This window comes from Vicia villosa, unplaced genomic scaffold (assembly GCF_029867415.1).
Source record: "Vicia villosa cultivar HV-30 ecotype Madison, WI unplaced genomic scaffold, Vvil1.0 ctg.001794F_1_1, whole genome shotgun sequence".
Taxonomy (NCBI): domain Eukaryota; kingdom Viridiplantae; phylum Streptophyta; class Magnoliopsida; order Fabales; family Fabaceae; genus Vicia; species Vicia villosa.
Genome location: NW_026705731.1, coordinates 403,147 through 472,274, shown reverse-complemented (window position 1 = coordinate 472,274; position 69,128 = coordinate 403,147). Strand labels below are relative to the sequence as shown.

The window sequence follows — 69,128 nt, the reverse complement described above, 5'->3', positions numbered from 1 at the left end:
TCTTCATCGTTAGTGGTACGTCGATGCATTTCTATTCATATCATCAGTGGAACGATGGTGTGTTCTCTGTTAACGAAGGATAGGTATTCTGATTCCCCAGTGAAAGAGGATGCATATTTCTCATCCCCAATGAAAGAGGATGTCCCCTTTTCTCACCCTAGTGATAGGTGATGCTTTAACCTCTCTGGCGCGAAATGTTTTCCCCAGTGAAGTTTCTTTTCCCAGCAAAGTTTCGTCTCCCCAACAGATTCTTATCTTCCCCAGTGGAATTCTTCCCACAAAGACATTTTGTGTTCCTAGTGGATTTCCTTTGCATCCCCAGTGTTGCTATGTTTCATCATCATCATATGCATTCATTACACCTTTGCATTGCATCTTAGGATCAAAAATTGTGTGTTTTATATATTTAAGTCTCTTCAATCTCGTCAAAACGAAGATTTGCAATCATCGTACCTCCGGATCGAAGAAACTTAAATAGGGGCATCTGTCATACCCCAATTTTTGACCATAAGATCATATATCATTCATATCCCAATCATTAATCAAGAGCTTCACTTGGAAGTTTTGTTTGTGGTGTTGCACTCACCTCATCAATAAGAGGGGACCGTCAAGCACCAATGATTGTTTATCTTGTATGCATATTATACTAATCTAAATACCAAAAATATTGCTTTGTTTCTTTGTAGGCTTTTGTTTTGTAGGTACCAAGCCAAGACATGCAATAAACAAGGCATTTTCCACATTTTGGACTGATGAAATCGATTTCCCTCTTGGGTAAATCGATTTCCCTACAGCAATTTTCAACAAAATCACATTCTGGACAGCATGAAATCGATTTCCCTCCTGGGCAAATCGATTTCCCTAGTGTATTTTGCGCCAAATTCTCTTCTGGAACAGAGTGAAATCGATTTCACTCCTGGGGGAAATCGATTTCCTTAAGGCGAAATTCAAAAAAATAGAGAGGGAAGCTTGATTTGATTTTGGCACCTATTTTCTTTGACCATTTTTGTCATTTTACCAATTTTCCACCTCACCAAAATAATTCCCTTCATTAATTCCATTTTAACCTCATTTTACCATTTTTTACCATTTAAATGCCACTTTAATCACCAATTAAACACAAGTTAATTAACCAAGAGCAAATGACCAAATTGCCACTACTCTTGCTCTCATCCTATAAATAGAGGCGACTACTCTCTCATTTCTCAAGCTTGGAGAGCCAAAAAATTGCTTGCAAATTCATTTCTCACCCTTTCCAAAACCCTCACCCAAAGTTCACTTTCATAAGATTAGTGAGATTCACATTGAATCTTGCTAATTTTGAACTAAACCTCCTACATTTCTCTCTTTTCTTTGGTTGTTCATCTCCAAATTTGAAGGATCTATACACTTTGTGCTTGCTCTTGAAGCTACTCCAAGACTTTTGTTCAAGAAGTGGTAATTTGCTAGATCCATGATGTAGATCTTTATTGCTTGTGTTCAATGCATCTTTGATGCTATATTGATGATATTTGCTGGTTTTGTGATGGAAATTTTGTGCTCAAGTTGATGTGTGATCATAAGGTGTTTGTATATTTGTTCAAATCAAGTTTCATGCCTTTAAATGATGTTTTTGCTGAAATTTACACTGATGAAATCGATTTCCTTAAGGCTGAAATCGATTTCCTGCTGAACGTAACTTGTTTTTTTGAAAACTACACTATGGAAATCGATTTCCCCCTGCATGAAATCGATTTCCTACTGGCAGAATGTGGTTTTTTGCCTTTTTTATGCTTGTTTTGGCTTCCTTCTTCCTCCATTTCATTAATATCATTGGATCTAGGATGTTGATAGGTTTGAAATGACCTAATCCATAATATTAGATGAATGATATTAGTGATAGTGTGAGTTGATTATCTTTTGTGAATTTTATTCTTCTTCCTCCATTTCATTAATATCATTGGATCTATGATGTTGATAGGTTTGAAAGGACCAAATCCATAATATTAGATGAATGATATTAATGATAGTGTGAGTTGACTTTACTTTATGCATTTTATCTTCTTCTTCTCCTTTTTTTCTTTTGATCGATGAAAGTCTTAACACTTTGAGAATTCTTATGGATTCTTAGTAAAGACTAGATCGTTACCTATTTTCTTTTCGTGCGGTATTGCTTTCGGAGAATGATCTACATATCATTTCTCTCGCATGCATTAGCACATAAAGTTTTGACCGGCCTCGTTGTAGGGTGATTTCTACATAAATCACTTGGCGATCTGCTTAACATAGCGCAATATTTCGTGTCCCGAACAAAAAAGATCAAATATGGAAGAGAATTGTATGCGGTTGATTTAAGACTTATGGAAATTTATCGTGTCGTCGCTATGATTTTATCATGCTTCTGATAAATTTCCATTGACTTTAAATCCGAGAACATCCTTCACTCACCATCGATCTTCATTACTAACTTTGATAACATACTTGACAAGTTTCAAGATGGTTATCTTTAACATCTAACAACTAATTTAAATTTCCGCACCTTTATTATACCGCTCTTTATATTTCTCGCTTTATCGCTTTATTTTATCATTTCATCATATTTACATTCCGCTATTTTTCCTTTGTCCATTTGGACGTTTATATTCCGCTATTTTCTCTTTGTCCATTTGGACATATGTTTATGTTTCCGCCATTTTCTCTTTTGTCCACTTGGACCATACTTTACTTTTATGCTAAAACACTAATAAAATAACAAAAATCTAAAAAAACACCTAAGGCTCTCTTTTGGACTATTTGTTGCTATCCCTAGCATTCTGGAGACTCGGACTTATGGACTTAGGACCTCTGGACCCTCATTCTGTTATTACTCTGTGATTGTTCTGCCTGTCTGGCATTGGATTGTTGTCTGTTTATGTGTGCAGGTATTTCCTTGAAAGCCCTTGATGGTTAATTCCAAGGCATTGATATAAGGATTTTACCCGAAAACAGCCGTTACTCTACCCGTTTTTTGTCATAATTTTAATGTGCTTAATGCAAAGTGGTGCTAAGACAATAAGTTCATCTGGATCCCCAAGTGATAACGTTGGTTTAGTATTGATATTCCAAAGGATGAGAAATCTACCTTGACCTATAATGTCAAGTGTTGGCTTCTTCTTCGGTTAGACCGTTCTTTTCCTTAGCTTTTATTTTACGCAATAGGATAGCCTCTTCATCTCCTCCCATTCTTAAATTTTCAAAATCTTCTCCCTTTTTCAAAAACCTTCTTTTGTTTGCAAATCTTTTCAAAACCTTTTTTCTTAAAAAAATATCTTTTGCGCTTAGTGGCATTTTCTTCAAAAGGTTTAGACACCGTAATTGTCGAAACGAGTGGTTATACCCCATGATTTTGAAATTGATTGATATAATGAGATCTTCTTTTCGTTGATTTTATCCGAGTTGGAGCCCTTCTTTCATTTGCGATGCAAAGAACTCATTTGTTCTCATGCTCAAGATCAATGGCTGAGTATTTCTCTCCGACGACGATAAAGTGTTTATTCGTTTTTAAAACTTGTTTCCCTTTAAGCGGAACTACATTAGGTCTGACTTCTCCATTGCACCGAGGAGGTATGTAGGCACAAAGCTTAACGCTTTGCCGAGCTTATTTTACAAATAAAACAAACCCTTTTTTAGCACACACGACACAGATTTTCAAAAAGGTTCCTGTAAAGTACCACAGATATGAGGTGTGCTTTAAACCTTCCCCTCATATAATCAACACCCGAACCTGAGTTCTCTTTCTTGTTTTAAAAACAAAACTTTGGGTTTTTCGTTCTTTTCCCTTTTCCTTTGAAAAAATAAAGCGCGGTGGCGATTTCAAACGAAATATTGATTCAAGTCAATCCTATGGCTTCGATATCAGATTTTCCCCGCTACAATTAGCATCATTCAAATACAATCAATAATCATCATCATCATTAAAGAACATACATGTGTCCACATCAATCATCGTCATCAATAAGAAGAACACACATGTATCCACATCATTCCACAACAATCAATCATCATCATATAATTCTCAACAAATCATCACATCATAATGTTTTTCAAAACAACATCTTATATTGTCACATTTCATCATATAATTAGCACTTCCGAAATAAATTGGCTTAAATTATGTTTTATTAATTATCACTTATTTTTGGTTTATATGTCTAGTTTAATTAGTAAGTCTTAAAACCAATAGAGCGAAAGTTTGAGGGCTTAAGACGGTCAAAGGTTAAAACCAATAGAGCGAAAGTTTGAGGTCTTTAACTGGATAGTAGACATAGGACATTAGTTTTAAGGATGGCGAAAGCGTATTAAAACTAATTGGGACTTATTTATTTCCAAAAATTGTTTTTACACTCGAGCAGGATGGCGAAAGCGTACGTTAGGGATATTAGCTTGCTCCGAGTCAACAGAGCGAAAGTTTGAGATTAGGAGATTTAAATAGATAACAACCTCATAAAATAGGCATTTTATTAATTACATTGTTTCCAAAAAGCTCTTCTAAAATCTAATGGGATGGCGAAAGCGTACATTAGGATTAGGATAGTAGTCTGACTCAACAGAGCGAAAGTTTGAGACGAGGATTTTTAATCAATTGAATTAGTAAAGATTTTTAATTTGATTATGCAAAAGCCAATGGACCTTCGGATTTCCTGTAGTTAAACGAAATACATACTGATACCTGTCTCTTATTATTATTCTTTATTCTCTCACAATCACTTTCCCTTAGGAACAATCGAAATTTTAGTACTCCTAGCTTTACATAGTAACCTTAGATAACGGTAGATCGATTCATAGTCCCTGTGGATTCGATATCTTTTAAAACTACACGACACGACTGTGCACTTGCAGTTATCAGATTTATAGACACGTAAAGTCGCGATCAAGTTTTTGGCGCCGTTGCCGGGGACTATTTAAGTCGATATCGTAACTCACTGTTACACCGTAGAGACTAGGACAATTCTTACCTTTCTTTTTGAACGATTGTATGCCAAATACTCGTTCAGAAGGAGGAGACTTAATACAACGAATTAACGAGATCGAACGTTTCATTAACGTCAAACGTCGAGCTCGCAATCTTCCCGAAGTAGCAGAAATTCCGATTAATCAGGAATTGACTCTTACTGATCAAATCAATCAAATTATCCCGAAGTTAGAGATGGCTGCTATTCGTCCTCTTAGAGACTATGCCGCTCCTTCGCGCGCTGAACCGCATTCAAGCATCGCACCACCTGCGATTGAAGCGAACAATTTCGAACTAAAACCTTCACTGGTCCAAGCTGTTCAACAGAATCAATTCTCTGGAAGCCCTGTAGACGACCCCAATCTCCATTTATCCGTGTTCGTGCAATACGCCGACACTATCAAAGCCAACAACGTTAGTTCCGAAGCTATTCGATTACGCCTTTTCCCTTTCTCCTTGAGAGATAGAGCGAGAGCGTGGCTTCAATCCCTGCCTTCCAATTCCATAACTACGTGGGACGAATTGAAGAGAGTATTCTTAGCGAGATATTTTCCGCCTAGCAAAACTGCTATGCTTAGAGGTCAAATCAACGGATTTACCCAGAAAGATAACGAATCACTCTTCGAAGCTTGGGAACGTTACAAGGACATGCTTAGAATATGCCCTCATCATGGACTCGAACCATGGCTGATCATCCATACTTTCTATGGTGGTCTCCTATATAACACTAAAATGACTATAGATGCCGCTGCTGGCGGAGCATTAATGGACAAACCCCATGATGAAGCATACAAACTCATAGAGAACATGGCACAAAACCATTACCAATGGGGTGGAGAACGAGCTGCTCTAGAGAAAGCACAAACCAAAGGAGGAATGTACGAAATAAGTGGTATAGACCGCGTTAACGCTAAAGTAGACGCTTTAACTCAAAAGATCGAGAATTTAACCATCACTCCTTCAGCCACCGCTGCCGCTGTAGCACCTAACTGCGAGATTTGTGGATTGACTGGGCATGTAGTTGCTGAATGCCAACTCTTGACTGGAGTCCCATCTGATCAAGTAAATTACGCTCAAGGAAACCCTTATTCTAACACGTACAACCCTGGATGGAAAAACCACCCGAACTTTTCTTATAAGAACAACAATGCGTTGTACGCACCTGGACAAGCACCTGCTGTACCACCTGGCTACCAAAAAGCGCCTGTAGCTGCTCAAAACACCCCTAGGAAGTCGAACCTAGAAATCATGATGGAGAACTTCATAGCTTCCCAACAACAAACCAATAAAGACTTCCTGAATCAAAACATCCACAATAGCGAGCAACTAAAACAACTATCGAACAAAGTAGATGCTTTAGCTACGCATAACAAAATGTTAGAAACTCAAATCTCACAAGTGGCTCAACAACAAGCACCTACTGCTGCCCCTGCTGGCACGTTTCCTGCTCAACCACAACCTAATCCTAAAGGACATGCGAACGCGATAACACTACGAAGTGGAACGAATTACGATGGACCCATAGATCCTAGAACCCAAAACGTACCCATGTCACAACAAGAGCCAAAGGAAACCCAAAAGAAAACAACTGACGAACAAACTATTAAGACTGATGAGAACAATAACGAAGTGGAACCCGAAAAGGAGAAACCTTATGTTCCACCACCACCTTACAAGCCACCAATTCCTTACCCTCAGAGATTAGCTAAATCAAAAACCGAAGCGCAATTTAAAAGATTTGTAGAACTTCTGAAGCAATTAAACATAACCATACCATTCACAGAAGCCATAACTGAAATGCCTTCGTACGCTAAGTTCTTAAAAGAAATCTTATCAAACAAAAAGAAACTCGAGGATAACGAAACTATAACGCTTACCGCTAAATGTAGCGCTATCATCCAAAACAATATGCCTCCAAAACTGAAAGACCCTGGTAGTTTCTCTATACCCTGCGTAATAGGTAAAACCATTATAGAGAAAGCCTTGTGCGATTTAGGAGCTAGTGTTAGTTTGATGCCTCTCTCAACCTGTAAGAAACTAAATCTAGGCGAGCTTAAGGCAACGAGAATGTCTCTTCAACTAGCAGACCGTTCAGTAAAGTACCCTGTAGGAATGTTAGAGAATATCCCTGTTCGTGTAGGTCAATTCTACATCCCGACTGATTTCATCATTATGGATATCCAAGAAGATTCTAACATCCCAATCATATTAGGAAGACCATTCTTAGCAACCGCTGGTGCAATTATAGACGTAAAACGAGGAAAGCTTACTTTTGAAGTAGGAGAAGAGAAAATAGAATTTATACTTTCCCAATTCCTAAAAGCACCTTCTATAATTGACACATGCTGTTCTGCTGACATAATCGACGAGTGTGTTCATGAAATAAAATCCGAACCAAATACGGAAACCGACATCCTAAGAATTCCTATGCCGCCAATTTTTGAAGATGACAACTGGCGTGAGGAATATCAAGATAACCACCTGAGTGAATGCTTAGCACTTACTCCTGATCCTATACCTGGACCTAAGAAACCTGCTATAGAGCTGAAGACGCTTCCTACCGATCTTAGATATGAGTTTCTAGACGAAGAACTAAACCGACCAGTTATAGTGAACGCCAACTTAGGACGAAGCGAGACTGAAAAATTACTTAATGTCCTAAGAAAATACCCTACCGCTTTAGGATACAACATATCAGATCTGAAAGGTATAAGCCCTTCTCTGTGTATGCACCGCATTATGCTCGAAGACGATAGTAAAACCTCTAGGGAACATCAAAGGCGAATAAATCCTATTATGAGCGATGTGGTTAAAAAGGAAATCCAAAAACTGCTAGAAGCCGGAATAATATATCCTATATCCGATAGTAAATGGGTTAGTCCTGTTCACGTCGTACCAAAGAAAGGAGGAGTCACTGTAATCACTAATGCAAAAGGAGAATCTGTAGCACAACGTACCCAAACTGGATGGAGAATGTGCATTGACTATAGGAAGTTAAACAAAGCTACCCGAAAAGACCATTTCCCTTTACCTTTCATAGATCAAATGCTTGAACGCCTAGCTAAACACTCACATTTTTGCTATCTGGATGGATACTCCGGATTTTTCCAAATTCCTATCCACCCTGACGACCAAGAGAAGACCACATTTACCTGTCCTTATGGTACATTCGCCTATAGACGAATGCCTTTTGGACTCTGCAATGCACCCGCGACCTTCCAAAGATGCATGATGGCAATATTCGCCGACTTCCTAGATGGAATAATGGAGGTCTTTATGGACGACTTCTCTGTCTGTGGAGGAAGTTTTGAAACATGTTTAGCGAACCTTGAGCTGGTACTTAAACGATGCGTAAGCGTAAACCTAGTCCTTAATTGGGAAAAATGCCATTTCATGGTTCGACAAGGAATTGTACTTGGACACATCGTATCCGATAGAGGAATCGAAGTTGATAAAGCAAAAATCGAAATTATCGAAAACCTTCAACCTCCCAAAACCGTTAGAGAAATAAGAAGTTTTCTAGGACACGCTGGTTTTTACCGACGTTTCATTAAGGATTTCTCTAAAATAACCAAACCCTTAACTGAATTACTCATGAAAGACGCCGAATTTATTTTCACCGATAAATGCACTGAAGCATTTCAAACGCTTAAACGAGCATTAATCTCTGCGCCAATTATGCAACCTCCCGACTGGAATGAGCCTTTCGAAATAATGTGTGACGCAAGTGATTATGCTGTAGGAGCTGTTCTAGGACAAAGAAAGGATAAGAAACTACACGTCATATACTATGCAAGTAGAACCCTAGACGAAGCTCAAATGAATTATGCCACGACAGAAAAAGAATTATTAGCTGTCGTATTCGCATTAGACAAGTTCCGTTCTTACCTGGTAGGAGCCAAAATAATCATATACACTGATCACGCCGCCATTAGGTACCTCCTAACCAAAAAGGACGCCAAACCAAGACTTTTGAGATGGATCTTGTTACTACAAGAGTTCGACCTGGAAATTAAAGATAAAAAGGGCACTGAAAACGTCGTAGCAGATCATCTCTCTCGATTGGAAAATCTAAAACCCGAAGAAGTACCAATTGACAACGATTTCCCTTATGAAAGACTCATCGCTCAATTTGAAGCAAATGAATTTGAACCATACCATCCAAACACCGAAACCAACATATTAGCTGAAATAGCTGTAGCCCGATCTAACACACCTTGGTATGCAGATTTCGTAAACTACCTAGCTGCTGGTGTGCTGCCTCCTGATTTAAGTTATCAACAGAAGAAGAAATTCTTCCATGACCTAAAACATTACTATTGGGACGACCCACTCTTGTTCAAAAGAGGCCCCGATGGAATCTTTAGACGTTGTGTACCCGAAGAAGAAATAGGAAGCATAATCACACACTGCCATTCTGCACCGTGTGGAGGACACCATAGCACATCTAGAACCTGCGCCAAAATCCTTCAATCTGGACTTTTCTGGCCTAACCTGTGGAAAGACGTTTACTTTGCTGTAATAAACTGTGATAGATGCCAACGAACCGGAAATATTTCGAGACGTGATGAAATGCCTCAAAAAGGCATTCTGGAAGTAGAAATATTTGACGTCTGGGGGATAGACTTTATGGGTCCATTTCCATCGTCGTTTGGAAATCAATATATACTCGTAGCCGTCGACTATGTTTCAAAATGGATAGAAGCTATCGCCTCTCCTACAAACGATACACGAGTCGTCACTAAACTCTTTAAAAACGTCATCTTTCCTAGGTTCGGTGTACCAAGATTGGTAATTAGTGATGGTGGTTCCCATTTCATTTCAAGAATACTTGAGAAACTCCTTCGAAAATATGGAGTAAATCATCGAATAGCCACACCATACCATCCACAAACAAGCGGTCAAGTAGAAGTATCTAACCGCGAAATAAAACAAATATTGGAGAAAACTGTTGCTATATCGAGGAAAGATTGGTCAACCAAGCTAAACGAAGCTTTATGGGCTTATAGGACAGCTTTCAAAACTCCAATAGGAACTACCCCATTCAAACTCGTTTATGGAAAATCATGCCACCTACCGGTAGAGTTAGAACATAAAGCCTACTGGGCTATTAATAACTTAAACCTAAACTACACTGCCGCTGGCGAGAAACGACTTCTAGACATAAACGAATTAGAAGAACTTAGACAAGACGCTTACGAAAACGCCAAAATCTATAAAGAGCGAACGAAAAAATGGCACGACAAGCGTATATCTAGGAAAAATTTTAGCATAGGCGATAAAGTGCTTTTATTTAATTCTAGACTAAAATTATTTCCTGGCAAGTTACGATCTACATGGTCTGGCCCTTTCGAAATAACTAACATATTTCCGAGTGGAGCGATAGAAATCAAAGGAGAAACCGTCAAACCTTTTGTCGTAAATGGGCAACGTCTTAAGTATTACCATCATCTCGAATACGATGAAAACATCGAAATTTTTAAACTTGACGAACTGCCCGCTCTTTCGAAAAAATAGTTTTCTATTTTAAAATCGTCGAGCTTACGACATTAAACAAAGCGCTTGGTGGGAGACAACCCACATTTATTTATTCTTTTTATTTTTATTTTATTTTAATTTTAAAATTTTAATTTTTAATTTTCATTTAACTATTCTATTTTTAATCATTCTAGATTTTAATTTTCTTATTATTTTTCATACATCTTATAATAACTATTATAATTATAGCCGCTTTCTTCATTCGAGAAAATACTTCCTTTTTATAATTATAATTATTATTATAACTTGTTTTATTTAATTTTATTTTTAAAATTAACACTAGCCTAGTTCTAACTTAATCTCAATATTTTCAACTTCTAGGTTTTTCATTTAACTACTAACTACGATGCAAGAAGTTGACAATATGGAAGTTGTGTTCCGTGGTAGAGGACAAGAAGCAAGATTTAACAAGCTGGCTGAAAGACACATGGAATTGACTTGCTATCCTCACCAACCAACTATGGTGAAGCTTGGTATCGAAGAAAGCATCCTACACCTGCTTAACCAAATCGGTTGGACTGGTTCTCACTTGTTCCGCAAGTTTAGCACTTATCGGAAGCTCACCCTGGAATTCTTGAGCTCCCTGACCTATCTTCCAAACTGTGGACAAGGGCTGAAAAAAGGAGTTATTCTTTTTAGACTCTTTGGTATGGAGTTTAATTTCTGCATCCGAGACTTTGCTGAAATGTTAGAACTACCTCATGGACCTGATGCATACGCCCAAGTAGCTGAAGAAAATCTTCCATACTGGGAGTTGGAAAAATACTGGGGCAAGATCACTGGAAACGACAACCCTGAAGAGAATGAATTTCAATCTGAGAACATCCACAATCCTGCTTTCCGCTACTTTCACAAGATCCTCGCTCACTATATTTTTGGCAAGCCTGATAATGTCACTGAAGTTACTAGAGAAGAGCTGTTCATTATGTTTTGTACATCTCAGAATCGCCCGGTCAATGCCATCGCATTCATGCTAACAAACTTCGAACGCATCATGCAAGACGAAGTTTCACCCATTAGGATCGGCGGATTCGTCACTATGATTGCTAATGCCATAGGAATGAGAGTGCCTTTGCTTAGCTTGACACCTTTTGGTACCCATACCTCTATGGACATCAATTTCTGCTTTAATCGAGGTATCATCGGTAACCTTGGACCTGATCGTTTTGAATTGCTCATTGACAACAAAGTTTGGTATCAGTTCACCTTACCGAATCCTAGGACGAGTGTGCACAACCCTACCAACTGGCTTTACTATGGTCAGATTCCTGAGAGAGAGCCATCACCTGGAACTCCTCAAGCTTATGAACATTTTGATGAGGAAATGCCTGCATCTGAATCTGAACCTGAAACACCTCCTGGTTATTATGAACCTCTTCCTGTTGATGAACCCATTCCTGATTACGAACCTCTTCCTATTGATGAACCTATATCTGAGTATGAGCCTGAAACTCGTTCTGAAAATTCTGTTGATGACTACACTGTTGATATGACTGATGTCGAGGTCGAGCAACAACAACCCGCTACATCCACCGCATCGGTGAATCAAAGAATGCCTAATCTGAATACGCACGAGCAAGCCATCACTGCGCTACAACAAGATGTACAACATGTGCGCAACGAGCTACACACTTTGCAAATGCATTTCTTTGATTTTATCGACACCGTAAATGCTCAGTTCGACGAAGTTTTCAAATACATTCAGTCTAATCAGAACAACAATAGACGTGGCTAGATGTTACCGTATTAGACTATTAGATTTTATTTCTAGTTTTAGCAATTTCTTTTCCTAGTTTAGATTTTCATCTTTCTGCACTTTTACATTCTGCTTATGTTAACACTCAGTACTGGTTTAATATTCAATGCAAATTTCTTTTGATTACTGTTACTGTGTTACACTGCTATTGACTGCTATATATATACTTCCCTATAATTTTTTGCTGTTAATAGTATTAAAATCCGACACTGTTATGAACTGATGGACAATATTAATGGTATCTGTCAGTACTGTCTGGTCACTTGCATGCGTAACCCACCTGCCTACAACAGGAGACGCACGTCTCCATCTGTGTGGGGCCAGCTGACACGAACCAAAGGAACAGGAGACGCACGTCTCCATGCTCTGCCCCAGCAGACTGGCTGCCTGAGACGCACGTCTCCCAAGGCCAGCAGTCTGTTTGACCACGCAGACCACTCTCTTTCCCTCTTGAATTTTGAATTTGAATTTCAAAATTCATCTTTCAATCTTCTTCATTCTTCCCCTATTTATTCCATTTAAACTCCATTAACCTCATTCATCCTCCATCATTCACCTCTTAAACTCCATTCATTTCCCACTTTTCTATTCTATTCAAACTTCAAACACCACCATTAATCCATTTTAATTCTCCATTAACCACCCCATTTTCAAACCTCTATTATAAAACCACACCACCACCACTCTTCTTCTTCACAACTTTCATACCATTCTCTATTTCTCCTACACTTCATCTCTATTTTTCATTTCCACACTCACCATGCCTCCACGTTCATTAATCCGTCGTGAGCGTCCCGAGAGACCACCTCCCGACCTTTCAAACATTATCTTCCGAGATGATGACAATGATGCTCAACGAACTAAATATGTCGCCTTCTACGAACGTTCGGTTGTTCCCACAAAATTTGTGAACACCGAGTGTCTAGAAACTTTGGGTCTCATTGATGGTGTCACCCGTTTGCTCACTAAATCTAGCCTCCACCATCTTTGTACCGAACCCGTACCTACTTATGAGCCGCTCGTCTTAGAATTTTTGAGTTCCTTCAACTACGACACTCCCTCTAATCAACCACTCTCAACCGGTAGCATCCAATTTCGGATGTTCAACCGTGAATATGCTCTAGATCAAGATGTCGTAGCTTCATATTTGCATTTCAATCATGCACCAATTGCTCACCGCTCAATCTTTCAAGAACTCAATGGTCGATCCTGGGAGGATCTCGCTTTTGAATTTTGGTTCCATCTCACTAGAGAAAACCCTACCGGTTGGAGAGCTCTCCATGCTTCTCACATTCAAAACCCCGCTATACGTTATTTTCAACGTGTTTTGGGGCATATTATTTTTGCGAGATCTAACAACCACAAGGTAAACCAAAATGAATTATTTTTCCTTTACTGTGCGCTTAACAATATCCGTTTCAATGCCGCACCGTTTATGTTCCAACACATCCAAGGCTTAGTCAACGCCCCCGCTACGAACCCATTCTTGCTTGGCGGCATTATTACTACCTTGGCCTGTGCTTTAGGTCTTGGTGACGAGCTCCTCTCACTCTCACATCTCATGAAACCTGCTCAGTCACTCGATCTCACCTACTGCCGTGACTCCCACTTGGTTTCCCCCCGCCATGATGGCCGATACACTTTGGTCGTCAACAAAGTTCCTATTCCTTATGTCATCCTTCCATGTCCTGAGAGAATCAACATCCGTTATGTTCAACGTTGGAGGCTTATTGAAGACAACCCTCAAGATGACCAACAAGAACATCTAAATGAACCTATGGATGCCAATGAAGAAGAACTCAACCAAGGGCAAGCTGATGTCAACCAACCTCCTCCAAACAACCCTCCGCCTATCACTCTTGAAGCCATGTATGCTGCTATTCAACGCCAAGATCAACTCGTTCAAGCTATGCAGACAAACCAAACTGAAAAAATTAGGCTCATCCGAGAGATGCAACAGGAGCACCGTGACTATGCTATTAGGAACGAAAGTCAATACGCTGAAATTGCTACATATTTGCATGATCTTGACATTCGTGTGAATGACTCTCCTGATAGACGTCGCCGTGTTCGTACAAGAGGCGCGAGCAGTTCTCGCAACCGCAACAATGAGGAGTAGTTCTTATGCACTGAGGACATTGCATCATTTCAGTCTGGGGGAGTCATATTATTTCTATTTCCGTTTTATTTTTTCCTTTAGTTATTTCCCTTCCTTGTAATGTTTTTCTAATTCAATAAAAGAATATTTATGGAATTTAAGTCTTATATGTATAATTCCGTAGTTATTTCAATTTCTTCCACTTTCTTGAGCCATAACAAATATTTTGCTCCTAAACGATAAACGCAAACCCCACACGTTCGAGAAATACAAAGCTACTCAAACACTCAACGCACTAAAATTGATTCAAGTTAATATCCTTATAGTCCCTACACTTTAAAACCCCCGAGTATGCGTAACCGATTTGAATACCCTTTATACCAAAACCACCGACTTTAATTTTTGAAGTAACCTTTAGTAGTTTATTCTAGCAGTCGGCACCGTCTTAGACACCAACTACGCAGAGAGTCGATGAATATAAGTGTATGATCCTCATACTAAAATTATGTGCTTAACCATAATAAGAAATGTGCCTACTAAGTAAGGTGGTCCTCACAAGATCATTTAACCTAACGGTCGCAATTCTCAAATACAAAGAATTTAAAAACTCATTGTTGATTGGTTCAGAAGTCATCTGGTACTGAACTTGGTAGGAAGGACTATTGTCCTATTCCCCGCAATCCTCAAATGAGCGCTAAGGAGTATACCACTTATTGTGCCAGAACTCCATGAGAAGGATCATAGTCACTAACCGACCACTCTGCTATGTGCGTGTCGAGATAATGGGCTTAATGTGATTGCACACGAATGAAAAGGGTGAAACATGATGACGAGTCAAAAGGTCGAGCTATAATGGCATGATTCGGATTGGTATGCATACTGGGAGCTGTCTAGTGTCGCTACTATAAGCCTATTGCTAGGATCATTATCATTATTTTCAAATAAGAACACTATGTAGCTGAGTATGACCGAGCGACGTGGAGGAAGTGTATTTTATTTATCTTTATCTTATTATTTTTCTTGAGGACAAGCAAAGGTTCAAGTCTGGGGGAATTTGATAACACGATTTTATATCGTATATTTAGCCTAAAATCCATAGATATTTATAGCATTTTCCGTTTATTATGTTAATTTATTATGATATTACGCGTGTATTTGTTTTGTTTCAGGTTTTACACTTCAATTACGTCTATTTGCGAAAAGGAAAGAAAATCGAGCTTAAATGACCAATATTTATGCTTAAAAGACGTAAATTGGGTGCTGAAGTAAAAAGGGAGTGCAATTAGGACCCAAAAGGCCCAAAATAGCAATCCAGCCCACGAAGGAAAGCAACCCAGGCCACACTAGTAAGCAGAGACGCACGTCTCTGCCACCTCAGCAAAGGGGAGACGCACGTCTCCACCTCCCTAAAGAATCTCCACTTGAGACGCACGTCTCAAGTCAGTCAGCTGCCTCATTGAAGAATCGGAGACGCACGTCTCCAAGTCCCAGTCAGAAAAAGGTCCCTCAATTCACGGATTCCAACTGCAAATCCCCTCCTATAAATAGGACCTGCTATCTCACTTCAATCTGTCCGATTTCCTGCCAACGAAGTGCTGCCGAAATTGTACCGCGAACCGCTTTTCATTATTCTGTTTTCATTCAACCGTTTATTTTCTCACAACGATTTCTACACTGGAAATTGTTGTGAACTTTTCGTAGATCTAGCCTTACGTTAGATTTATCGTTTTAATTCCTTGTTTTTATTTTCTGCCATTTAAATTCCGAAGAACGATCCAGCCAAGCTGTGGTGGAAGTTCGAGTACTTCAAGATTCAATTTAATTCAGATTTATTTTAATTCAGGTTTATTATTTACCGCCTTTATTTATATTATTATTGCATGATATATTATATGCCAATTAATATGCCTATTAATATGAACCAAATTTATTTATGCATGTTTAACCATATTAATATGTCTGGCTAAATTACTAAAGGTGTCGGTATGTAAAGTAAGTTAACCGTAGGGATCCGAAATAAATTGGCTTAAATTATGTTTTATTAATTATCACTTATTTTTGGTTTATATGTCTAGTTTAATTAGTAAGTCTTAAAACCAATAGAGCGAAAGTTTGAGGGCTTAAGACGGTCAAAGGTTAAAACCAATAGAGCGAAAGTTTGAGGTCTTTAACTGGATAGTAGACATAGGACATTAGTTTTAAGGATGGCGAAAGCGTATTAAAACTAATTGGGACTTATTTATTTCCAAAAATTGTTTTTACACTCGAGCGGGATGGCGAAAGCGTACGTTAGGGATATTAGCTTGCTCCGAGTCAACAGAGCGAAAGTTTGAGATTAGGAGATTTAAATAGATAACAACCTCATAAAATAGGCATTTTATTAATTACATTGTTTCCAAAAAGCTCTTCTAAAATCTAATGGGATGGCGAAAGCGTACATTAGGATTAGGATAGTAGTCTGACTCAACAGAGCGAAAGTTTGAGACGAGGATTTTTAATCAATTGAATTAGTAAAGATTTTTAATTTGATTATGCAAAAGCCAATGGACCTTCGGATTTCCTGTAGTTAAACGAAATACATACTGATACCTGTCTCTTATTATTATTCTTTATTCTCTCACAATCACTTTCCCTTAGGAACAAACGAAATTTTAGTACTCCTAGCTTTACATAGTAACCTTAGATAACGGTAGATCGATTCATAGTCCCTGTGGATTCGATATCTTTTAAAACTACACGACACGACTGTGCACTTGCAGTTATCAGATTTATAGACACGTAAAGTCGCGATTATTCTTTCAACCTTGTGCCTCTAACCCATGTTTTCTATTACTAGAAAAATGCTACGTGACCTAATTGTTTCCCTTTCCTTTTTTTATTATAATAGAACCAATAATAAAATTATAATGGTTTAATGGGCTTATGTTTTCATACCCCCAACTTTGCTATTTCACACCCAACAACTAAACTCCGGTAAATAATAATAGTCTATTTAACCCACTATTATTTATAATATAAATTCTCCGACTAAACCGACTAAATAATCTGACTAACCAATTGCGCTTCTTAGAATAATACCGATAATTTCTCAACTACGACTAATTCCAACAAATAAATCCTTAATTGATTTAATTAAATAATTAATTAAATTCGGGGCGTTACAAAGCCGATTTGTCTGAGGGTGTTAGTGTCGTATAAATGTTTGTTTTGCAGTGATTGGAACTAAAGCAAACACGAACATGTTTACAAGTTTAGTTTACACTATGAATATTATCATAACCAATGCTTTTAGTATAACAAAAACAAATGTTCATGGTCTTTAGTTTCACCTTTTCGGTCTTCCAGGTTGATCTCGATTCAGCAGTTAAAGTTGTTGTTGATGGAGGTATACTAACGTGTACTGAATCAGATACAGTTGTACCCGGCGGAGGTGTTGATCAATTATCACTATACACCAGTACTTTATCACTAGACACCAGTACTGATCAATTATTTGAAACTGATTATGCAGTATCAGTAGACTACAGATCAAAGAGGTTAAGCGATCCCGTGTTTGACAACTACATCAATGAGCTGAAGTGATTATGTGTACGACAGCTACATCAAATTGGTTTCAATAAATGAAATGTCCTCCATATGTTTTTGTTTTTTCAACAACTAAAATGTCTCATCATATCAAGAAGAGTCCAACATTCCAAAATTCTATGTAATTTTCTGTGTGCATAGTCTTTTTATGTTGCTAATTTTTGTCTAAGAAAATAAACCTTTCTTGTTTTTATTATTATCATTATTATTAGGGTTAATACTACTTTACCCCCCTGCCATATAAGCGAGATTCGGTTTACCCCCCTCTTAAAAAAAAACTTATTGGACAAACCTTGCAAAATAAAGATTCCATCAATATTGACCCTGATCAGTTTTTTTGACCAAGATTCTTAGAATCTTGCCTACGTGGCATTTTTGGTAGTGCTGACTGTACAACACATAAGCAATGTGGCACAGTCAGCACTGCCACGTGGAATTTTTTTATTATTATTTTTCTTTTTTAAAAAAAAATTAATTTTTTTTTAAAGAAAAAATAATATTTTTTTTACAAAAATTTAATATTTTTTTACGTTTTTAAAAAATATTTGACAGTACCTGCGGATTTACGTACGCCTTTAAAAATACCTGCGGATTCACCAACGGATTTGACAATACCTGTGGATTTACCTACGAATTTGACAATACCTGGGGATTTACCTTTAAAAATACCTGCGAATTTACCTGCAGATTTACCTACGAATTTGACAATACCTGCGAATTTACCTGCGAATTTGACAATACCTGCGGATTTACCTACAAATTTGACAATACCTGCGGATTTAAAAATACATGCGGATTTACCTACGGATTTGACAATACCTGCGGATTTAACTACGAATTTAAAATTACCTGTGGATTTACCTTTAAAAATACATGCGGATTTACTTGCGAATTTGACAATACCTGTGGATTTACCTACGGATTTGAAAATACCTGCGAATTTATATATAATAAAAATAAATTTTAAAAATAATTAAAAAAAAACAGTAAAACAATTTTGGAAAAAAATTAATAAAAACGTAAAAACGTAATTTTTTTTTAATTTTTCCAATTTTTTATAATTCTTTTTCAACTTTTTTATAATTTATATAAAATAAAAACGTAAAAAAAATATTAATTTTTTTTTAAAAAAAAAATTTTTAAATAAATCATCAAAATTAATAAAAAAAATTTAAAAAAATATTAAATTTTTATTAAAAAAAAATTAATAAAAAAATTTTTCAAAAAAAAAATTAAAAAAAAATTTAAAAAAAAATAAATTCCACGTGGCAGTGCTGACTGTGCCACATAAGCAATGTGCTGTACAGTCAGCACTACCAAAAATGCCACGTAGGCAAGATTCTAAGAATCTTGGCCAAAAAAACTGATCAGGGTCAAATTTGATGGAATCTTTATTTTGCAAGGTTTGTCTAATAAGTTTTTTTTTAAAGGGGGTAAACCGAATCTCGCTTATATGGCAGGGGGTAAAGTAGTATTAACCCTTATTATTATTAACTACATTTTTTGTTGCAGGTTATTTGTGTGATCTCTGTAGTAGTGATATTGGGATCACTAGCGGAATGCAGAGTGCTATATGTCTCTCACATAATTACTCGTATTGAGTTTTACCGAAGAGTCTACAACTGACTTTCTTTATACGACTTGAACCAATTGTGGCGTTTTAAATATTTTTCTATCAAGTCAGTATGCCTCTTCTGCAGTAGTTGTGCAAGAACCATTGATGTTATTTATATTATTGATTTTGCTTGAGAATTCTCTGTTATTTTCCCTCTGAAGTTAATTGGTCAATGGTAACAGAAACTAGAAGTTAATAGGAAAAATTGTGGTTCTTATATTATTCCATTTATAAGTTTATATAGGTTGCCTATTATTTTAGAAATTTGTATTCAGTTTTATTATTTTTTATTTATGTCACTTTCTACTCAATTTTACAAGTGTGCCTAATTCTTTCTTTCTCGCCAATAAACTAAGAATATATTATTATTAGTAGTTCTCACATCATAGATACTATAAATATATATTTTTACTATAACTTATATTAGGTCATAATGTAGCAATCAATTAATAAGTTTAAATAAAAAAATCAGAAAAATTAATTTTAAAATAATTGAACATTGAATGAAAATACAAAATAAATATAAAAAAAAAAAACTTTTAAGAGAAACAAAATTATCCATAGATTCTTTATTACAATGACATGAATTATTTTTTTAATATCATTCATTATTTATAATTTAATTAAATTTATTTCATTCTCTCCTATAAATAATTAATAGTGATATTTATAAAATAATTATTGTTGCATTATACTTTAAAATTGATAATTATTAAAAAAATGTTGTTTCTCAAAAAAAAAAATTAAATAAACGGAAAAAATATATATTATAAAAACTTACATATTATACATAAAATAATATACTTTTTCAATATTTCAATATATATTATATAAACATAACAGTTTTTGTTAAGTAACATTTTTTTTAATAAACCAAAAATATATTAAAAGAAAAGAGAAAGATTACAAAAGACACAATAGGGGGACCAAACCAAGACCTCTTAGGGGCAAATCCTAGTCATAGGGGTACCCGACTTGTCTAGCAAGTAATCGGAGTAAATATCATTGTAAACATAATTAAACCAAGAGAAGCTTTTGCTAGCAAAATCGATATTAGCCAGGATATCCGCACAAAAATTGGCCTCTCTAAAAATATGAGAAATCAAGAAATCAATTTTTAGAGTATACGCCCAACACGTAAACTAACGAGACTTGAGAATCCAAGGCACTAAGTGAACATTTGCGAAAGCCTTCACCACTAGCATACAGTCTGTTTCAATTCAAAGTCTAGACAAATCTTCTTGAATGGCTTTCTCAATAGCAATAATAATCGCGCTAAACTCCGCCACCACTTGCGACCCCGAACCAATAAAAGCTGCAAAACTAAGTAAGTGGTTGGCTTTTTCATCCCTAAAGATTCCTCCAGAAGAAGCCAAGAGAGGATGGCCTGAAGCAACGCCGTACGTGTTGCACTTCACCCAACCTCGAGCAGGGGGACTCCAAAGAACATTAATGGTGCTCAATTGCTTACTTGGGATGATGACAATATCAAAAGCTTTAAGTAAATTGAAGCACTGTATAGAATTACTTGCCTTGCCTTTAGTTAAAGTACCAACCATTTTTTCCTTGACTACAATGCTGGAGATACAAGTTTTCCAATGGGTGACTTGTTTTTCGAATCTGAATTTGTTACGAGCCTGCCATATTTGGTACAGAGTGAAAACAAGGCTTTCTTTGATGACTGCAAGGGCTTGGGGGTTCCAAGGCATTCGCAGGATCGAATAATAGTCTGCCATCTTTTTAATAGAAGAATTCAGATGGAACTTCCCACAAAGCCAGGTCCAAATGTTTGAGGCATAATTGCAATCAAAGAATAGGTGATCAGAAGCTTCAGTCGCCTTATGACATAGGAAGCAGCAAGAAGGGAAGGCTAAGCCATGCAACGATAAGTTATCATCAGTGGAAATGCGATTGTGAATGATTTTCCAGGCTGTGATTGAATGAGCTGGAGCAGTATCCTTGTCCCAAGGAAAGAGATCCTAGTTACACAATCCAGAAGGATTTCAGATCAAAGAGTAAGTGTGTTTTGTGGTAAGGATCCCTCCTTCAATCTTTTTCCAAGCAAGAAAATCCTCAACAGGTAACTCAGAGACATAGAAATTGGAGATGAAAGGAAGCAACCCTGGGAGGGCTTGATTTATGTTAGCATGAAGGGACCAGGTATGATTCTGCCAAACCTCAGCAATGCATTTGTTTAGGTTAGAGTGGAACTTCTCTGGAATTTTGAATTTTGCAGTAAGGATCTCACCAGCCCAATTGTCCCTCCAAAAGTTAATTGTTTTACCATTGCCAATGATCCAAGTATAGTTATCCATCACCATATCATAAGCTTTTTTGAAGCCCTTCCATAAAGAGGATTTGATGGAATAGTTGATTAACTTGCCCTTCTTTTTCACTCTTGCAGTTAGTAGCTTACACCAAGATTGGTTTTGATTCAGGAATTTCTAACAGAGGTAGATGTTGGTAGCGGTGTTGAAATTCTTCAGAGATATAATGCCTAGCCCACCTTCAATTGTCTTCGAGCAGCACTTCTTCCAGGCCACGGTAACAAGCTATTTTTTGTCCACATTTCCGCTCCAGATAAAGTTATGCATCCAACGCTCAATATTGTTAATGAGACTGGGTGGCAGGTTGTAAATAGTCATACAGTGCACCATCATACTTTGTATTACAGACTTCACCAACATGAGTCTTCCAGCCATTGACAGCATTGTCGCCTTCCAATAAGCAAGCTTGATCTTAATATTATCTGCAAGAAAGGAGAAATGTTTAGCTTTAGGCTTGCCTATGAAAATAGGCACACCAAGGTAGATAAATGGAGGATAGGAAATAGAGAAGCCGATGATAGTAGCCAGCCTGTTATGCCTATCTTGGGACATTCCTCCTACATAAATGATTGATTTATTAATGTTATAAATCTGGCCAGAACAAGAAGCATATTCCTTCAAGAGGTTGGATATGGCAATTATAGATTTAACATCTCCCCTACAAAAAATCATAATGTCATCAGCAAAGAATGTATGGGAAGGGACCCTGCAGTTCCTATTAGCCTGAATGAGATTTATTTTGTCCATGTGTACTAGCTCAGAAATGCCTCTGCTAAGGACATCCTCAACTAAGTAAAAGAGAAGAGGAGATAGGGGATCCCCTTGTCTCACACCATTAGAACAAGTGAAGAATCCTACCTGCTTACCATTTAAGCCAATGGACAGTCTTGCAAGCTAAGAATAGATTGGATCCATGAGCAAAATTTAGAATTAAAGCCAAAAGCATTCAGAGTTTTAATAAGAAAGTTCCAATTCAAAGAATCAAAAGCTTTAGTGATGTCAATTTTGAGGGCAACATTCCCACTGTAGCTTTTATTACCAAGGAGGTTAATGGCTTTAGAAGCAAGGCATATACCATCCTTGATGTTTCTTCCAGCTATGAAGCCTTTTTGCTCAGGGGAGACTAAGATAGGGAGAATAACAGATATCCTGTCAGCAAGAATTTTGGAAATTAATTTATACTTAAAGTTAGCTATAGCAATTGGTCTATAGTGGCCAATGTTACTAGCCTCTTTAGCCTTGGGCAGCATTATCAGATTGTTAGCATTAAAGTTGGGTAGGATCCACCCAGTTGATAAAAACTGGTTGACAACATTGATAACATCGGTTTTGATTATGTCCCATAACCTGACAAAAAAGAATGCTCCAAATCCATCGGGACCAGACGCTGAGTCAATGTTAAGATTAAGCACAACATTGTGTATCTCTTCAAGGCTAGGCATACTCAAAATCCTATCATTCATTTGCTCATCAACCAGCCTAGGGATAACTCTATTAATCAAGTTAGTATCACTTTCCACAAAATCGGTATTAAAAAGATTTTTAAAATGGTCTTTTATGTTATTTTCAATAATAACATTGTCAATTTCAAGATTATCATTAATAAAGAGAGAGGTGATCATATTGGTTTTCCTTTTAATCTTAGCATAAGTGTGGAAAAAGTTTGTGTTTCTATCACCTTGCAAGTTCCAGTTTATTCGAGATTTCTCCCTCCAAAACTTCTCTTCCAAGTTGAGAGCCTTCTCCTAATCCAGCTAAGCTTTAGTTTCCTTTTCCTGCAAAAGGTTAGAGTAACCAAGGTTTTGTATGTCTGATTGAATCTGTTTCAGATTCCTCTCAGCCATGCTAACAATATTCTGAACATTCCCAAAAGTGGTTTTGTTCCCAATCCTTAAGCCTAACTTTAAGAGATCTAAGTTTAGTAACAAAAATGAACATGGGGAATCCATGAACTTTTTCTTTCCAAACATCCTTGATAAGCCTTTCACGGTCCTCATGAAAGGACCAGACTTTTAGGAATTTAAATTGGCTTTTAAAAACAGTGTCTCCTAGCATTATGGACACCATGATGGGGTAGTGATCAGATTTAGCCTTAGTAAGAGTGGGGCAAGTAACATATTTGTAAGAATCTATCATTGCAAGATTGCAAATAGCTCTATCTAGTCTTTTTCAGTTCTATGCCTACCTCTTCTCCCATTGCACCAAGTGAGGGAGTTACCAAGAGTGGGAATGTGAATCAGGATATTTAAGTTAGACCAATTGAAGAAATCCTCCATAGGGATTCTAGCAGGTTGGTAGTTGCCTTTGTATTCAGAGGCACATACAATAGAATTAAAATCCCCCACATAAGTCCAAGGGATATTATTAGGGAGGTTATTTAAATAATTCCAAAGAGCTCTTCTGAGAATATAGCTAATGGAAGCATAGATTACTGAGAAACCTAATGTAGTGTTTTGGAATTAAATGGTGAAGTCTATGTGCTGATCATCAATGCAAACAATAGTAGGCACAAGATTAGATTTGCAGAAGCACCAGATATTAGGCAATAAGTTGTCCCTATTATTAACCGCAAAGATTTTGAAGTCTAACCTGTATAGCCATCTATGAGGTTCAAACTTCATCCACGGTTCAGCCAGAAAAACAAAGTCAGGCTTATTATCTAGAATCATCTTCTTGAGTGCTAGCCTAGAGGCTTTATTAGCTATACCTCTTATATTCCAAAAGAGGCAATTCATAAGGAAAGCTTGTTGGGACTAGACCTTCGCCTAGTATTACTTAAAGTTAGAGCTTTTTTATTCCTCCTTTTTTTTTTGAAAACTAACTGGAAATCTTTGTCTGGAAAGATGTCAACTCCATTGTCATCTTTTTTCTCCCTTTCAGCCATATTTTCCCATGATTCACTTAGAAAATCAGTAACTTGTGCCCTGTGTGCCGGATCTATTTGAGTCTTCGATACAAACTCCACCAGTTGAGTAGCATCCACATACTCACTATCCGATTTACTATTTTCTTCATTGGAATTGTTACTGTTGTTATTATCCATGGGTACATCATCAGAAGTTAAGGCCCCTTGGGTGTCTCAATGGGAATTTGAGGTTTCACCCACAATCACATTTGCAGTTTGGATCTCAACGTGCAATGCAGCCAAAGTTTCACCACCACCAGGCTTCTCAACAGTAGTGGTTTTTTAGGCATGTAAACTTGTTTGCCAATGTGTGCTCTTTTCTCCGGTTCCTTTCCATGCTCATTAGTCGAAGCTTTTCTTTTGCAATTGTCAACAGAGTGACCAATGCAGGAGCAGAAGTTGCAGTAATCAGGAAGTTTCTCATACTCTACATCCACAAAGAAAGCGAATCCAATTCTTTTAACCAAAATTTTGTAAATCAGTTCCTTCATCATGTCCAGATCCACAAGCACGAGGACAAAGTGTCCGAAAGGTCTTTCGAAAGAAGATTTGTTAGAGGCTGAGTCAATGCAAATAGGTGTTCCAATGCTACTTGCAATGGCAAAGATGATTCGAGATCTCCAGTATTCTTGGGAAAGCCCATGTATCCTAATCCAAACTTGCGCAGACGTCTGTTTCAAAGTTGTCGGAGTGAAGTCCTTCGTCCATGGGAATAATTTGAGTACACCATGGTGCAAGCTCCAAGCGCTCACCGATCGAACCCGTTGAACATCCTCCAGCAAATAAAAAGAGAATTCAAGGAACCCTTTTCCCAGACAAGTGACACCCCATTTTCCTATAGATGGCCAAAGAGCCATAAGTTTCGCTTTAAAACCATTGCACAAATTTTAATAAATACAACATTAAACTTAATTCTTTTACATCATTCTCGTTTTGGACTTTTAAGTAAAAGGGTTAAATATGTTTTTGGTCCCTATAAATATCTCAATTTTTGCTTTTAGTCCCTATAAAAAATATATTGACTTTTAGTCCCTATAAAATTACTTTTGCACTCACTTTTGGTCCCTCTACAGGGACTAAAACTGAGTGCAAAAGTAACTTTATAGGGACTAAAAATCAATATTTTTTTTATAGGGACTAAAAGTCATTTTGGGTAATTTTATAGGGACTAAAAACATATTTAACCCTAAGTAAAATTATGTTTCTACATATTTTCAAATAATTTTCATCGTAGATATTTATTTGTCTCATTTATTAAACTTTATAAATCCTTTTATTATTGCAACTCTATCAATCCTAAAAAAACATTTTTTTTCTATTTTTCACAATTGTTTTTTTACAAATTATGTGCTTAATAGTTTGCTTAACAATAGAAGTTTTAAAAAACTTATACAATTATCTTGCAGTTTTTTTTTCTTTTTTCCAATAATTTTTTTTATTTCTTTGAATTCTCATGACAAACTGATGACATATCCGCGCGGGTATCCCACTTTCATGAAATTTGTTTTTAATTTGTTTAAAGAAGTGTTTGTATAATATTTAAACTTTTTATTTAATTGTTATAACATAATTTCAATTGCCTATTACTCTTATTCATGTTTAGTGAGTAGAATCTAAATAATATTCAATACATTATTTTTTGTTATTAATATTATACCATATTCTATAAATAAACACTATTTTTAAATTTTTTTATCAATTTAATATTTTTGTTTAAATATTAAAACTTCTATATTTCACTTTGATATAAAAAAACTTTTCGATTTGTTTACTTAATACTATATGTATCTGATAAACTCGGTCCAACCCACACCAGAACCCGTGCGTGCTCACGGGTTTCCCACTAGTTTTATACAGATTAATTCAGGTAGTGAAAAGAAATGTGCAGTATTAGAGGAATAAGCAAATTTATTGCTCCAGAATGAATATTAGCTTTGGAACTTTTGCTTTGGTACGAAAATTAAGATTTATTATCTATCTTTCTCGTTTTTAAAACTAAATAAATTATGGTTTCACACATTATAATTCAGTTGAACTCAGTATTTGGATTAGCTTTAATTCAATTTTATAAAACCAACTTTTAAGAACTGCTCAAGATTTATAAACACCTTAGACACCGACATCGACATGACACTGACATTTGTAATTATATCTAATTTATTTATTTTAAATTATTAGCGGTGTCAATGTGTCAGTGTCAGTGTTGTGTCAGATGTCAGTATCTGTGTGCTTCATAAATAAGCATTGATTATGCCATATCTTCAGGAAATATGGGGAGTAAACCCATCTCCTCACACCCAACATAATGAAAGTATTGGAGGATGCAATGAAAACAACTCAAATGGTTCAATGAGGGGCGGTATGGGAGGATCGCAATTAAGGAAAAATTTCCAATATGTACTAATATGTTTGGTTGCTTTTAAGTTTATCAACTTTTGTTTTTTAATCAAGTGATGGATTGTCTTTCATGTTTTTAGGTATAATATTGGATCTGGTGCAAATACTTGTGTAGTTAAACTATAGGGTGATTGATAAACTTGATGTTGGATTAATATGCTGTAGATAATATTACGTAAATATCTAAATTGAGTGTAAATAACATGATAGTTTTTAACTTATGGATTTTCGGTTTATTTCTTAGGTATTCTGCACACCTTTTTAACTTAACACTGGTTTTGGTTGCAATGTAAAACACGTGAATATTACATGATTGATTCATTTTCTCTATTGAGGTACCATTTTACTAGCTAGGGCGTGTTGGGATAACTTAAAAAAACTATTGACTTTATTTGATATTTTATTACAGAAATAGCTTACAGAGACACACTTATATCATACAACACCAACAAAGTATAATAAGTTCTAAGTAGTCTTAAGACCTTGAGTAGTAAGACCAAATCCAAATGGAAACAAAGGATCATAATGAGAATCACCAACATTCATAGGTAACTGATCAACACTCTTAAACCATGTCCTCGGAAGCTTACCACTAAATCCATAATCACCAAACAAAACATCAGTAACACCATAACCTTCACTACCAGGAAGCCATGCTGCAACAAGTCCTTCAATTATGTCAACATATGGTAACATAACCACAGGTCTACCAGTGATTAACACAACCACACATTTCACTCCACCGCATACATTATTTATTGTTTCTGCTCCATTACCAGATATCGTTAAGTTTAGGCTATCGCCATTTGTTTCTGCATATGGTGTCTCTCCAACTACAACAATCGCATATGAAAAGTTGTTTGATTTTACATAGTCGGGAGATGGATTCTCCTGATAAACTATCTCAGTGTCTTTGTCGACTGTATTTTTTATCGCACTCAAAATTGTGGTACCACTAGTAATGTTGTTACCGCTAAGTCCTTGCCATGTAATCGTCCATCCCCCACATTGATAGCCTAGATTATCAGCATGACTTCCAGAAATAAGTATTTTCGGAGCCTTTTTAGAAAGAGGAAGCAACGGCTTATCAGCGTTTTCACCGTTCTTTAATAGTACCAACGATTTCCTTACAGCTTCTCTAGCCAATTCTCTATGCTCCTGCCAAATTATGGTGAAAATATATAGTTTTATAACTTTGTAAGGACTATAAACATATTTAACTTGAAGCTGATCGACTAACCTGACTCCCAAGTTGGTCGACAAGACTGTAATCAGCCAATGGATTTTCAAATAGGCCCATCACAAACTTGACTCTCAAAATTCTCTTCACTGCATCATCAATTCTTTTCATAGGTACAATATTTTTTTCTACTAGTAAAGATAAACCATCTATGAATTCTGGGAAGTCAGCTGCTGTCATTACCTGCAGCATTACGATATTTAGTATTATAAAGACCATTTTTCTCTGTATAAAATCATCGGTTTATATGCACAGAGTGTGAGTGTTTGTAAGCTTTAGAATATCAAGTTTGATTCTTGATAATTCCTATGTTGGGTCTATTCATACAGAACTTTTACTCTTGCTTTAAAAGGGACCTCAGCAAATGGACGGTAAAATTGGTGTCCCTGGGATTAGTCAGTCCTAGGGATGGACACCGAGTTTTCAAAAAGAAAAGTTTAATTCCAAACTATAAAAATACTACTCAACAAAATTGAAAAAAAAAACATAGTTTACCATGTCAATACCGGCATTGATTCCGACTTCAATTGAATATGTGTAGTTAGCATGAAAAGGTGAAGTTAACTTGTCAAGTCCAAAAAAATCAGATATGACAAAACCCTACAAAATATAAACATAGTTTTTTAAGCATACAAATACTGATAAACACAAACATTTGATATATGAAATAAGAGATTTATGAAGTAAAATGTTACTCTAAAACGAAGCGTGTTCTTGAGAAATCTTGTGATTAAATTATAATTACTATGCATTTTTTGTCCATTCAAGCTTGAGTAAGAAACCATGATGGTTGAGACACCCTTAATAATTGAGTTATAGTAAGCTGGCATGTGAATGCTAAGCAATTCATGTTTGGTTGTAATTGTATTATTCTCATTGATTCCATTTGTCGTTCCACCATCACCAACATAGTGTTTTGCACAAGCGGCTACTTTCTTGTTTCCAGCAACATATGGAACACCCTTGTGCAAATTTGGAGGGATGTCACCTTGCAATCCTGGAATGATCTCGGTCATAGCTTGAACAATTTTATGATCTTCGCTATAACTTTCATAACATCTGCCCCATCTTGGATCTCTACACACCTATACAAACATATATTTTATAAGCAAGACCGTCTTAAGTTTTCTAATACCCTGTGTTGGTTAATCATAAGTTAAATATGATGAAATAATTAGGGGAGCTATTGTACACAACCTCAAAGACGACCCTTATAAGATAGAACAATATTGTTAAATAATGGTAATAATCACACTACAATGTTACAACACAGCAGAATTTAAATAAACGACTATCTTTTGTAATGTGCGATTGACATATATGTAATTTTAATTATCTTAATTACCGCGATGCTAGGAGCAAAGAGATATGAAACTCCGGTCGCTCTGGCTTCAAGAGCAGTTGCATCACCAATCTTCTTCACTAGTTGAGGATCCCTGCAGATTTAAAGAAACTAAATCATCAATACAAAGAAACATAAAAAAACATAATTGTTCCGGGCAGCCCACAAGACCTAAAGGGCAAAGGCCAAATAACACTAAAGTGCTAATATTGCAAGTCAGCTACTTTTCCATCACATCAAAAGCTCATAATCATACCACATCAAGCTTTAACTCATCATTTATTGATAACTTTGGTTCCATTACAGAACAACAATAAATATAAGTATAATGGTTATTTATTTACCTTGTAGCTCCTATACCAATATTGTGAGGAAAAATAGTAGCATTATAAACATTGTTATGACCATGAACAGCATCAACCCCATATATTATTGGAATTCCAAGCCTAGTCGACAATGCACCTTTCTGAAACTCATTCACCATATCGACCCAATCATTTGCAGTTGCAGTTGCATTCATCTTAGGAACACTTCCACCAGCACTCAAAAGACTCCCTGCGGTAATTTTTTTAAAATATCATAAACCTTGGCGTCGCAATTCAGATTCACAATGAATAATCATATTACTAACAAAAACTTACCAATGTAATACTTGTTCACCATATCAGCGGAAGCAACCGTGCGCTCAATTTGAAGCATTTGACCGATTTTCTCCTCTAAAGTCATTCTATCAACAAGATCCTTAATTCGAGAATTCAATGGTTGTTTTGGATCTTTGTATTTCAAATATTCAGCTTCTGCCATAGCTATCCAACACTGCAACAACATAAGCACCACAAAAAATATTCCACTTTTCTCCATTTCTTCCTCTCAAAACAACTGCAAAATAGCATTACAACAATGTTACTTTTCAATATAATACAGACATAAAATAAGAGTGTATGATGTAAAGTATTACGTTTGATAATAATCTGAATCTTATCTCAATAAAGAACAACAACCTTAATTTTGAATTTGTTTAGATTTTTCAAATTTGATGATCAAATCAATTATAGACAATGTGTAAATATTATTCTCAAATACACATTAGTAATGATCAGATTTTATTTTTTTGTTGAAGAGTAGAAAAGCTTACGTTTTATATAGATTTTACAATTACACATTATTTATTTTATAACTAGTTAATTACTATATTTAATATACAACTAATCTCTCCAATTCAGCACCTCAAAAAACTATTCTAAATTATAAAATCTAAACGAATTATATATATAGATAACTTGTTAAGTTTTAATGATACTTTTGAGTTGGAGAGATTAATGCATTATTAAATATAGTAATTAATTTTTTTCATAAATTTACTTGCTATTTTATAATTAAATAATTTAGAGTTTATAAAAATAAAAGACAAACGGAAAACAGACTCCACCGTTTGTAAAATCTATATAAAAAGTAAGTTTAACTACTTTTAAACAAAAAAAATCTCATCATTGCTAATGTGTATTTGAAAAAAAGAATATTTACAAATTGTCCTTAATTGATACAAATTTAAAACTAACTTGCTAATGTAGTACTCCCTCCCTTCATTTTTAAATGTCATTTTAGCATAAAGCTCTTCAATCAAAATAGTAGATTGTTAGAGTTACTTTTTCTATTATACCCTTATTTATTTTTCTCTTTTCAAATAAATTCAATCATACACTCTCTTTTTCCAATAACTAATAGAAAAATGTGAGGTGGAGTTATTGAGAAAATAAGGGTATAATTGAAAAATTACAACATTAAATAATAAAACGACACTTAAATAGAAACAAAAAAATTCTTCTAAAACGACACTTAAAAAGGAACGGAGGGAGTAGTTTATATATAATAGACTTTGACCCGTGCGATGCACGGATTTTTTTTAGTATGTTATAAATAATGTCTATAATGTAACTATTGAAATAATGAAATTAAAATAGCTTTCAATATCAAAAATAAAATTAAATAAATTTTGAAACATAAATAAATATGGAATAACATTTAAATTATAAAAATTTTAATATCATAAATGAATTGACATACATATCGAGTCACTTTATACAATATTAAATAAACATATTAATAAAAGGGAATAAACCAAACTCAATTGATTGATCATTTTTTGTAACAAAAAGGATAATACACAAGTTTATCCAGACAGATTGCACATACTCATAAAACAAATCAAAACAATAAAACAAATGCCATATTTGGCATTAACATTGTTCAGCAACAATTCCCAAATAGAATTTAACATAAGGTTCAAAACATAATATGATAAATTAAAAAGAAAATAACTGCAAGATACAACGTCAATGCTTTAACATGCAGGACACACAATCAGATTTTTTTCAAGCTTTAAACATTTAGGATATTTAACAATCGATGAAGCACCATCGTTGATATCATTCACAGTAATTGAATTGGGATTATCAGCAAACCGCTTCCCTAATGTCTTGCTTATAGGTGTATTTCCAGAATCTGCAGTAGTCAACTCCTCTTTGTTTGAATCACCACCTTCAATAGCCTCCTACATATATAATTCAATAACCATAAAAATGATATAATGCACAAATGGTAAAATCAACTGAACATGGTAAGAAATTATAAAGCAAAAAATGGTAATGTTATATACCATAACATTATTCTTGGCAATTTCACTTCCTATCTGAACACACTCAGCATCAGTATCCATATTATTCATCTGTTATATATGTTTGACAGAGTGAGGATTACTTAAATTATCAATAAAAATATTGAAGGTGTTTTCATGTTGGCTGCATTTATGGTAAAACATACCTGGTTGATATTGTTTTATGCAGGTTGCATATGTGTGAAGCTAATACAGGTTTTGTAGTGAATGTCATGATCGATGTCATGACATTCGTGTGTGACAGCAGGAGCTGTTATTGTTTATTAAATGTGTTTCCTGATTTATCTCGATTAATAGTTTAGGAAACCTTTTATTGAGTGTTGCATATTTTGTCCAGAAGATCCTGCAGACAGCATATTTTGTAACAGACAGATGGCGTGTGAATTAGGTTAACTTTGTTAATCCTAATGTGTTTCTTAAAAATACCAAGGCCTGAGACTGCATATAAAAAGGAATTCAATACTATTTTGGATCGTAGACAGTAGATTTTGTATTGTGAAGAACTGTTGTTCTGTAACTGTCTCGTGTGATCCAAGCAATTATCCTTGATGATTGCGTTGGAATAGTTTGTGTTTGTGTAATGTCACTCTAAGCTTTTAAGCTCGGGTGTGTGTCTCTTGATTGAAGCTTTTAAGCAGATCAAGGTGTGTTTTTGAAGGGTGTCTTCTATTTGTAATTGTTTATTTTTTTATGTGTAATCACTGCTGTGATTGAAGGGGAGTGGAAGTGAGATATTCCATATCTAGGTAGAACCTAGTGTCATACCCTAATTTTTGACCCCCTGAGATTTCATATCTTTTAGACTTTTCATCAAAGACAAAATAGATACTCAGAGCAGTCACTTGTTCATCTGATATCCAGTCTAGGGTTTTGAGCCCCCATCAAGGACTAAAATCAGGGATCACATTTGGGAAACCCTAGAAAACTCCAGGGCATCACTCAAAGGCATCAATCATCTTCAAATAGCTCATATGACAACATCCATTGGGCATTACACTCCAATCCAAGATCCACAATCATCAATTTCATCTGGTCGACAATTAGGGTTTTTGACCTAATTCACCTGGATGGTTGACTTTTAATCAGGACATGGATCCAAAACTCAAGACATGGTTCAAGGACTTCTACTAACTCAATATAATCCATTTACATCACCCATTTGAGGAGAAGAGCTTGATTCCACACAAAAGTCCAAAATCTCACTTTATCAGAAAAAGTCAACTGTATAGGATCACCCTTGACTTTTAAGGTTTTTGGTCAAACCATGACTTTTAAAGATCAATATCATCAATATTTGGTTATTAAAGTCATTTGACCAAAGAAATTCAAAGAGATTCACCAAGGAGCAAAAAGTCGGGAATTAGGGTTTTTTGAGGGCATTGTGGGAACTCAAAATTTCACCTACACAACTCAAAAAACTTCCAACATGAAAGTTGTAGATCTTGCAAAATAAAACAACATCTTACATAGCAACTTTTTTCAAAAGATCAACCATTTAAGAGATTTGGAAATTTTGAAGTTTTAGGTCATAAAGACTTAGAAAATTTTCTAAGTGTTTTAACCTAGTTTTCTTCCAACTTTGGCCTCATTTTTCACAAATTTGCCAAAGGATTCTGAAGGAACCATAAACTAATGATTTGAATTAGATGTTTAGGGCTTTTCAAATTGTGTTCAACCTTCTCCAAATTCATTTTGAGCTAAGAGTTATGCTTGTTCAAAGTTGGCCTCATGAAGTGAAATTATAGGTCATACCTCATTTTTTAACTTTGAAATTTTGTGCACATGACCTCACTTATGGATTCTACACGACCCATAACACATCTGAAAACATGCCATGCATTCATTTTCACCATAGCATAAGAATTGAGGAAGATTCCCAAAACAAGAACATGTGATTATGTAATGATTACATTTGGGAATTTATGGCAAATTGATGAATCACCCAAGGAATCTTCTCACCAACCAATTAGAGCTCATTTCTGTCTCAGAATTGTCCCCTAAGATCAAGCAAAATCTAGGGCTAGGGGATTGATCAAATGGAATCAAAATTCTCATCATTGCATTTTGGATATTTTTGAAATTCCTTCATAGCCAAGAAACCAAATCAACCTCATTAAGCAAGCTCACTCTCTCAATCAGTACTGAACCATTTTGCCTATAAATAGAGGGCTCTTTCTCATTCAGAAAACACACCAAAGCAACCATATTCCTTGCTTTCTCTTTCTCTTCTCATGCTTATGGTTTTTCAAAGTTCTTTGGCAAGAAGAATCGTTTTCTTCAAACCAGAGCTTCTCTTTGGAAAGTAAGCATTCTAACATCTCAAGGGGGCTCATTTGAGGTGATCCAAGCACCTGGATCACTTCTGTAGGTGGAAGAACACCATTGTTGCTCTCACTTTGGAGCTGTTGCAGTTGGAGGTCCATAGAGCAATTTAGAAGGTTTCCAACGAAGCCAAGCATCCAGACACATTCATTAGGTCATAGTTAAGCTGTTCAGATGGCTGAAGCTCATCTGTAACTCAAGATTCATCACACTCCATGTCCATTTGAAGCTCAAATCGAAGGTGTCGGGTAGAGAAATTCAAAAGGATTGAAGTCACAATAAGCATTCAGTTAGCATCACTGAGTCCCAAGGAAGCTTTTAGGATCACTCATACAAGCCCAGGTGCTCCTCATCATCCTCACGACCTCCATTTTCAGAGGTAAGTTTTTGAACTCCACCTCTTTAATTTAAGTACTCTTTGTGATAAAGCTCGATACTATCTTGTTCAGCATCATCAGAGGATTGAAAACCCTCTATCATCATTCATTTATCCATCTTGTTTGTCATTTAATTTTAAATTTAGGGTTCATATATTCTTCATATTTTCTGAGAAATTAGGTAGCTATAGTTAATATAAATAAATGTTAGTTACATATCTGGATTCGTGAGGAAATTTAGAGCAAGATTGATGTTTACATCATGCCATTTAGTTGAGAAACCAGAGAGTTAGAAATTTGAAAATCTTTGAGCTCGAGGAAGAAGATGACTATGGTGGCGCGCGAAATTCAAATCCATGGGCTAGGTTTATTTTATTTTGAATGGTATGCGTTTTATAAACGAATTCATCGTTTTCCCTAGTGGCCTCACATACGCCCTTAGTCTCCTCATGCCTCAAGTCTGGGGTTCGAATCCCCCTCGCCCCAGACTTTTTGATTCTTTTATTTTTCAATGATTTACCACTTGTTTTGAAACATAACCAAATGGGTGTGTGTTATAATCACCAAGCGCGCGTTGGCTCAGTGGTGTTATTTTGAGCTGGTGACTTAGAGGGCGTGTGTTCAAACCTTGGAGGAGACAAACCCAATTTTTTACCACTATTTTTCTTTGTTTTATTCACAAACTTCACACAATTATTTAACCTATCAAATAAATCCATTTACACCTCATTTTTTACACACTTGTTATTTAATATATCTATTTTGTGAATAATCAAAAAAATCATAAAAAAATATTATTTATTTCATATATTTTTATTAGGTTTAAAATAGTATGTTTTAAGTGTTTTCTTAAATACTTTGAAATATATATATATTTTCATTTTGTTTTAACTTAATTATTTTGTGAATAATTTTATGATAAAACCCTAATCATTTAGGTCTTAATTAGGTATAGATTTCATCTTTGCCTTATTTAAGTTGACTTTTGTCAATGTTCAAAATTGTTTTCAGTCCCCGATTAAATAGATGATTATGGTTTTCAAACAACAAAACCTTATATCATTTCAATCTTTTTCCAACTGTTTTCATAAACAGTAAATCATTTTCATTGGGCCTCTAATAGAGTGTAAGTCCCAACACCTTTTTCTTTTCATAGTTTGTTTTCAAAAACTGTATTTACAAAATCTTCTTTCTGTTTTCAAAACATTCTTCTGGTATTTGAAGGGCATTATTCCCGGTGAAACTCTTCATATACCTATGTGACCTTTGTCCATCTTCACTTCTTCTGTTTTCAAAAACCTTTAACTGTTTATAATAAATATACAACTGTTATCAACAAAACAACAAAATTGCTGGTAAGGCTTTGTACATACTTCTTCAAAGGCCTCCACTCCATCCAGGTTAGGCTTTACAAGCTTTCAATTTACAGTCTTTATTTAAATTACTGTCAAATATAGAACTGTTTATATATATATTGTTTAGAACTACGTTTGAGTGTAAACCCTAGGGCAGTTAAACTATATATATATATATATATATATATATATATATATAGGAATATGGCCTAGGATTGAGAATGTCTTCCCGGTGAAGGCTCTTTCCTAATTAGAGATCTGTAGTTCAAACCCCCAAGATGAATTTTTTTCCTGGTGAAACATCTTGGTAAAAGCCTTAGAACCCAAACTAGGACACATCCACCCAAAGAGGAATTATTCCCGGTGAAACCTCTTACCCATTTGCTTAAAGCCAAAATAAGTTCAAAACCACATAGCTTTCTCTTATGCTATAACAAGGACCCTCGATGACCCTCGATTAGCCTCCTCTTGGGCTTTGTACAAGGACCCACAGGCTTCTTAAAAGCATTTCCAGCTTCCTCTTGAGCTTGTATACAAGGACCCATCAGTTTTCTTATAAACATAGGAACAGGTCTTTAGTTACCTTTTAGCCTATCCTAGTGAGTTTCTTCCATTCTTTAAACCAGACTTTAAACAAGCTAAGAATGTCTCAATTTCACATTGAGCACACCTTTTGGAATGAGAGACATGGACAGTCTCTGTCACCCTTATCTTCATCAATCTTCCTTAGCAGAGTCTAAGATCCATATTTGCTTATCACCAACAAGAGTCAGCCTTAATCTTGGGCTTTAAACAAGAAGTCTCCACTAGATAATCTTTCTACCATAATTTAAAAACCCCTGGAAAGGGTTAGCCTCCACACATTCTTTCATTTTAACAAAAACCCTGGAAAGGGTCGGCCTCCAAAATCACTCCTTCAAAATCCAAAGATTCATTCTTTCAAAGAGATAGTTTCCCCAAAAGAGTCAAAACCCCTGGAAAGGGTCAGCCTCCAAAAAACATGATAAAAATCAGTCTTTTAATAGTCAATTTCTCCAGCTGAGTCAAAATCCCTGGAAAGGGTTAGCTTCAAAAAACATAAAAAATAATAATTTAGTTTGTTAGAACCTCTAGCAGAATAAAACTCCCCTAGTGAGTCTTTCATTTTTAGCCACAACCTTGGGCTTTGTACAAGGCAGATAAACCATATTTCCCTGTGTCAAAGATTCCTAATCTCAAGGATCTTTTCCCCATAGAGTCTTCCATACTCAGTTTCTTTAAAAGTCCGCCACAACCTTGGGCTTTGTACAAGGCAGAAAATAATCTTCCCCTAGCTAGAGTAGCCACAACCTTGGGCTTCATACAAGGCACAAATTAATAACCATCCTTAGTAAGAGTCAGCCACAACCTTGGGCTTTGTACAAGGCACACAAATAGAGTCATTCATAGTCTTAAAAAATCAGTTATCCTCAGCAGTTAGCCACAACCTTGGGCTTTCTACAGGGCACACAAAATAGAGTCTCCCTAAGTAGAGTCAGCCACAATTCTGGGCTTTGTACAGAACACCAAATAAAATCCATCAAATAAACACTTTCCAATTAAAGTCAGCCTCAATTCTGGGCTTCGTACAGAACACAAAAACTCCTTAGTTTAAATTCTCCCCAGTAAAGTTATCTCCCAGAGTCAATAAATCAATCAAAAAGCCTCAAGCTTGGGCCTCATTCGAGCCAGCTAAAAAGTCAAATCTTTTATACAGTAGATAGACATAGCTTATCTCTATAGAGAGATATTTTTACTACTCTACCACATTCAAACAAACAAACATTACATTTAATTTTAATCAAGTCTCCCATTTAGGATTTTGAAAGGCATGAGCTGGCAGTGAAACCAGACATGTGATTAACTTTCCCTAATTTGGATGAGCATCCTTCTTTCACTCAAGAGGCATGTTGGCTGTCATACTTGATCAACCAAGTAGGCTCCCTCTCTTGAATGAAATGAATTCAGTTATTCTGTCACTCTTTTAATGTTTGTGGTGGAATAGTAGAAATACTTCTCTATAAAGATGACTTCATGTCTCTTTACTGTAAACAGAGATTTAATTCAAAGCTTCAACCTTGAGCTTCAAGCAAGGCACCAAAAATAATTAATTTCCCTAGTTAGTTCCCCGAACTACATTAAGCTCTGACTTCCACTAGGGATATGTAGGCATGAGGTTCACAAGGAATCTCAGCGAGCTAATAAAATACCAAAAATAGTCAGTTTGTCTGTCTGTCTGTCTTTTTTAAATCAATTCAATTCTCTCTCCTAACACAAAGGAGAAACTTTCCCAATCATTAGCAACAAACACAATCACAATGACACAGAGAAGGTTCCCGTAGAGTACTACGGATATTCCCTATGTATAACCGACCCCCCGAACTCCAGAATTTCTAGTCTAGGTGAAATCCCCACACTTAGCAAACTCCTAGGGTTTAGTTGAGATCTTTTTTTCCCTTTCCTACTCGTAGGACAATAAGAAAGTTCGTGTGATATCGTAGGAAGAACTGAAACAAAATTCATCCCACCCCGGGCGCATTCTCCTTCCAAATTTCGCGTGAAGGGTCTAGCGTGCCGTCCTCCCAAGTGAAACGGGGAGGTAAAAAAAACGACACCACAGAAAAATGGCGACTCTGCTGGGGATATAAGTGTTAAAAACCTTGGTTTTTCATCCAAACCAATGGTTGACCTGTTGCTGGTCCAGCCCCAATGAGGAATTAGGGATGCCAAATTCCCCCTCAAACAAGAGAGGTCCTGCCTAACCTCTGTGTCATTTCATGTGTTTGTTGCATATATATTTGTTTATTTTGTTTATTCTGTATCGGGAAAGGGCTTGATTCCCCCTTGTGGTGAGAAATCTTATACCCGAATTCGAGTGCAACATAAGATAGGATGGAGGATGTCTTCTCGGTGAAGGCCCTCTAATCTTGGTTTCCAAATCTACTCTTGGGATTTGCCTGGCTGGTTGTGATTAACTGCGCCAATGCATTCCGAGACTGATTTGTACCAGGAGGACCTAGAAACACATTAACCCAACTTAAAGTCTTTTATTAGGACGTAGAGCGGTGATTACGGAAGTAATTGTCACGCAGATACTACACTCAGAGAAAACTCTCTTATAGATACCAATCAACGTATCTTTAAGGTTGAGCAAAAACTCTGAGACCCCTAGAACCCGTTCTACAGGTACAAAAATCCTTATCCTTAGTTTACCATTGGGGCGAGGTTTGCGTTGTGACTTCATGACCATTATACCCTTCTACGCCATGTTTGTTTAAAACTCTTGTGTGTGCATTCATGCATTCATGCATCATTCATAATAACTAAAAAAACAGAGTCTTTTTCGAGTCGTTTTTCAAGGAAACTAAATAACGAACGTTTTGAACTTCATAGAAAGAGAGAAACGGAGAAAGGACTTAAGGATCTATACCATGGATTATGGAAGAAAGAGAGCTAGGAAATACACCTTCAAGATTCCTAAGGTAGAGGAATTGGAAAAGCTCGGAAAACTGGTGGTCAACCCCCAGGCTTTCAAGGAGAAGTATGGAAAACTTCTGCCTCTTCTCAGCATTAACATTGTGGATGGGATCCTTCCCACTTTGGTGCAATTTTACGATCCAACGTACCACTGCTTTACCTTTCCAGATTATCAACTCATGCCTACGTTGGAGGAGTACTCTCGTCTGATTATCAACTCATACCATATTCTATAAATAAAAACTATTTTTAAATTTTTTTTATCAATTTAATATTTTTGTTTAAATATTAAAACTTCTATATTTCACTTTGATATAAAAAAAAACTTTTCGATTTGTTTACTTAATACTATAGGTATCTGATAAACTCGGTCCAACCCACACCAGAACCCGTGCGTGCTCACGGGTTTCCCACTAGTTTTATACAGAAAATTAATTCAGGTAGTGAAAAGAAATGTGCAGTAATAGAGGAATAAGCAAATTTATTGCTCCGGAATGAATATTAGCTTTGGAACTTATGCTTTGGTACGAAAATTAAGATTTATTATCTATCTTTCTTGTTTTTAAAACTAAATAAATTATGGTTTCACACATTATAATTCAGTTGTACTCAGTATTTGGATTAGCTTTAATTCAATTTTATAAAACTAACTTTTAAGAACTGCTCAAGATTTATAAACACCTTAGACACCGACATCGACATGACACTGACATTTGTAATTATATCTAATTTATTTATTTTAAATTATTAGCGGTGTCAATGTGTCAGTGTCAGTGTTGTGTCAGATGTCAGTATCTGTGTGCTTCATAAATAAGCATTGATTATGCCATATCTTCAGGAAATATGGGGAGTAAACCCATCTCCTCACACCCAACATAATGAAAGTATTGGAGGATGCAATGAAAACAACTCAAATGGTTCAATGAGGGGCGGTATGGGAGGATCGCAATTAAGGAAAAATTTCCAATATGTACTAATATGTTTGGTTGCTTTTAAGTTTATCAACTTTTGTTTTTTAATCAAGTGATGGATTGTCTTTCATGTTTTTAGGTATAATATTGGATCTGGTGCAAATACTTGTGTAGTTAAACTATAGGGTGATTGATAAACTTTATGTTGGATTAATATGCTGTAGATAATATTACGTAAATATCTAAATTGAGTGTAAATAACATGATAGTTTTTAACTTATGGATTTTCGGTTTATTTCTTAGGTATTTTGCACACCTTTTTAACTTAACACTGGTTTTGGTTGCAATGTAAAACACGTGAATATTACATGATTGATTCATTTTCTCTATTGAGGTACCGTTTTACTAGCTAGGGCGTGTTGGGATAACTTAAAAAAACTATTGACTTTATTTGATATTTTATTACAGAAATAGCTTACAGAGACACACTTATATCATACAACACCAACAAAGTATAATAAGTTCTAAGTAGTCTTAAGACCTTGAGTAGTAAGACCAAATCCAAATGGAAACAAAGGATCATAATGAGAATCACCAACATTCATAGGTAACTGATCAACACTCTTAAACCATGTCCTCGGAAGCTTACCACTAAATCCATAATCACCAAACAAAACATCAGTAACACCATAACCTTCACTACCAGGAAGCCATGCTGCAACAAGTCCTTCAATTATGTCAACATATGGTAACATAACCACAGGTCTACCAGTGATTAACACAACCACACATTTCACTCCACCGCATACATTATTTATTGTTTCTGCTCCATTACCAGATATCGTTAAGTTTAGGCTATCGCCATTTGTTTCTGCATATGGTGTCTCTCCAACTACAACAATCGCATATGAAAAGTTGTTTGATTTTACATAGTCGGGAGATGGATTCTCCTGATAAACTATCTCAGTGTCTTTGTCGACTGTATTTTTTATCGCACTCAAAATTGTGGTACCACTAGTAATGTTGTTACCGCTAAGTCCTTGCCATGTAATCGTCCATCCCCCACATTGATAGCCTAGATTATCAGCATGACTTCCAGAAATAAGTATTTTCGGAGCCTTTTTAGAAAGAGGAAGCAACGGCTTATCAGTGTTTTCACCGTTCTTTAATAGTACCAACGATTTCCTTACAGCTTCTCTAGCCAATTCTCTATGCTCCTGCCAAATTATGGTGAAAATATATAGTTTTATAACTTTGTAAGGACTATAAACATATTTAACTTGAATATGATCGACTAACCTGACTCCCAAGTTGGTCGACAAGACTGTAATCAGCCAATGGATTTTCAAATAGGCCCATCACAAACTTGACTCTCAAAATTCTCTTCACTGCATCATCAATTCTTTTCATAGGTACAATATTTTTTTCTACTAGTAAAGATAAACCATCTATGAATTCTGGGAAGTCAGCTGCTGTCATTACCTGCAGCATTACGATATTTAGTATTATAAAGACCATTTTTCTCTGTATAAAATCATCGGTTTATATGCACAGAGTGTGAGTGTTTGTAAGCTTTAGAATATCAAGTTTGATTCTTGATAATTCCTATGTTGGGTCTGTTCATACAGAACTTTTACTCTTGCTTTAAAAGGGACCTCAGCAAATGGACGGTAAAATTGGTGTCCCTGGGATTAGTCAGTCCTAGGGATGGACACCGAGTTTTCAAAAAGAAAAGTTTAATTCCAAACTATAAAAATACTACTCAACAAAATTGAAAAAAAAAACATAGTTTACCATGTCAATACCGGCATTGATTCCGACTTCAATTGAATATGTGTAGTTAGCATGAAAAGGTGAAGTTAACTTGTCAAGTCCAAAAAAATCAGATATGACAAAACCCTACAAAATATAAACATAGTTTTTTAAGCATACAAATACTGATAAACACAAACATTTGATATATGAAATAAGAGATTTATGAAGTAAAATGTTACTCTAAAACGAAGCGTGTTCTTGAGAAATCTTGTGATTAAATTATAATTACTATGCATTTTTTGTCCATTCAAGCTTGAGTAAGAAACCATGATGGTTGAGACACCCTTAATAATTGAGTTATAGTAAGCTGGCATGTGAATGCTAAGCAATTCATGTTTGGTTGTAATTGTATTATTCTCATTGATTCCATTTGTCGTTCCACCATCACCAACATAGTGTTTTGCACAAGCGGCTACTTTCTTGTTTCCAGCAACATATGGAACACCCTTGTGCAAATTTGGAGGGATGTCACCTTGCAATCCTGGAATGATCTCGGTCATAGCTTGAACAATTTTATGATCTTCGCTATAACTTTCATAACATCTGCCCCATCTTGGATCTCTACACACCTATACAAACATATATTTTATAAGCAAGACCGTCTTAAGTTTTCTAATACCCTGTGTTGGTTAATCATAAGTTAAATATGATGAAATAATTAGGGGAGCTATTGTACACAACCTCAAAGACGACCCTTATAAGATAGAACAATATTGTTAAATAATGGTAATAATCACACTACAATGTTACAGCGCAGCAGAATTTAAATAAACGACTATCTTTTGTAATGTGCGATTGACATATATGTAATTTTAATTATCTTAATTACCGCGATGCTAGGAGCAAAGAGATATGAAACTCCGGTCGCTCTGGCTTCAAGAGCAGTTGCATCACCAATCTTCTTCACTAGTTGAGGATCCCTGCAGATTTAAAGAAACTAAATCATCAATACAAAGAAACATAAAAAAACATAATTGTTCCGGGCAGCCCACAAGACCTAAAGGGCAAAGGCCAAATAACACTAAAGTGCTAATATTGCAAGTCAGCTACTTTTCCATCACATCAAAAGCTCATAATCATACCACATCAAGCTTTAACTCATCATTTATTGATAACTTTGGTTCCATTACAGAACAACAATAAATATAAGTATAATGGTTATTTATTTACCTTGTAGCTCCTATACCAATATTGTGAGGAAAAATAGTAGCATTATAAACATTGTTATGACCATGAACAGCATCAACCCCATATATTATTGGAATTCCAAGCCTAGTCGACAATGCACCTTTCTGAAACTCATTCACCATATCGACCCAATCATTTGCAGTTGCAGTTGCATTCATCTTAGGAACACTTCCACCAGCACTCAAAAGACTCCCTGCGGTAATTTTTTTAAAATATCATAAACCTTGGCGTCGCAATTCAGATTCACAATGAATAATCATATTACTAACAAAAACTTACCAATGTAATACTTGTTCACCATATCAGCGGAAGCAACCGTGCGCTCAATTTGAAGCATTTGACCGATTTTCTCCTCTAAAGTCATTCTATCAACAAGATCCTTAATTCGAGAATTCAATGGTTGTTTTGGATCTTTGTATTTCAAATATTCAGCTTCTGCCATAGCTATCCAACACTGCAACAACATAAGCACCACAAAAAATATTCCACTTTTCTCCATTTCTTCCTCTCAAAACAACTGCAAAATAGCATTACAACAATGTTACTTTTCAATATAATACAGACATAAAATAAGAGTGTATGATGTAAAGTATTACGTTTGATAATAATCTGAATCTTATCTCAATAAAGAACAACAACCTTAATTTTGAATTTGTTTAGATTTTTCAAATTTGATGATCAAATCAATTATAGACAATGTGTAAATATTATTCTCAAATACACATTAGTAATGATCAGATTTTATTTTTTTGTTGAAGAGTAGAAAAGCTTACGTTTTATATAGATTTTACAATTACACATTATTTATTTTATAACTAGTTAATTACTATATTTAATATACAACTAATCTCTCCAATTCAGCACCTCAAAAAACTATTCTAAATTATAAAATCTAAACGAATTATATATATAGATAATTTGTTAAGTTTTAATGATACTTTTGAGTTGGAGAGATTAATGCATTATTAAATATAGTAATTAATTTTTTTCATAAATTTACTTGCTATTTTATAATTAAATAATTTAGAGTTTATAAAAATAAAAGACAAACGGAAAACAGACTCCACCGTTTGTAAAATCTATATAAAAAGTAAGTTTAACTACTTTTAAACAAAAAAAATCTCATCATTGCTAATGTGTATTTGAAAAAAAGAATATTTACAAATTGTCCTTAATTGATACAAATTTAAAACTAACTTGCTAATGTAGTACTCCCTCCCTTCATTTTTAAATGTCATTTTAGCATAAAGCTCTTCAATCAAAATAGTAGATTGTTAGAGTTACTTTTTCTATTATACCCTTATTTATTTTTCTCTTTTCAAATAAATTCAATCATACACTCTCTTTTTCCAATAACTAATAGAAAAATGTGAGGTGGAGTTATTGAGAAAATAAGGGTATAATTGAAAAATTACAACATTAAATAATAAAACGACACTTAAATAGAAACAAAAAAATTCTTCTAAAATGACACTTAAAAAGGAACGGAGGGAGTAGTTTATATATAATAGACTTTGACCCGTGCGATGCACGGATTTTTTTTAGTATGTTATAAATAATGTCTATAATGTAACTATTGAAATAATGAAATTAAAATAGCTTTCAATATCAAAAATAAAATTAAATAAATTTTGAAACATAAATAAATATGGAATAACATTTAAATTATAAAAATTTTAATATCATAAATGAATTGACATACATATCGAGTCACTTTATACAATATTAAATAAACATATTAATAAAAGAGAATAAACCAAACTCAATTGATTGATCATTTTTTGTAACAAAAAGGATAATACACAAGTTTATCCAGACAGATAGCACATACTCATAAAACAAATCAAAACAATAAAACAAATGCCATATTTGGCATTAACATTGTTCAGCAACAATTCCCAAATAGAATTTAACATAAGGTTCAAAACATAATATGATAAATTAAAAAGAAAATAACTGTAAGATACAACGTCAATGCTTTAACATGCAGGACACACAATCAGATTTTTTTCAAGCTTTAAACATTTAGGATATTTAACAATTGATGAAGCACCATCGTTGATATCATTCACAGTAATTGAATTGGGATTATCAGCAAACCGCTTCCCTAATGTCTTGCTTATAGGTGTATTTCCAGAATCTGCAGTAGTCAACTCCTCTTTGTTTGAATCACCACCTTCAATAGCCTCCTACATATATAATTCAATAACCATAAAAATGATATAATGCACAAATGGTAAAATCAACTGACCATGGTAAGAAATTATAAAGCAAGAGATGGTAATGTTATATACCATAACATTATTCTCGGCAATTTCACTTCCTACCTGAACACACTCAGCATCAGTATCCATATTATTCATCTGTTATATATGTTTGACAGAGTGAGGATTACTTAAATTATCAATAAAAATATTGAAGGTGTTTTCATGTTGGCTGCATTTATGGTAAAACATACCTGGTTGATATTGTTTTATGCAGGTTGCATATGTGTGAAGCTAATACAGGTTTTGTAGTGAATGTCATGATCGATGTCATGACATTCGTGTGTGACAGCAGGAGCTATTATTGTTTATTAAATGTGTTTCCTGATTTATCTCGATTATCAGTTTAGGAAACCTTTTATTGAGTGTTGCATATTTTGTCCAGAAGATCCTGCTGACAGCATATTTTGTAACAGACAGATGGCGTGTGAATTAGGTTAACTTTGTTAACCCTAATGTGTTTCTTAAAAAGCCCAAGGCCCAAGACTGCATATAAAAAGGACCCAATCCTATTTTGGAACGCAAACAGAAGATTTTGGATTGTGAAGAACTGTTGTTCTGTAACTGTCTCGTGTGATCCAAGCAATTATCCTTGATGATTGCGTTGGAATAGTTTGTGTTTGTGTAATGTCACTCTAAGCTTTTAAGCTCGGGTGTGTGTCTCTTGATTGAAGCTTTTAAGCAGATCAAGGTGTGTTTTTGAAGGGTGTCTTCTATTTGTAATTGTTTATTTTTTTATGTGTAATCACTGCTGTGATTGAAGGGGAGTGGAAGTGAGATATTCCATATCTAGGTAGAACCTAGTGTCATACCCTAATTTTTGACCCCCTGAGATGTCATATCTTTTAGACTTTTCATCAAAGACAAAATAGATACTCAGAGCAGTCACTTGTTCATCTGATATCCAGTCTAGGGTTTTGAGCCCCCATCAAGGACTAAAATCAGGGATCACATTTGGGAAACCCTAGAAAACTCCAGGGCATCACTCAAAGGCATCAATCATCTTCAAATAGCTCATATGACAACATCCATTGGGCATTACACTCCAATCCAAGATCCACAGTCATCAATTTCATCTGGTCGACAATTAGGGTTTTTGACCTAATTCACCTGGATGGTTGACTTTTAATCAGGACATGGATCCAAAACTCAAGACATGGTTCAAGGACTTCTACTAACTCAATATAATCTATTTACATCACCCATTTGAGGAGAAGAGCTTGATTCCACACAAAAGTCCAAAATCTCACTTTATCAGAAAAAGTCAACTGTATAGGATCACCCTTGACTTTTAAGGTTTTTGGTCAAACCATGACTTTTAAAGATCAATATCATCAATATATGGTTATTAAAGTCATTTGACCAAAGAAATTTAAAGAGATTCACCAAGGAGCAAAAAGTCGGGAATTAGGGTTTTTTGAGGGCATTGTGGGAACTCAAAATTTCACCTACACAACTCAAAAAACTTCCAACATGAAAGTTGTAGATCTTGCAAAATAAAACAACATCTTACATAACAACTTTTTTCAAAAGATCAACCATTTAAGAGATTTGGAAATTTTGAAGTTTTAGGTCATAAAGACTTAGAAAATTTTCTAAGTGTTTTAACCTAGTTTTCTTCCAACTTTGGCCTCATTTTTCACAAATTTGCCAAAGGATTATGAAGGAACCATAAACTAATGATTTGAATTAGATGTTTAGGGCTTTTCAAATTGTGTTCAACCTTCTCCAAATTCATTTTGAGCTAAGAGTTATGCTTGTTCAAAGTTGGCCTCATGAAGTGAAATTATAGGTCATACCTCATTTTTTAACTTTGAAATTTTGTGCACATGACCTCACTTATGGATTCTACACGACCCATAACACATCTGAAAACATGCCATGCATTCATTTTCACCATAGCATAAGAATTGAGGAAGATTCCCAAAACAAGAACATGTGATTATGTAATGATTACATTTGGGAATTTATGGCAAATTGATGAATCACCCAAGGAATCTTCTCACCAACCAATTAGAGCTCATTTCTGTCTCAGAATTGTCCCCTAAGATCAAGCAAAATCTAGGGCTAGGGGATTGATCAAATGGAATCAAAATTCTCATCATTTCATTTTGGATATTTTTGAAATTCCTTCATAGCCAAGAAACCAAATCAACCTCATTAAGCAAGCTCACTCTCTCAATCAGTACTGAACCATTTTGCCTATAAATAGAGGGCTCTTTCTCATTCAGAAAACACACCAAAGCAACCATATTCCTTGCTTTCTCTTTCTCTTCTCATGCTTATGGTTTTTCAAAGTTCTTTGGCAAGAAGAATCGTTTTCTTCAAACCAGAGCTTCTCTTTGGAAAGTAAGCATTCTAACATCTCAAGGGGGCTCATTTGAGGTGATCCAAGCACCTGGATCACTTCTGTAGGTGGAAGAACACCATTGTTGCTCTCACTTTGGAGCTGTTGCAGTTGGAGGTCCATAGAGCAATTTAGAAGGTTTCCAACGAAGCCAAGCATCCAGACACATTCCTTAGGTCATAGTTAAGCTGTTCAGATGGCTGAAGCTCATCTGTAACTCAAGATTCATCACACTCCATGTCCACTTGAAGCTCAAATCGAAGGTGTCGGGTAGAGCAATTCAAAAGGATTGAAGTCACAATAAGCATTCAGTTAGCATCACTGAGTCCCAAGGAAGCTTTTAGGATCACTCATACAAGCCCAGGTACTCCTCATCATCCTCACGACCTCCATTTTCAGAGGTAAGTTTTTGAACTCCACCTCTTTAATTTAAGTACTCTTTGTGATAAAGCTCGATACTATCTTGTTCAGCATCATCAGAGGATTGAAAACCCTCTATCATCATTCATTTATCCATCTTGTTTGTCATTTAATTTTAAATTTAGGGTTCATATATTCTTCATATTTTCTGAGAAATTAGGTAGCTATAGTTAATATAAATAAATGTTAGTTACATATCTGGATTCGTGAGGAAATTTAGAGCAAGATTGATGTTTACATCATGCCATTTAGTTGAGAAACCAGAGAGTTAGAAATTTGAAAATCTTTGAGCTCGAGGAAGAAGATGACTATGGTGGCGCGCGAAATTCAAATCCATGGGCTAGGTTTATTTTATTTTGAATGGTATGCGTTTTATAAACGAATTCATCGTTTGCCCTAGTGGCCTCACATACGCCCTTAGTCTCCTTATGCCTCAAGTCTGGGGTTCGAATCCCCCTCGCCCCATACTTTTTGATTCTTTTATTTTTAAATGATTTACCACTTGTTTTGAAACATAACCAAATGGGTGTGTGTTATAATCACCAAGCGCGCGTTGGCTCAGTGGTGTTATTTTGAGCTGGTGACTTAGAGGGCGTGTGTTCAAACCTTGGAGGAGACAAACCCAATTTTTTACCACTATTTTTCTTTGTTTTATTCACAAACTTCACACAATTATTTAACCTATCAAATAAATCCATTTCCACCTCATTTTTTACACACTTGTTATTTAATATATCTATTTTGTGAATAATCAAAAAAATCATAAAAAATATTATTTATTTCATATATTTTTATTAGGTTTAAAATAGTATGTTTTAAGTGTTTTCTTAAATACTTTGAAATATATATATATATTTTCATTTTGTTTTAACTTAATTATTTTGTGAATAATTTTATGATAAAACCCTAATCATTTAGGTCTTAATTAGGTATAGATTTCATCTTTGCCTTAATTAAGTTGACTTTTGCCAATGTTCAAAACTGTTTTCAGTCCCCGATTAAATAGATGATTAAGGTTTTCAAACAACAAAACCTTATATCATTTCAATCTTTTTCCAACTGTTTTCATAAACAGTAAATCATTTTCATTGGGCCTCTAATAGAGTGTAAGTCCCAGCACCTTTTTCTTTTCATAGTTTGTTTTCAAAAACTGTATTTACAAAATCTTCTTTCTGTTTTCAAAACATTCTTCTGGTATTTGAAGGGCATTATTCCCGGTGAAACTCTTCATATACCTATGTGACCTTTGTCCATCTTCACTTCTTCTGTTTTCAAAAACCTTTAACTGTTTATAATAAATATACAACTGTTATCAACAAAACAACAAAATTGCTGATAAGGCTTTGTACATACTTCTTCAAAGGCCTCCACTCCATCCAGGTTAGGCTTTACAAGCTTTCAATTTACAGTCTTTATTTAAATTACTGTCAAATATAGAACTGTTTATATATATTGTTTAGAACTACGTTTGAGTGTAAACCCTAGGGCAGTTAAACTATATATATATATATATATATATATATATATATATATATATATATATATATATATTATAGGAATATGGCCTAGGATTGAGAATGTCTTCCCGGTGAAGGCTCTTTCCTAATTAGAGATCTGTAGTTCAAACCCCCAAGATGAATTATTCCTGGTGAAACATCTTGGTAAATGCCTTAGAACCCAAACTAGGACACATCCACCCAAAGAGGAATTATTCCCGGTGAAACCTCTTACCCCTTTGCTTAAAGCCAAAATAAGTTCAAAACCACATAGCTTTCTCTTGTGCTATAACAAGGACCCTCGATGACCCTCGATTAGCCTCCTCTTGGGCTTTGTACAAGGACCCACAGGCTTCTTAAAAGCATTTCCAGCTTCCTCTTGAGCTTGTATACAAGGACCCATCAGTTTTCTTATAAACATAGGAACAGGTCTTTAGTTACCTTTTAGCCTATCCTGGTGAGTTTCTTCCATTCTTTAAACCAGACTTTAAACAAGCTAAGAATGTCTCAATTTCACATTGAGCACACCTTTTGGAATGAGAGACATGGACAGTCTCTGTCACCCTTATCTTCATCAATCTTCCTTAGCAGAGTCTAAGATCCATATTTGCTTATCACCAACAAGAGTCAGCCTTAATCTTGGGCTTTAAACAAGAAGTCTCCCCTAGATAATCTTTCTGCCATAATTTAAAAACCCTGGAAAGGGTTAGCCTCCACACATTCTTTCATTTTAACAAAAACCCCTGGAAAGGGTCGGCCTCCAAAATCACTCCTTCAAAATCCAAAGATTCATTCTTTCAAAGAGATAGTTTCCCCAAAAGAGTCAAAACCCCTGGAAAGGGTCAGCCTCCAAAAAACATGATAAAAATCAGTCTTTTAATAGTCAATTTCTCCAGCTGAGTCAAAATCCCTGGAAAGGGTTAGCTTCCAAAAACATAAAAAATAATAATTTAGTTTGTTAGAACCTCTAGCAGAATAAAACTCCCCCAGTGAGTCTTTCATTTTTAGCCACAACCTTGGGCTTTGTACAAGGCAGATAAACCATATTTCCATGTGTCAAAGATTCCTAATCTCAAGGATCTTTTCCCCATAGAGTCTTCCACACTCAGTTTCTTTAAAAGTCCGCCACAACCTTGGGCTTTGTACAAGGCAGAAAATAATCTTCCCCTAGCTAGAGTAGTCACAACCTTGGGCTTCATACAAGGCACAAATTAATAACCATCCTCAGTAAGAGTCAGCCACAACCTTGGGCTTTGTACAAGGCACACAAATAGAGTCATTCATAGTCTTAAAAAATCAGTTATCCTCAGCAGTTAGCCACAACCTTGGGCTTTCTACAGGGCACACAAAATAGAGTCTCCCTAAGTAGAGTCAGCCACAATTCTGGGCTTTGTACAGAACACCAAATAAAATCCATCAAATAAACACTTTCCAATTAAAGTCAGCCTCAATTCTGGGCTTTGTACAGAACACAAAAACTCCTTAGTTTAAATTCTCCCCAGTAAAGTTATCTCCCAGAGTCAATAAATCAATCAAAAAGCCTCAAGCTTGGGCCTCATTCGAGCCAGCTAAAAAGTCAAATCTTTTATACAGTAGATAGACATAGCTTATCTCTATAGAGAGATATTTTTACTACTCTACCACATTCAAACAAACAAACATTACATTTAATTTTAATCAAGTCTCCCATTTAGGATTTTGAAAGGCATGAGCTGGCAGTGAAACCAGACATGTGATTAACTTTCCCTAATTTGGATGAGCATCCTTCTTTCACTCAAGAGGCATGTTGGCTGTCATACTTGATCAACCAAGTAGGCTCCCTCTCTTGAATGAAATGAATTCAGTTATTCTGTCACTCTTTTAATGTTTGTGGTGGAATAGTAGAAATACTTCTCTATAAAGATGACTTCATGTCTCTTTACTGTAAACAGAGATTTAATTCAAAGCTTCAACCTTGAGCTTCAAGCAAGGCACCAAAAATAATTAATTTCCCTAGTTAGTTCCCCGAACTACATTAAGCTCTGACTTCCACTAGGGATATGTAGGCATGAGGTTCACAAGGAATCTCAGCGAGCTAATAAAATACCAAAAATAGTCAGTTTGTCTGTCTGTCTGTCTTTTTTAAATCAATTCAATTCTCTCTCCTAACACAAAGGAGAAACTTTCCCAATCATTAGCAACAAACACAATCACAATGACACAGAGAAGGTTCCCGTAGAGTACTACGGATATTCCCTATGTATAACCGACCCCCCGAACTCCAGAATTTCTAGTCTAGGTGAAATCCCCACACTTAGCAAACTCCTAGGGTTTAGTTGAGATCTTTTTTTCCCTTTCCTACTCGTAGGACAATAAGAAAGTTCGTGTGATATCGTAGGAAGAACTGAAACAAAATTCATCCCACCCCGGGCGCATTCTCCTTCCAAATTTCGCGTGAAGGGTCTAGCGTGCCGTCCTCCCAAGTGAAACGGGGAGGTAAAAAAAACGACACCACAGAAAAATGGCGACTCTGCTGGGGATATAAGTGTTAAAAACCTTGGTTTTTCATCCAAACCAATGGTTGACCTGTTGCTGGTCCAGCCCCAATGAGGAATTAGGGATGCCAAATTCCCCCTCAAACAAGAGAGGTCCTGCCTAACCTCTGTGTCATTTCATGTGTTTGTTGCATATATATTTGTTTATTTTGTTTATTCTGTATCGGGAAAGGGCTTGATTCCCCCTTGTGGTGAGAAATCTTATACCCGAATTCGAGTGCAACATAAGATAGGATGGAGGATGTCTTCTCGGTGAAGGCCCTCTAATCTTGGTTTCCAAATCTACTCTTGGGATTTGCCTGGCTGGTTGTGATTAACTGCGCCAATGCATTCCGAGACTGATTTGTACCAGGAGGACCTAGAAACACATTAACCCAACTTAAAGTCTTTTATTAGGACGTAGAGCGGTGATTACGGAAGTAATTGTCACGCAGATACTACACTCAGAGAAAACTCTCTTATAGATACCAATCAACGTATCTTTAAGGTTGAGCAAAAACTCTGAGACCCCTAGAACCCGTTCTACAGGTACAAAAATCCTTATCCTTAGTTTACCATTGGGGCGAGGTTTGCGTTGTGACTTCATGACCATTATACCCTTCTACGCCATGTTTGTTTAAAACTCTTGTGTGTGCATTCATGCATTCATGCATCATTCATAATAACTAAAAAAACAGAGTCTTTTTCGAGTCGTTTTTCAAGGAAACTAAATAACGAACGTTTTGAACTTCATAGAAAGAGAGAAACGGAGAAAGGACTTAAGGATCTATACCATGGATTATGGAAGAAAGAGAGCTAGGAAATACACCTTCAAGATTCCTAAGGTAGAGGAATTGGAAAAGCTCGGAAAACTGGTGGTCAACCCCCAGGCTTTCAAGGAGAAGTATGGAAAACTTCTGCCTCTTCTCAGCATTAACATTGTGGATGGGATCCTTCCCACTTTGGTGCAATTTTACGATCCAACGTACCACTGCTTTACCTTTCCAGATTATCAACTCATGCCTACGTTGGAGGAGTACTCTCGTCTGATTATCAACTCATACCATATTCTATAAATAAAAACTATTTTAAATTTTTTTTTATCAATTTAATATTTTTGTTTAAATATTAAAACTTCTATATTTCACTTTGATATAAAAAAAAACTTTTCGATTTGTTTACTTAATACTATATGTATCTGATAAACTCGGTCCAACCCACACCCGAACCCGTGCGTGCTCACGGGTTTCCCACTAGTTTTATACAGAAAATTAATTCAGGTAGTGAAAAGAAATGTGCAGTAATAGAGGAATAAGCAAATTTATTGCTCCGGAATGAATATTAGCTTTGGAACTTATGCTTTGGTACGAAAATTAAGATTTATTATCTATCTTTCTTGTTTTTAAAACTAAATAAATTATGGTTTCACACATTATAATTCAGTTGTACTCAGTATTTGGATTAGCTTTAATTCAATTTTATAAAACTAACTTTTAAGAACTGCTCAAGATTTATAAACACCTTAGACACCGACATCGACATGACACTGACATTTGTAATTATATCTAATTTATTTATTCTAAATTATTAGCGGTGTCAATGTGTCAGTGTCAGTGTTGTGTCAGATGTCAGTATCTGTGTGCTTCATAAATAAGCATTGATTATGCCATATCTTCAGGAAATATGGGGAGTAAACCCATCTCCTCACACCCAACATAATGAAAGTATTGGAGGATGCAATGAAAACAACTCAAATGGTTCAATGAGGGGCGGTATGGGAGGATCACAATTAAGGAAAAATTTCCAATATGTACTAATATGTTTGGTTGCTTTTAAGTTTATCAACTTTTGTTTTTTAATCAAGTGATGGATTGTCTTTCATGTTTTTAGGTATAATATTGGATCTGGTGCAAATACTTGTGTAGTTAAACTATAGGGTGATTGATAAACTTGATGTTGGATTAATATGTTGTAGATAATATTACGTAAATATCTAAATTGAGTGTAAATAACATGATAGTTTTTAACTTATGGATTTTCGGTTTATTTCTTAGGTATTCTGCACACCTTTTTAACTTAACACTGGTTTTGGTTGCAATGTAAAACACGTGAATATTACATGATTGATTCATTTTCTCTATTGAGGTACCGTTTTACTAGCTAGGGCGTGTTGGGATAACTTAAAAAAACTATTGACTTTATTTGATATTTTATTACAGAAATAGCTTACAGAGACACACTTATATCATACAACACCAACAAAGTATAATAAGTTCTAAGTAGTCTTAAGACCTTGAGTAGTAAGACCAAATCCAAATGGAAACAAAGGATCATAATGAGAATCACCAACATTCATAGGTAACTGATCAACACTCTTAAACCATGTCCTCGGAAGCTTACCACTAAATCCATAATCACCAAACAAAACATCAGTAACACCATAACCTTCACTACCAGGAAGCCATGCTGCAACAAGTCCTTCAATTATGTCAACATATGGTAACATAACCACAGGTCTACCAGTGATTAACACAACCACACATTTCACTCCACCGCATACATTATTTATTGTTTCTGCTCCATTACCAGATATCGTTAAGTTTAGGCTATCGCCATTTGTTTCTGCATATGGTGTCTCTCCAACTACAACAATCGCATATGAAAAGTTGTTTGATTTTACATAGTCGGGAGATGGATTCTCCTGATAAACTATCTCAGTGTCTTTGTCGACTGTATTTTTTATCGCACTCAAAATTGTGGTACCACTAGTAATGTTGTTACCGCTAAGTCCTTGCCATGTAATCGTCCATCCCCCACATTGATAGCCTAGATTATCAGCATGACTTCCAGAAATAAGTATTTTCGGAGCCTTTTTAGAAAGAGGAAGCAACGGCTTATCAGCGTTTTCACCGTTCTTTAATAGTACCAACGATTTCCTTACAGCTTCTCTAGCCAATTCTCTATGCTCCTGCCAAATTATGGTGAAAATATATAGTTTTATAACTTTTTAAGGACTATAAACATATTTAACTCGAAGCTGATCGACTAACCTGACTCCCAAGTTGGTCGACAAGACTGTAATCAGCCAATGGATTTTCAAATAGGCCCATCACAAACTTGACTCTCAAAATTCTCTTCACTGCATCATCAATTCTTTTCATAGGTACAATATTTTTTTCTACTAGTAAAGATAAACCATCTATGAATTCTGGGAAGTCAGCTGCTGTCATTACCTGCAGCATTACGATATTTAGTATTATAAAGACCATTTTTCTCTGTATAAAATCATCGGTTTATATGCACAGAGTGTGAGTGTTTGTAAGCTTTAGAATATCAAGTTTGATTCTTGATAATTCCTATGTTGGGTCTGTTCATACAGAACTTTTACTCTTGCTTTAAAAGGGACCTCAGCAAATGGACGGTAAAATTGGTGTCCCTGGGATTAGTCAGTCCTAGGGATGGACACCGAGTTTTCAAAAAGAAAAGTTTAATTCCAAACTATAAAAATACTACTCAACAAAATTGAAAAAAAAAAACATAGTTTACCATGTCAATACCGGCATTGATTCCGACTTCAATTGAATATGTGTAGTTAGCATGAAAAGGTGAAGTTAACTTGTCAAGTCCAAAAAAATCAGATATGACAAAACCCTACAAAATATAAACATAGTTTTTTAAGCATACATATACTGATAAACACAAACATTTGATATATGAAATAAGAGATTGATGAAGTAAAATGTTACTCTAAAACGAAGCGTGTTCTTGAGAAATCTTGTGATTAAATCATAATTACTATGCATTTTTTGTCCATTCAAGCTTGAGTAAGAAACCATGATGGTTGAGACACCCTTAATAATTGAGTTATAGTAAGCTGGCATGTGAATGCTAAGCAATTCATGTTTGGTTGTAATTGTATTATTCTCATTGATTCCATTTGTCGTTCCACCATCACCAACATAGTGTTTTGCACAAGCGGCTACTTTCTTGTTTACAGCAACATATGGAACACCCTTGTGCAAATTTGGAGGGATGTCACCTTGCAATCCTGGAATGATCTCGGTCATAGCTTGAACAATTTTATGATCTTCGCTATAACTTTCATAACATCTGCCCCATCTTGGATCTCTACACACCTATACAAACATATATTTTATAAGCAAGACCGTCTTAAGTTTTCTAATACCCTGTGTTGGTTAATCATAAGTTAAATATGATGAAATAATTAGGGGAGCTACTGTACACAACCTCAAAGACGACCCTTATAAGATAGAACAATATTATTAAATAATGGTAATAATCACACTACAATGTTACAGCGCAGCAGAATTTAAATAAACGACTATCTTTTGTAATGTGCGATTGACATATATGTAATTTTAATTATCTTAATTACCGCGATGCTAGGAGCAAAGAGATATGAAACTCCGGTCGCTCTGGCTTCAAGAGCAGTTGCATCACCAATCTTCTTCACTAGTTGAGGATCCCTGCAGATTTAAAGAAACTAAATCATCAATACAAAGAAACATAAAAAAACATAATTGTTCCGGGCAGCCCACAAGACCTAAAGGGCAAAGGCCCAATAACACTAAAGTGCTAATATTGCAAGTCAGCTACTTTTCCATCACATCAAAAGCTCATAATCATACCACATCAAGCTTTAACTCATCATTTATTGATAACTTTGGTTCCATTACAGAACAACAATAAATATAAGTATAATGATTATTTATTTACCTTGTAGCTCCTATACCAATATTGTGAGGAAAAATAGTAGCATTATAAACATTGTTATGACCATGAACAGCATCAACCCCATATATTATTGGAATTCCAAGCCTAGTCGACAATGCACCTTTCTGAAACTCATTCACCATATCGACCCAATCATTTGCAGTTGCAGTTGCATTCATCTTAGGAACACTTCCACCAGCACTCAAAAGACTCCCTGCGGTAATTTTTTTTAAATATCATAAACCTTGGCGTCGCAATTCAGATTCACAATGAATAATCATATTACTAACAAAAACTTACCAATGTAATACTTGTTCACCATATCAGCGGAAGCAACCGTGCGCTCAATTTGAAGCATTTGACCGATTTTCTCCTCTAAAGTCATTCTATCAACAAGATCCTTAATTCGAGAATTCAATGGTTGTTTTGGATCTTTGTATTTCAAATATTCAGCTTCTGCCATAGCTATCCAACACTGCAACAACATAAGCACCACAAAAAATATTCCACTTTTCTCCATTTCTTCCTCTCAAAACAACTGCAAAATAGCATTACAACAATGTTACTTTTCAATATAATACAGACATAAAATAAGAGTGTATGATGTAAAGTATTACGTTTGATAATAATCTGAATCTTATCTCAATAAAGAACAACAACCTTAATTTTGAATTTGTTTAGATTTTTCAAATTTGATGATCAAATCAATTATAGACAATGTGTAAATATTATTCTCAAATACACATTAGTAATGATCAGATTTTATTTTTTTGTTGAAGAGTAGAAAAGCTTACGTTTTATATAGATTTTACAATTACACATTATTTATTTTATAACTAGTTAATTACTATATTTAATATACAACTAATCTCTCCAATTCAGCACCTCAAAAAACTATTCTAAATTATAAAATCTAAACGAATTATATATATAGATAATTTGTTAAGTTTTAATGATACTTTTGAGTTGGAGTGATTAATGCATTATTAAATATAGTAATTAATTTTTTTCATAAATTTACTTGCTATTTTATAATTAAATAATTTAGAGTTTATAAAAATAAAAGACAAACGGAAAACAGACTCCACCGTTTGTAAAATCTATATAAAAAGTAAGTTTAACTACTTTTAAACAAAAAAAATCTCATCATTGCTAATGTGTATTTGAAAAAAAGAATATTTACAAATTGTCCTTAATTGATACAAATTTAAAACTAACTTGCTAATGTAGTACTCCCTCCCTTCATTTTTAAATGTCATTTTAGCATAAAGCTCTTCAATCAAAATAGTAGATTGTTAGAGTTACTTTTTCTATTATACCCTTATTTATTTTTCTCTTTTCAAATAAATTCAATCATACACTCTCTTTTTCCAATAACTAATAGAAAAATGTGAGGTGGAGTTATTGAGAAAATAAGGGTATAATTGAAAAATTACAACATTAAATAATAAAACGACACTTAAATAGAAACAAAAAAATTCTTCTAAAACGACACTTAAAAAGGAACGGAGGGAGTAGTTTATATATAATAGACTTTGACCCGTGCGATGCACGGATTTTTTTTAGTATGTTATAAATAATGTCTATAATGTAAATATTGAAATAATGAAATTAAAATAGCTTTCAATATCAAAAATAAAATTAATTAAATTTTGAAACATAAATAAATATGGAATAACATTTAAATTATAAAAATTTTAATATCATAAATGAATTGACATACATATCGAGTCACTTTATACAATATTAAATAAGCAGATTAATAAAAGGGAATAAACCAAACTCAATTGATTGATCATTTTTTGTAACAAAAAGGATAATACACAAGTTTATCCAGACAGATTGCACATACTCATAAAACAAATCAAAACAATAAAACAAATGCCATATTTGGCATTAACATTGTTCAGCAACAATTCCCAAATAGAATTTAACATAAGGTTCAAAACATAATATGATAAATTAAAAAGAAAATAACTGCAAGATACAACGTCAATGCTTTAACATGCAGGACACACAATCAGATTTTTTTCAAGCTTTAAACATTTAGGATATTTAACAATCGATGAAGCACCATCGTTGATATCATTCACAGTAATTGAATTGGGATTATCAGCAAACCGCTTCCCTAATGTCTTGCTTATAGGTGTATTTCCAGAATCTGCAGTAGTCAACTCCTCTTTGTTTGAATCACCACCTTCAATAGCCTCCTACATATATAATTCAATAACCATAAAAATGATATAATGCACAAATGGTAAAATCAACTGAACATGGTAAGAAATTATAAAGCAAAAAATGGTAATGTTATATACCATAACATTATTCTCGGCAATTTCACTTCCTATCTGAACACACTCAGCATCAGTATCCATATTATTCATCTGTTATATATGTTTGACAGAGTGAGGATTACTTAAATTATCAATAAAAATATTGAAGGTGTTTTCATGTTGGCTGCATTTATGGTAAAACATACCTGGTTGATATTGTTTTATGCAGGTTGCATATGTGTGAAGCTAATACAGGTTTTGTAGTGAATGTCATGATTGATGTCATGACATTCGTGTGTGACAGCAGGAGCTGTTACTGTTTATTAAATGTGTTTCCTGATTTATCTCGATTATCAGTTTAGGAAACCTTTTATTGAGTGTTGCATATTTTGTCCAGAAGATCCTGCTGACAGCATATTTTGTAACAGACAGATGGCGTGTGAATTAGGTTAACTTTGTTAACCCTAATGTGTTTCTTAAAAATACCAAGGCCCGAGACTGCATATAAAAAGGAATTCAATACTATTTTGGATCGTAGACAGTAGATTTTGTATTGTGAAGAACTGTTGTTCTGTAACTGTCTCGTGTGATCCAAGCAATTATCCTTGATGATTGCGTTGGAATAGTTTGTGTTTGTGTAATGTCACTCTAAGCTTTTAAGCTCGGGTGTGTGTCTCTTGATTGAAGCTTTTAAGCAGATCAAGGTGTGTTTTTGAAGGGTGTCTTCTATTTGTAATTGTTTATTTTTTTTTATGTGTAATCACTGCTGTGATTGAGGGGGAGTGGAAGTGAGATATTCCATATCTAGGTAGAACCTAGGTAGAAGGGTCATTGGGTAGTGATTAAGTGAGAAGTTGTAAACGGGGGAGTTTAGCTTTGAATTGATACTACTGATAGTGGACTTCATCCCTGGCTTGGTAGCCCCCAGAGTAGGTTGTTTGAACCGAAGTGGGTAAACAATTATGTGTGTTCTTTACTGTTTTATGTTTTTATGTTATTACTGTCTGTGCTGCGTAATTATGGATGTCATAACATCCAGTCTGACATCGAGCTTGTGTTACTAGAATTTTTAATTGGCATCAGAGCAGGCACCCTGCCTGTTTACATCTGGGTGAGATCTAGGGATAATAAAATTCTGGTACTATGGAGAAGGAACTGTTAGTGTTTGGAAACAGACCACCTATCCTAGATGGCTCTAACTATGGCTACTAGAAACCTCGTATGGTAGCAGTTATTAAGTCAGTGGACAGCAAGGCCTGGAGAGCTGTTGAAAGCGGATGGAAACATCCTGAGAAAATTCTGGAAGATGGAACCAATGTTCTAATTCCTGAAACTCAATGGAGCAAATCTGAAGAAGAGTTAGCTTTGGGCAATTCCAAGGCCCTAAGTGCACTGTTCAATGGTATTGACAAGAACATATTCAGACTTGTGCAACACTGTGAGCTGGCTAAAGAAGCTAGGATATTCTCAAAATAGCACATGAAGGCACGTCAAAGGTAAAGATGTCGAGACTTCAAATACTTACCACCAAGTTTGAAAATCTCAAAATGAAAGAGGATGAAACCATCTATGAATTCTACATGAATGTCCTTGAGATATCAAACAAATCAGGTGCCTTAGGAGAAAAAATGACTGAAGAAAAATTGGTAAGGAAGGTCCTCAGATCACTGCCTATTTGATTTGATATGAAGGTAACTGCCATAGAGGAAGCCCAAGACATCAGCAACATGAAGCTGGACGAACTCATTGGGTCTCTACAAACCTTTGAGTTGAGCATTTGTAAGCCTGTTGAAGAGAAGAACAAAAGCATAGCGTTTATCACCAACACAGATGATAATGATGGAAATAATGACAATATATTAGAAGCCATAGCCATGCTTGGAAAACAATTCAACATATTTATTAAAAGGGTTGGTCAGAAGTCCAGATTCAATGTCAAGAACACTTCCAATGACATCAACAAAACATATGCTCCTAACAGAAGAGTCACAGCTGAAGAAAAGGAAGATCAGGAAAGAGAGGCTCAATGCCACGCTTTTGAAGGATATGGACACATTCGATATGAATGTCCCACCTACCTTAAAGAGCAAAGAAAAGGTATATCTGCCACTCGATCTGATGAAAACTGAGATAGTGATACTGAAGAGGAATGTGCTGCTCTAACAAGTGTGTGTACACTTAATCACAAAAACAACAAAAAGGCTCCTACCTTTGAAGAACTGACCATCTTATACAATGATCTAAGGATCAAGAGTGCTGAAATGTGGAGGATAAAGGAGAAATAAAAGAAAGTTATAGAAGAACTCGAAGTCGAGAAAAGAGAACTTCTAGCAACCATAGCACATCTCAATGGTGAAATTAGCATTTTCAACTACAAACTAGATCAGATGTCAAGATCAATTAGAATGCTGAACAATGGAACTAACTTCCTTGAAAAGATTCTTGAAATTGGCCAGAAAGGAGGAAATCGGTCTGGATTAGGATTTGTAAATGAACCTAATCTAAGGTTAAAAGAGTCAGAACCAGAAACTCTCCCTGTCAAGCAGATGTCAGCGTCGACTTCACGACATCATGAAATGAGGAATTGGAACCAAACAAAAGGGAAATTTCAGAAATGGAGATGCCACTACTATGGGAGATTTGGCCACCTGAAACGATTCTGCTATGAACTGATTGGATACCCATGGCAAAAATGTACGAACAATCTCAACCAGCACAACCTTATCACGAAACAACAATAGGTTGCCAAATGTCCTGCTTTAATTGCTCACACCTCCTTGAGGGTGTCAACCAAAGGAGACTGGTATTTTAATAGTGGATGTTCAAAACACATGAGAGGAATGAAACCTGTTAGAAGAAATCAAGCCACACTCCACCAGCTATGTGACCTTTGGTGATGGAGCCAGGGGAGAGATTAAAGGGGTAGGAAAACTTGAACATGCAGGAGCCCCTCAACTAGACAGTGTTTTTATAGTTAAAGGTCTAGCTGCAAACTTGATCAGCATCAGTCAACTATGTGACCAAGGCCTAAAAGTCAGATTTACCAAAGATGAATGTATGGTCACTAATGAAGAAGATGTAGAGGTCATGAAGGGAGTAAGATCCAAAGACAACTGCTACTTATGGGAACCCAAAATAGCAAGTCATTCATCAATATGCGCCATGGCAAAAGAAGAAAAAGAAGTTAGACTCGGGCATCAAAAACTGGGACATATGCATTTGAGAGGAATGAAAAAGATCATAAACAAGGAAGATGTGAGAGGAATACCTAAACTACAGATTGATGAAGGCAAAGTTTGTGGAGAATGTCAGGCTGGCAAGCAAATTAGGACCTCTCACCCAAGGGCCAGTCAACTCACCACCTCTAAAACTCTGGAACTATTGCATATGGATCTAATGGGAGCAATGCAAGTGGAAAGTCTTGGAGGAAAAAGGTATGCTTATGTAGTAGTTGATGATTACTCCAGATACACATGGATAAGCTTCATTAGAGAAAAATCTGACGTATTTGATGTCTTTAAAGAGCTCTGCACTAGACTACAAATAGAAAAGGAAAGCACTGTCATAAGAATCAAAAGCGATCATGGAAAAGAATTTGAGAATGCCAAATTTCCTAAATTCTGCTCAACTGAAGGAATCAGTCATGAATTCTCCTCCCCTATTACACCCCAACAAAATGGAGTAGTAGAAAGGAAAAACAGGACTATACAAGAATCAGCCAGAGCAATGAATCATGCTAAGAAACTACCCATGTATTTTTGGGCTGAGGCTATGAACACAGCCTGTTATGTCCATAACAGAGAAACATTGAGAAAAGGAACCTCCTCCACTCTTTATGAACTCTGGAGAGGAAAGAAACTAAGTGTCAAGTATTTTCATGTTTTTGGTAGCAAGTGCTATATCCTGACAGATCGAGACCAAAGGAGAAAAATGGACTCCAAAAGTGATGAAGGCATATTCTTGGGATATTCAACAAATAGCAGGGCTTATAGAGCATTCAACACCAGAACACAAGTGTTGATGGAATCCATCAATGTGGTCGTCGATGATCAACATGGAGAATTCGATGTCACAAAGAATGTTGAAACATTCATTGAAATTTAGGCTGAACAGACAAACCAACCTGAAGTGAGTAATGAAACTCCTTCAGAGCCAGAACCTGAGCCAATCAGCAAAGATCCATCTATTAGAATTCAGAAAGATCACCCCAAGGAACTGATCATAGGAGATCTCAACAGTGGAATAATGACCAAGTCAAAGGAACTATAGCTAATTCCTACTTTGTGTCCAAAGTTGGACCAAAAAATGTAAAGGAAGCCCTAACAGATGAGTTTTGAATCAATGCCATGCAAGAGGAACTTGCACAATTCAAAAGGAACGAAGTATGGGAACTGGTACCTAGACTAGAAGGAACAAATATCATAGGTACCAAATGGATATACAAGAACAAAACTGATGAACAATGAGTCATAACAAGAAACAAGGCCAAGTTAGTGGCTCAAGGATACACTCAAGTGGAGGGAGTAGACTTTGATGAGACTTTTTCACCTGTAGCAAGACTTGAGTCAATCAGACTTCTACTAGGATTAGCCTGCATTCTGAAGTTCAAACTTTATCAGATGGATTTAAAAAGTGCATTTCTAAATGGATATCTAAACGAAGAAGTTTATGTGGAACAACCTAAAGGGTTTGCTGATCCAAATTTGCCTGATCATGTATACAAACTGAGAAAAGCTCTCTATGGGTTGAAACAAGCTCCAAGAGCTTGGTATGAAAGGTTAACTGAATTTCTGACCACAAATGGATATAAGAAAGGTGGAATAGACAAAACCCTCTTCGTCAAAAACACAGATGGAAGAATCATGATTGCTCAAATATATGTGGATGACATGGTGTTTGGAGGAATGTCAGATACAATGGTAAAACACTTTGTCGATCAAATGCAGACCGAATTTGAAATGAGTATGGTTGGGGAACTGACTTACTTTCTTGGTCTTCAAACAAGCAAATGGAAGACTCCACATTCATGTCTCAAAGCAAATATGCCAAGAATATAGTAAAGAAATTTGGTATGGACAATGCAAGTCACAAAAGAACTCCTGCACCAACACATCAAAAGCTATCCAAAGATGAAGGGGGCATAAGTGTTGACCAGAGTCTGTACAGAAGCATGATTGGAAGCTTTTTATATCTGACAGCCAGCAGACCAGATATTACATTTGCAGTTGGAGTGTGTGCCAGATATCAGGCAGAGCCAAAGGCAAGTCACTTGAATCAAGTCAAGATAATTCTTAAATATGTAAATGGGACTTCAGACTATGGCATACTGTACACCTATGGAAGTGACCCTGTCTTGACTGGATACTGTGATGCTGATTGGGCTGGAAGTGCTGATGATAGAAAAAGCACATCTGGAGGATGTTTCTTTCTAGGTAGCAACCGTATATCGTGGTTCAGCAAGAAACAAAATTGTGTCTCCTTATCTACTGTTGAAGCATAGTACATAGCAGCTGGTAGTAGTTGTTCACAATTGGTCGGGATGAAACAAATGCTGACTGAGTACAATGTTCCTCAGAATGTCATGACTTTATATTGTGACAATCTCAGTGCTATCAATATCTCCAAAAATCCAATCCAGCATAGCAGAACGAAACATATTGACATCCGACACCACTTTATCAAAGAACTCGTCGAAGACAGGGTAATTTTCCTAGAGCACATAAACACTGAACTTCAGCTACCTGACATCTTTACAATAGCTCTTGATGCTACACAGTTTGAGAACTTGCGAAGCAAGTTGGGACTCTACATCCTTGAAGAACCATAGAGTCAACAACAACAAAAAAACAGGTGGAGAAGACACTTCTGTTGGCTTTGGCAACTTTTGTGGCCAAACAGGGGGAGAAGTAATACATGTCACCCTAGAATAACAAGAATGGTGGTTGTGTGTGATCAACAATACTAATTTGCTTATTTTTGTGTTGATCTGTTTGTGCTTGTGCTACTCTTGTGGCTGTTTGTCTGGTTTTGTCTAAGCACTATGTGCATACTGGTGATGTATGATGTCTGTTTGTAATAGCTTATTTTATTATGTTTTGGTTATCTTGTGTCCGCTGCAAGTATTTCTCTGGTTTGGTGGGACAGGTTGTTTTAGCCAAAAAAATTCCGAAGGGGGAGATTGAAGGTGTTTTCATGTTGGCTGCACTTATGGTAAAACATACCTGGTTGATATTGTTTTATGCAGGTTGCATATGTGTGAAGCTAATACAGGTTTTGTAGTGAATGTCATGATCGATGTCATGAAATCCGTGTGTGATAGCAGGAGCTGTTATTGTTTATTAAATGTGTTTCCTGATTTATCTCAATTATCAGTTTAGGAAACCTTTTATTGAGTGCTGCATATTTCGTCCAGAAGATCCTGCTGACAGCACATTTTGTAACAGACAAATGGCGTGTGAATTAGGTTAACTTGGTTAACCCTAATGTGTTTCTTAAAAAGCCCAAGGCCCAAGACTGCATATAAAAAGGACCCAATCCTATTTTGGAACGCAAACAGAAGATTTTGGATTGTGAAGAACTGTTGTTCTGTAACTGTCTCGTGTGATCCAAGCAATTGTCCTTGATGATTGCGTTGGAATAGTTTGTGTTTGTGTAATGTCACTCTAAGCTTTTAAGCTCGAGTGTTTGTCTCTTGATTGAAGCTTTTAAGCGGATTAAGGTGTGTTTTTGAAGAGTGTCTTCTATCTGTAATTGTTTATTTGTTTATGTGTAATCACTGCTGTGATTGAGGGGGAGTGGAATGGAGATATTCCATATCTAGGTAGAACCTAGGTAGAAGGGTCATTGGGTAGTGATTAAGTGAGAAGTTGTAAACGGGGGAGTTTAGCTTTGAATTGATACTACTGATAGTGGACTTCATCCCTGGCTTGGTAGCCCCCAGAGTAGGTTGTTTGAACCGAACTGGGTAAACAATTTTGTGTGTTCTTTACTGTTTTATATTGTTCTATTATTACTGTATGTGTTGCGTAATTGTGGATGTCATAACATCCAGTCGGACATCGAGCGTGTGTTACTAGAATTTTCAAATATATAATTAGTATAAGTTAGATAATATTGTTTCATAGATAATAAGTAATTGATAAACTTTGAATTTATACATTATCATCTAGCAAGATCATATGAAAACTTCCTATACCCGTAGAGTTGTAGCAGGCTTTTTTTGGAAGTAACAATGAATTTGTAATTACAAGCTTCTCAATCAAATGGTTTTGATGAAGACAACATGGAAGATTAACTATCAAGAAAGGATGAGCAAAAAGCATTGATCAAATCCTATGCCATTTCACAAAGCTTCAAGTTTTGGAGAATTATTGAAGATATTATGGAATCAAATTATTGTCAAGGTATATGCATCAAATTCTCTCTTTTGCATATAAGTGTTCACAAAATATTCCATGCATAAACATAAGAAAAATGCCATAGCTTTTTACTCAAGAAAATTTCTTTTTGGATTTTGGTTTAAAAAATTATTTTCTGAAAACAAGCTGCAGGAACCGGTTCCTCCCTATATGGGAACCGGGTTCCAGATCCTGCCTAAAATAAGCCTCTGTCTTTTTGTACCAGGAACCGGGTTCTACCCCTCTGGGAACCGGTTCCCCTGTGCAATTTTCAAATCTTTTTATCTAATGTTCAGAAGGAACCGGGTTCTCCCAGGTGGGAACCGGTTCCCACTGAACCAGTGGCTGAAAATATTTTATTTTTAAACCAGAATTTTCATGGTAACTCTTCATTGATTCATGGCATCTTTTCATGGTAAAATACTATTTTGAAAGGGTTTTTTACACACTATAAATTATGTTTGTTTTATATTCAAAAACACCTTCATTAACAATTCCATATTCAAAAATCTCTTCATCTTTCAATATTATTGTACACAACCGCCCTCCCTTTCCTCTCTCTAGCATTTTTATGGCATTGAAATCTCCACCCATAACCCATTCTCCATCTTTGAATCTTTCCATCATCGCAAGTAAGTCGTTCCACAAAATTTTCTTTTTTCCCAAATCACACGAAGAGTAAATATTCGCCACATAATAAATGTTATTCTTCCACCGCACTTTAATCCCCAAAAAACCATCTCCTTTAAAGCTATTCAAAACTTCGACATTATCCTTATTCCATAAAGTGAGCAATCCCCCCGATCTTCCCAACGAATTAGAATAAGAGAACCCCAATGCCGAACAACTCCAAAAACTATGGGCAAGAACATCATTCATACTAGTAATCTTAGTTTCTTGAACCAAGAAGATATCCGCTTTTCCTTTATTAATCAAAGAAGAAATTCTTCTCCTTTTGAGTGCATTCACTCCCCCTCTAATGTTCAATGATCCTATAATCATTGAGACACCATTTTATTCTCCTTCCTTACCATTCCACCTCTACCTCCTCCTTTTTCCAAATCCACGATTCTACTAATAAGCTTTTCTCTTCCTTCCGCGTCCACCACCCCTAAAGCAACAATAGCCGACCAAAGTTTTCTCGGAACATCATTCTCCAAAAAATCCCATTGTCTAACATTATTTCTTTGTATATCGGACTCTTCCTTTTGATTACCATAACACACTGACACTCTCCCACTGTCGTCATCTTCGACTTCCTTATTATTATGCTTCAAAAGAGAACCTTTTTTATTAACATTGGACGCCAAAGAATTTTTATCCTTCTTACTTCCAAGGACAAAACTCTTTCCCTTTTTACGCCTATAGATACCTTTCCCCGAACTCAAATTACCTGCACCTCCCACCCCATTTACATTCTTCCACCTTATCTTTTTAATTCCTTTGTGAATCAAAGGATCCTCCCTAATGCTTAAGGAATAGCCCACCACCGTTTGATCGTAACTGTATGCCGAAATACCACCCATTGCCTAACAGCATCCCCTGTTTCATCCCCACTACTCTCCCTTATCCTTGCCAACTCGCCATTAAAACAACCCTTCTCACACTTTTTACAACCCCCCTCTGCCACCTCACCCACCAAAACCTCCATATCCCCACTGAATCCTAACCCACCGACCACATCCCTCTGCTGCCACTCCTTATAATTAATACCATCCAAAGTGTTCAAGCTACTGTTACCGAGAGAATTCCCAGAGTTTCCTACCACCTCTGTC

The 69,128-nt window shown here is 35.5% G+C and overlaps 5 protein-coding genes and 1 non-coding gene across 6 annotated transcripts in view; all 6 read right to left on the bottom strand.

The window, feature by feature from the left end:
* Positions 1–5,539: 5,539 nt before the first annotated feature.
* On the bottom strand, positions 5,540–5,646 carry LOC131636631 (small nucleolar RNA R71). The gene has a single exon (XR_009294125.1). It is a non-coding gene; the product is annotated as a small nucleolar RNA R71 (small nucleolar RNA).
* A 19,350-nt stretch (positions 5,647–24,996) lies between these two features.
* LOC131636624 (uncharacterized) lies at positions 24,997–25,650 on the bottom strand. The gene has a single exon (XM_058907234.1). The coding sequence runs from the start codon at positions 25,648–25,650 to the stop codon at positions 24,997–24,999; it is 654 nt and encodes a 217-aa protein (XP_058763217.1).
* Positions 25,651–27,655: 2,005 nt separating this feature from the next.
* LOC131636623 (uncharacterized) lies at positions 27,656–30,633 on the bottom strand. The gene is made up of 7 exons (XM_058907233.1): positions 30,414–30,633; positions 30,117–30,327; positions 29,776–29,866; positions 29,126–29,515; positions 28,926–29,030; positions 28,431–28,613; positions 27,656–28,348 (listed from the first exon to the last, which is right to left on the bottom strand). Exons 1-7 carry the CDS (start codon positions 30,631–30,633, stop codon positions 27,656–27,658), a joined length of 1,893 nt encoding a protein of 630 aa, XP_058763216.1.
* A 10,797-nt stretch (positions 30,634–41,430) lies between these two features.
* On the bottom strand, positions 41,431–44,408 carry LOC131636622 (uncharacterized). Its single transcript, XM_058907232.1, has 7 exons — positions 44,189–44,408; positions 43,892–44,102; positions 43,551–43,641; positions 42,901–43,290; positions 42,701–42,805; positions 42,206–42,388; positions 41,431–42,123 (listed from the first exon to the last, which is right to left on the bottom strand). Exons 1-7 carry the CDS (start codon positions 44,406–44,408, stop codon positions 41,431–41,433), a joined length of 1,893 nt encoding a protein of 630 aa, XP_058763215.1.
* A 10,816-nt stretch (positions 44,409–55,224) lies between these two features.
* Positions 55,225–58,203, bottom strand: LOC131636621 (uncharacterized). The gene is made up of 7 exons (XM_058907231.1): positions 57,984–58,203; positions 57,687–57,897; positions 57,346–57,436; positions 56,696–57,085; positions 56,496–56,600; positions 56,000–56,182; positions 55,225–55,917 (listed from the first exon to the last, which is right to left on the bottom strand). The coding sequence occupies exons 1-7, from the start codon at positions 58,201–58,203 to the stop codon at positions 55,225–55,227; spliced, it is 1,893 nt and encodes a 630-aa protein (XP_058763214.1).
* Positions 58,204–59,537: 1,334 nt separating this feature from the next.
* LOC131636617 (uncharacterized) overlaps positions 59,538–69,128 on the bottom strand; it is an 11,082-nt gene continuing 1,491 nt past the window's right edge. Inside the window, exon 2 of the mRNA XM_058907227.1 lies at positions 59,538–59,893. Coding sequence (XP_058763210.1) covers positions 59,883–59,893 — 11 coding nt within the window. The 3' untranslated portion in view covers positions 59,538–59,882. The remainder of the gene's footprint in view (positions 59,894–69,128) is intronic.

Coding starts and splice junctions, on each gene's coding strand:
- LOC131636624 (XM_058907234.1), bottom strand. CDS start 25,650: ATGGCTCTTTGGCCATCTATAGGAAAATGGGGTGTCACTTGTCTGGGA.
- LOC131636623 (XM_058907233.1), bottom strand. CDS start 30,633: ATGGAGAAAAGTGGAATATTTTTTGTGGTGCTTATGTTGTTGCAGTGT. Junction 29,031..29,125: donor AGAACACGCTTCGTTTTAGA/GTAACATTTTAC, acceptor TATATTTTGTAG/GGTTTTGTCATATCTGATTT. Junction 28,349..28,430: donor TCGACCAACTTGGGAGTCAG/GTTAGTCGATCA, acceptor ATAATTTGGCAG/GAGCATAGAGAATTGGCTAG.
- LOC131636622 (XM_058907232.1), bottom strand. CDS start 44,408: ATGGAGAAAAGTGGAATATTTTTTGTGGTGCTTATGTTGTTGCAGTGT. Junction 43,642..43,891: donor ATTGGTATAGGAGCTACAAG/GTAAATAAATAA, acceptor TTAAATCTGCAG/GGATCCTCAACTAGTGAAGA. Junction 42,806..42,900: donor AGAACACGCTTCGTTTTAGA/GTAACATTTTAC, acceptor TATATTTTGTAG/GGTTTTGTCATATCTGATTT.
- LOC131636621 (XM_058907231.1), bottom strand. CDS start 58,203: ATGGAGAAAAGTGGAATATTTTTTGTGGTGCTTATGTTGTTGCAGTGT. Junction 56,601..56,695: donor AGAACACGCTTCGTTTTAGA/GTAACATTTTAC, acceptor TATATTTTGTAG/GGTTTTGTCATATCTGATTT. Junction 56,183..56,495: donor TCAATGCCGGTATTGACATG/GTAAACTATGTT, acceptor GTAATGCTGCAG/GTAATGACAGCAGCTGACTT.